This window comes from Lipophrys pholis (assembly GCF_963383615.2).
Source record: "Lipophrys pholis genome assembly, chromosome: 5".
NCBI classification, from domain to species: Eukaryota; Metazoa; Chordata; class Actinopteri; order Blenniiformes; family Blenniidae; genus Lipophrys; species Lipophrys pholis.
In genome coordinates this window covers 22,528,458-22,600,395 of record NC_137628.1, presented here as the reverse complement: position 1 = coordinate 22,600,395, position 71,938 = coordinate 22,528,458, and the positions used below count along the sequence as shown (strand labels likewise).

Genomic DNA, 71,938 nt, shown 5'->3' with positions numbered 1-71,938 from the left:
AGAAGATCGGCGTCTGTTGCCAGGGAGAGGAAGGAGAGGCACACAACATCTCCTCTGGAATTTTGTAGTTTGAGTTACTGTTGTCTTGCTGTCATTTCTAATAAGGCCGTCCATTCTCCTCAAATGTCTGACATCAATGAAATCACGTTTCTGATTGTCTCCGATGCTCAGTTTAAACTTTGCTCCACTGTCTTGACCCTTATCACATACTGGAATCCATTGGATTGCTGTTTGCATTAGAAAACATCAGATGATTCTCAATTTTTGGCCACTGTGTTTATGTAAAAATAAAGTAAGTAATTTGATGTCTACATCAGCAAATACGTGCTCATACTTCTGTGTGTTTGGCAATTGTTTTCCAGGGTGGTATAAAAATTCAGTGAGGTCAGCTTATGATTTTGAGAATTACTTGTCTATTTGAAACTGTTTATTTTGAGAATTACTTTACATCTTTATTTAAACTGTGATATATATTAAGTTATTTAATCTAGCTATAGTATTAGCTTTATTATATTTGAAATAGCTAAAATCATGAAGTTCTTGGTCGCTATAAGGGTCGGTGAATGAAAGAAATGTAGCATGGTGGCTCTGTGGTTACACTGCAATGTGGTCTTGTGTCCACTAGGTGGTGAAGCAGCCTGGGAATTCAGGCAGCCAGCCTGTGGTCAGTCCAAAGTATTGTCCTGGAGTGAACAACAGTCCTGGCTACCTGTGTGAGACAGGACACTGCTGTGGAGAGACGGGCTGTTGCACCTACTATTACGAACTCTGGTGTGAGTCAGCTGGCTTCAGCTTTTGAATCAATCGGTGCTCTTCTGAATTAAAACAAAATGTGACGACACATTTTCAGACAGTGATCGCCTTCATTGCTTCCTTACTCGGTGGGATGGATGGTCGCCCCAGTATATGCAGACAGGTAGCACAGTGTAATAATAACCGGACTGTGAATTCGAGAGATATTTATTGTCAAAGTGAAGTTCTTGTTTAATATTTAGTACATTTCATATTGAGAAAGATTGTTTTTTTTTAAATTGTTCTTTTTCTCATCTTGCTTGCAGTGCCCCATTTTCATCAGTGAAGGTTTTACTGATCTAATAGGTGTTATTCAAACTATCAATCAACCTAAAAAAGAAGTTGTAGATATTTTTCCAGTGACATCAAGGAGTCCTCTGCCACTTAAACAGATATTACGAATAATATAAATTTCGGAAATACACTTAAAAAATGGAGATGTGCTTTATATAGTGGACAATGAAAACACTGCTGTTGCTTTTTTTTTTATAGCAGTTTATGTGTCTGAATAATCCAATGGGATCCAGAATGTCAGTTGAAAAAGACTAGACTGGTTTTAGTTTTGTGACGACATTGATTTTGACAGTTTTTCTGTTTTCCTGCAGGGTTCTGGCTGTTGTGGACCGTGCTGATCCTGTTCAGCTGTTTCTGTGCGTACCGCCACCGTCGAGCCAAACTGAGGATCCAGCAGCAGCAGAGGCAGAGAGAAATCAATCTGATCGCGTATAATGGAGCCTGTAACTACCCGTCCTCAATGCTGGACCTCAGTATGTACATTTTGCTTTCGTCAAATGTTGTCACATAGAATGAATGGTGGTCATGTTTAAAATGACGTAACGCTTTCTTATTTAGTTTGAAATCTTTTTAATGGCAGCACGAGTTCTACCCGTCATGGAAATGAAAGCTCGCCTGCATTTCATCTCTAATAAGAAGTAATGCAGTACAATAATATAATCCCAAACCTTTGGCCCCTGCGCTTTAACCTAAACGTCTGTCATCTGAAACAGAAGAGGCCTCACAATGTGATATTACAAAAGCAGTAAAGCTTTTTCTGTTGGTACCTTCAGTTAACAGAATCTGTTTTTGCACAAACAATGAAAACAGTCAACAAACGTATTGTTAGGTTTTGATCCATTCAGATTAAAATCTTGTTGCACCGAACACAACACAGTTCTTTCTACATAAATCCTTACTAGTTATTATCAGATTAAATGTCACATTTCATAGGAATCTGTATTTCCAAGGAATAAAAGACCGGGTTCACCTGGGACGGGTCGCCAGTCCAACAAGGGGCAAACAAATAGAGACACACACACACACACACACACACACACACACACTCACACACTCATAACTACATCGAAGGTCGTCACCAATTAACCTCACTTGCATCTTTTCGTAAGAAACGTAACATTACATCCATTCCCAAAACTGTTATAGATGTTACTTGTGTGCTGGAATATTTAAATATAAACTTCCAAATTCATTTTTTAAATCAGTGGAGCACTGTTGTTTCAGCAAATATTGCATCATTCAGCAAAAAAAAAATAAAAAATAAAAATAAATAAATTGGGTAATTTGTCAGTTTATATTTTTTTCTCATTGGAATATTTCTTGCAGCATTAACTGAGTTTTACTGATGGGTGAGTGTGATTGTTTTTACGAACAGAGGTGTACAGAAGAAAGACTTGGCTTTGGCTGCACTGGCAGTTCATGTAAGCAAACTGTCATTTACATCTGGTGTGATGCTTCTCTTATCGCAGGTTTCCTGGCTTCATTCAAGTTGCCCTCCTATGAGGAGGTGGCTGCTCAACCCAGCACTCCTCCTCCGCCTTACAGCTCTGTCTTTGCCCTGCAGGGGAGTACCACGGGGGGTCCCAGCACCTCTTATCCCCACCATCACCACCACCGTCACCCCTGTCCTCCTTATCTGGGCCCCGGCCCCAGTGGCCTGACCTCCTCGCAGAGCTCTGACAACTACACCAGCTGCTCCTGCGAGTCTTGCTCCATCACCTCTCCCTCCAGCACCTCCTTCTCTGTCCAGGTGACAGACGAGACCTACGACAGTAGCCACATGTCCACGCCCAGCGACGCGGGAGGCGACTTTGCCGCGATGCCAAGGGTCGGCGCCACCTTCATGCCGACATCGTCCCCGCCTCCCCCGTCCCCACAATTCCCCCCCGATGTTATACCGGCGGCCAATCCGGATGTCATACCTGTGCAGAGGTGCCCCTCAAACTGCAGTGAGGGAGGCTCGCCCCCAGCTCCGCCGCTTTCTCTCTCTTTACATACTCGTCCTTCACACTCGTCTCGCCTCCCGCTGTCCCCCCTCATCTTTCTATCCCCCTGTCCTCCTGGTCAAGTCCACCCTCTTGCCCCTTCAGATCCACTGGGAGCGATGGCTGCTCAGAAAGTGAAAGAAGAGACCTCGCGTCATGAGCCGGCGGTCAGACCCGTACCGTCTCCACCGGAACACGCCGTCGTGTCGAGCGCACCCGCATTCACGCATTACAACAAAGACGACCCGAGACGAGAAAAAGAAGAGGACGAAGAGGATGAAGATGAGGATGAAGAGGATCATTTCCGACACCGACGGCTAACGGGTGACTCGGGCATTGAGGTGTGTCGCTGCCACGTGAAGAGGGAGGACCGCGAGGCAGAGGAACTGCAGAAAAAGCACTTTGAGGAAGGAGGGAGCGAGGTCAGGAAGGAAGGGGCCGGGGCCGACCCGCTGCATGACAGCGAGGACTGTTCGCTCCGGGCGAAGGCCGCCGCCACGCAGCCGCCCCACTCGGACGACTGCAGTCCGCCGCGTGACCAGAGGCACAAGACTGGCGAGGCCATCATCACTGTGGAGTCCTCGTAAGTTTACAGTTGCGACGACGTCGTGAACGGCGGGAGGATCGATAGTTCTCTGTCGGATCAAGGCTAGTAAGTGAAAAGTTGAATCACTGAAGTGAAGTCTTGCAGCTCTTGCTCCTAACGGCTGGACGCAGAGGAGACGGAACCAGGCATGCAGTTCTTTGGTGTCTCTGTGTCTTATTTCAAATGAGAAGCTCCCCTGAAAATACAAATAATTATTCTTAATTTACACGGAGCTCATGATGGCTTTTGAGGAATTTCTTGAAAATACCGACAATTGTCACGAATTAAACACCGTTTTATTGTTTTGCTTTGGGCGGAAATCTGACGTGCGCCGCATGATAGATAAGCTCCGTTACTAAATCCAAACCTCTTTCTCTCTTTCTCTCTCCTTCCTGTCTCAGTTCATCCGTTCTCTCGAAGTAGCATTTTAGCTCCTCAAAAACATAAACCGTGGGTCGTGAAAGGTCATGAGAAGAATCACAATACAAGAATAACAATGAGGTGTGACTTTTTAAAATACTGATATTCATGACACAATGAGCAGAGAGTCTTGAACGCATTTTGTTCTCGGTCTTGTGTTTTGAAAATGATCTGGGTAGAACGACTTGAAAAGCAAAGCTCAATCTTTGGTGTAAATTTCACAACATGCAGACAAATACAAATGACAAGGTCCTAATAGAATATTCCTTTAATTTTATTAAGTATCTCGGTTAGAAAATGAAGGGAGCCTCTCATCACCCTTGTCATACCAGGCAGCTTAATCCCCAAATGATACGACTGTTCATTCATATCTAAACAGTTTCTCGAACGGGCTGGATAAAATATTTGCAAAGTGAAATCACAGAACGATTGATTAACACATCCAAACTGGACTTGTTTGGATCACGTCATATATTCTTAATCTAAAGTCTCTTATCTTTTGAGGAGCTCGCAAATATCAAACTTTCAAGTATTGAAACCAGATGTTACTGCTTTGTTGCGGGATGTTTTTCCTGCTTTTGGCTGCCTTCTTCCCTCGGTTCACGAGTGGAAATATAAACAAAAGGCAACTACTTTGAGCGATTCAGTGGGGTGATGTTTTATACAAGTGTCTTATGTTGCTACCTTAATGATATAAAGGGTGTAAACATAGATTTAACTGTGTGGGTGGCAAAGCTTTACAGTGGTATTGTGGTCATAAATTGATGTTTCAGACTGTTACATGAATATACTGTAAAATTACACAACTGTTTGAATTTCATATGTTTTATGATCGTTGCGGTTTCTTTTTTTTTTTTTTTTTTTGCAAGGCAATCTGATTCCTCCACAGACAGACTGTTATGTTTTTATAAGACAGACACCTAAAGTCTGATCCCATCACAGATATTGAATGTAAAAGGTTATGCATTGCAACAACAAAATACACTTTCACGCCGTTTACCGTGAGGTTTTTTTTTAAGTGCATGATGCTTAACTGAAAAGCGTCTCTGAATGAATTGTGGCCAAAAAAACTGCGGCAAGGCAACATAACCTGCCGGGTGCAGGCTTTTAGCGGACATTGTGGAAGCGCCAGTTTTAGTGTTTATGACGAGTAATTGTTGTGCAACATGGAAGGTGTCGACGTATGAAGTCAGGCTTGAAAGTCTTTTTTGAATGTTGTTGTGGCGAAAGCGGTCGTCACGTCAGTTTAACTGAATGTATCTGGCTGATTGATGTATAATCACTGGTCTGAGCTCGTGTACAGCGTTTCACTGCTTAAAGTTATAAGCGCGTTCTAAAACACTGTGCAATGACTGCAATGTATTTTGAAAAGAATTCGGGACATTATTACACAAAATAAGAGCAATTTTAACATTATGCCTTCTTCAACGACGGCCCCTGGTGCAAAATACAGTGAAAAGTAATTAATTTGCACCGTTTTGCAGCCTTCACCATACATGTAATTACTGATCTGCTCCCCCTTATAGCAGGGATCGGCAACTTTGCTCATTGTGAAGGCAATACAGATTTAAACTTCATTACCAGGGGGCCAAAGTGTGATTAAACACTTAAATTAAGGATATATAAAATCATCATTGAAGTCTACTTTAATATTGCAATTACTGAGCATTAACATCTCAAATTAGGTGGAAATCTGGTTCAAATTACTTTTCTTTCTCTGATTGCTCATGAAACTAGTATCGGGATTATTTTTTGTAAATGAGCTTGTGGACCACTAAGACTATAGGTTGACTGTCAGTTTCCCATGTCAGGACAGTATTGCGTTGATGTTACAAGCCTTACTGTTGAATCACTGACATATCAGATATCTCACTAAAAACACTGCAATTTCCAGGATATAAATTGGAAACAACTGTTAGTTTTACCGAAAAATTACAATAAATGGCTTGCTGGTTTACACACTTTGTGTTTTCGTCCGGCTGGATTGCTGGATTGCTGGATTGGATTCACCGGCAGGCCGACGGCCGGTGGACCGCATGTTTGACACCCTGGTTCTAAGAGACGTCGTCGTCGCTTCAGTGGACGTGAGTGTGAATCTCTGATCTAGCAAATCCAAGGATGAAGTGAGGTTTAGTGGATCCTAGTCACAGTACTAAGTAGGAATAGCACACTTGTCTTCTCGTGTATTTACCTGTTATGACAAAATGTACTCGAGGTTAAAGCCAGTGTAGAACCAGAAGGTATCCAATGATGCCAGAACGTCTCGCTGTGGTTGACGACAAGACAAATGTCTGGATAGTTCGCTGACTAGAGGTCACTTTTTCTGTTTCTTTAGTCTAAAAGCTTTCAAGTAATTTATAGTTCTGAAGACAGGAAACTCATAAATACCTTCATTCGTCAAGGACAAATCATATCTGTTCATGTGTGTGTGGCTGAACGTTGGTCTAAAGACTGTGTGAAATTTGTGTTGCAGCTTTTTTTTTTTTTTTTCTCTTTGAAGGTTATTTCAACAAACCTCTCTTTTAAAGTTCATGTGTAGTGACTCACCGGTGTTTCTCACAGAGGATCAGTGCTCCGACAGAGGCTTTCATCCTCTGAACAAAATGATAAACACGGCATGTAAAATGCGAGATCCTTGCACAAAAGGTCTTTTTTTCAACTCGTCGAACTCGCATTAAACATATAATACATACAACATGTTACACTGGGTGAAAAGTATGAGACAGCCACTACCAAATCCCTACATTGGAGTTAAGTTCTCTCCCAAACTACCGCAGCAAATACACTTTTGTGGAGTGGATACAGTAAATTGTGGAATCTAGATTATACGTTAAAGCAGAGTGCAGAAAAAGGCAGCTGGTGTGACATTGGGTAAAACATCTCAATGTGCACGACAGGAAAATCCCTACTTCCCAGTTGGGAAAATTCATGCGACTCATGTAAGAGGCGAACAAATCCGCTCTACGAGAAGGTTCGGAAAGATGCTTTCATTGTATCAACCACATAGGTTAGATATGTTTAAAGTCGAGAGTGTTTGTCGACTTCACTTTTTAGGAATCATTTTTGTCCCTACCGAACCGTGTACAGTCGAGCTATTATTACTTCACTGTGATGTGGTTGGTTTATTACAGAGAGCCTCAATAGAACTAAATAAATAATACTTCTCTTGTTGATGCCGTTGCGTTGATTCATGTCAAACCGACTTCTTACTCTTTGAGTTTTGACACTTTCCTCGTGGGGCGTTTTGAGATCAACGGCAGAGCAACAAGCGTCATTTGAAGTCGTGACAGTGGTCATGTCAAGACCCTATGTGTCATTTTTTTCATATTGTATTCCCCATTGGCTCTAATTTATACTTGATTTAATGATTAATAATAAATAATCTCAACTTGGAATTTGCATTTCCTCATCATGAATCCGAAAGAAATGACCTGCTGTGCTTTATAATTTTGCACAGAATCAAATGCCTTTGGGCAACGGATGTTTTTTTTGGTTGGGGGCGAGTGTTTAAGGATAGACTGTCATTTTCTTTCCTTCTTTATTTATTCTAGCTAACATATGTTGGAAATGGTGCCTGGAATGAAAATCACATTTTCTGTCTTCAGTAGTTCACTCCTGACAGGCGAGTGTGTGTGTGAATATTCTTTTTCGTGTGAATAGTTGGAAATGAAATGGGAAAGTGTTTTCCAACTGTGCTTAGCAGTCTCTTTCTAAAATATAGGCAGTATATGTGAGACTTGCAAAAATAGTATTTAGCAATAGTATTGACACCGTTTTCCTCATTCTAGTTGATGCTAGTCGATAGGAAATCAAGTGTTGTGGGGAAGAAAAAAAAAAAGAAGAAGACATTTACCTCTTTATTACTGATCCGTGAGCTGTGCTGGGCTGAGGCCCGTGATTGTACAAACACAGCTTTTTGAATGCCTTCGGCTAAAGAGTTCTCCCAAGTGCAAACTCAGATGATCTGGTTCTACCTTCACAGCAGTTTTGGTCTCCTGTGTTACAATCTTATTTGATTCATAGAGCAAAGTTGATCAATATCTGGACTTTTCTTTCCATCTGGATACAAATAGGCTTTCTACTCAGCGTATGTCGCTGGATTTATGGCTCCTTTTAAAAACACATTTTGATTTGCTGACAAATTAAAAAGAATGAAACAAAAAAAAAAAAAAAACCCTCTTAATTCCATTCAAATAACATGACTACATTTTACCCTGATTCACGTGTAGCATATTATTCAAAATTGTGACGACATTGAGACATATTCAAAATTTTACTTAAGAGTTCATGTTTTCCCCAAAAAGTTGGAAGAATGTGTAACTGTAGCTAAACAAAACAGGAATAAGTGATTTAAAAAAAGGGGGGATTCCATTCACAATAAAACAAACGTGAAATATTGAAAGTAAAAATATTTTACCATTTAATTGAAAAAACTATTTCATACATATGTGTGCAATATGCCACATCTAATTATTCTGACAATGCAGAAAATATCATAGATTCAATTTCATGGATAAATGTGATTTAAAAAAAGGTATTTATGTTATTTAGATTACATCTATTTAATGTAAAAATGACTCCTACCGATAACAAACTTGTCTCTGAGGATCACAAAAGGTCAAGTTGGCTGGTATGAAAGTTATTTTATTTATTACTGTGAAAAATTGAAGTGAAGCTCTAAGTTCAATTTAATGACACGACACTGGAGGCACAAACTGAGGTTGATTTGTTGGAGATTTCATATTGAAGCCAAACTCATCTGAGTTCAGTGTATATAGGACAAGTTTCTTCTGTTTTGAAATGTCAGCAGCTATTATGTACAGACGAAATGCCCAAACTCTACCCTCAATGCCACTGCAGGCCAAGGCCTGATACCAGACTGTTACCTCGCTCGAGTTTTGACTGCAAAGGACTGTTTACTTATCCTTCTGAAGATAGTATTTACTCTATATTTGTACTGATTTTATTTTGTAATGCAAAGAATTGAGGAATTGGAAACTAAGCCCGCATTGATACAGCTCCACTACTTTGCCAGGTAAAAAAAAAAAAAAGAATAAAAAAAAAAAAAGAATCCACAATATCAGACCCTGCTGATTCAGGAAAAGTTCAGACTGTTTATGTCCCGGGACACAAAAGGTGTTCTCCTCTCACTCCTGCAGCTCTGAGACCGCAGGATATATAGCAGTATCTTAATGTGACTGTGTGTGGAATATTGCAGATTAATATTACAACATGTGGTGTACTTTGAGGGTATCTTTGTGTAACTCTACCTGCAGCTCTTCAGTGTGTTATACGCATGTGTGAGAGAGTTATTGTCAGCCGTGTTGTGTTGTTAAAACCATTGTCGCTTATTATTAGGCCAAAGTTGACTGTAGGTGGTATTTGTTAACATATTTGTCAATATAAATACCCAAACATGTTCATGTCTATCAAGTTGATTTTGTATCTTGGTGTATAGCATAGACATTCTCTGATGCTTAATTAAATATAAAGTCCAAACAATGAAATTGGCTTACATTTTGAGACATCTGGTTGAACATTACTTGAAGTCAAATTTTAGATTTTTTTTTCTTTTTCATATTGTATTTTTTATTAATAGTCATTACATTGATTCTGCCATGTCGGAAACAGACGGCAGCACCACCCCCCCCCCCCCCCCCCAAAAAAAAAACCTGTGGATTTTGTGTCTAAATAAATGTGCTACCAATACATATGTGTGTCTTTCTTTCCGTTTTCACTGGTTTTGGTTATTGTGGCCTGCAAACATCCGACTCTGTCATCCAGCAGGTGTCTAAAACTTTTATTGAGGCGAAGGATGAGCTGAAGCCTCCCACTTATGAATAGCTGTCACCGCGAGTGGCTCATTATATTGCACTCACTCTAAAAGCCTCCTCCTTTCAAGACGTTGATAGGTTGAAGAAACGCGTGTCCTTGCTGAGTTGATAGTTTGGTGTCTTGGCAGCGACGATCACAGCATGCAACATGAGAACACTGACAGCCTTGTGTTGTCATACGTGCTTTTGTAATGCATCGGCTGCTGGCGTTCGCCTTGAGAAAAAAACTCTCTGCTCTCATTGTTCCTCTCACACACACACGATACAAAAATATCTCGTATGACCACAAAATACCTTTTTTTTCTTCTGTGTTCTATTAAGGAAAATTATATTTCTATTCTGGGAATAAAGTCATCTCTGCGTGTAACAGTGGAATGTGTTTTCTATATCCCAGTCCTGGGTTAAATTGCTTCTAATAATATCATTTATTGGATTGCAGGTAATGCAGAAAAAGGAAAAAGACAATTGATCTTTACTGAACAGAGCACATTTCCTCTGCTTATGTGGTTTCGAAGCATTTTATACACTATTCACGTTCAGTGTTTTGTCCAAGGTAATGTAGACATAGACAGAGTGAGATGGGGGGGGACTGAGCCAACCTTGGTACTGCACAGAGCCACAACCACTCCAGGTGGCCTCTACTGCACTGAGCTTCTGTTTGATTTTTCTTCATACTTTGTGGGTTGTATATGTCCAAGGACATGTATATCTAATCTAAAGTCTCTCTGGTAAACCAATGGAAGCCTGCAACAAAATGCAATATAAATACAGAGGAAGTATTGCTAGTGTGGGACTGTGGGTTCATTTCGGTGTAATGTCTTGTGTATATTAATGTGGTTATAATTATTACTAATCTCATACCTTATTGTAACCAAAGTGTCACTGCGATGATGTGCCTCGGAGCAGAATAATAACTGCCTGCAGTGGAGAACCGAAACCATCTAGAAAGAAGTAGAACAAGTTTCAAGAGACACAACATATTGCAACCCCTGAAAGAGGACATTTCAAATACTGTAGAAACAATACTAACGTCACCTCAGCACCACCTGGTGGTGAGAATTCAGATGACAGAAGAAATACTCTTAATTTGTTTCTTTACTGACAAAATCCCATTTCCAGCTGTAAGTAAAGTTATCTGAAGCAGGAAACTGATCTGACCGGTAGCAACAGACAGAAGTTTAGACTCAGAGACCCAGTACAATACCAGAGGAAGGACATCTGTACAGGTCAGTTCAGACAACTTTACTTTTCTACAATTTTGTAGATTCCAGGTCTTATAAACAATTTTCACAATTTATTATAGTTCAAATAATATAGTGTAAAAACATTTTTTCCTCAAATGTGTACCAATATTCCACGGGCCACAATCAACAACCTCATCAACTCTAAGGAGATGTGTTGCTCAGCGTGGGGTAAACGGTGGTCTCACCAGATACTGACTGGCTTCCTGAGTCCCTTCCAATATTAAAACTGCATGTTCCAGGGTGGCTTTTTATTGTGTCCAGCCTGAGGCACGCCTGTGCAATAATCCTGCTGTCTAATCAGCATCTTGATATGCCTTACGTCACCTGTGGGGCGGATGGATTATCTTGGCAAAGGAAATACAATGATGAGCAGTATTTGAGAGGAATAGGAATTTGGTGCACAGAGAAAGGGGTCTTGAAAAACGGGACACGAACTCCAATTTTATAAACCTCACATCGACACCATGAAATTTGGTGTTGTAAAATAGCATCAAATGCATGAGCCATTGGAGGGAACCCAGGCACTTACGAGGAGAACGTACAAAGAAAGGCACAGTATGGACTCGAACCCACTACACTGTTGCTTTGCGGGTGCAAACCACTGCACCAGCTTCATTTGCAGTGCAGCCATGTATCATTCCACATTGGGGACATTGTGTGCTCGCAATATATACAAGCATAGTCCATGCATGAACTTAGTCCAGTTTGATGTTTTTCACAAGTGTAAACGTCTCACCAGTTAAAAAAAGAAAACGACTGAACACGTAAGAAACAAGTGGAACGTTGAAATAAAGATTATTATATTCTTACATATGGAGACAAATAATAAAATCAGGTTTCGGTGTTGACACAATAAACATACATGTAAAAAACAAAAAATGACAACAACAGAGCACAGAGTGGCCGTTCCAGCAGGTCTCATGCTGCTCTCTGATTGGTCGGACTGGACCTGCCCCCACCCACTCTCCTCACCACTCCCCGTCCGCGTTTCCTCCACGTGACTGCTCGGGCTGCTGCTCGCTCAAAGTTAAAAACAGACTTTGTTTATCTTGCAGGCTGTTTGGCTCGAAATGCTCTCCGACTAGTTAACCTCGCTCCTCATTCCTCTCATCTGCATTATTATCGCCCCCTCTTCCTCCCCTTCAATCAGCCGCTGAGAAGAGAGAGAAACTAAACTCGTGCAGCCTTCACCCCGTCGCACTGCTTTGTTATTCACTTTGATTCTTTTTTTTTTTTTTTTTTTTTGTGCAGCGTGAAGATATTGTGAGAGAGAGAGACTCCCCTCGTCCTCCCTTCATTGATCCAAATATTTGTGTTTGCATTCTCCGCGGGGGTCCAACTGACGGCTTTGCTTGCAGTTGTTTGTTTTTTTTTTTGTGGGGAGGATCTGTTGCAGCTCCAGGAGGCTCCTCGACGAGAGAGAGGAAGGATTTTCTATCCGTGCAATCTGGAGAGCGCCATGGCGACTGAAGTGGATACGTGGTCCAGCGCTCCGCTAGCCGACGGTGAGTCAAACGCGTCGGACGTGTGTGCTCCGTGTCGGGGATCAACCACCGGGCCTGCTGGCCGTGTTGCTTCCACACGTCCCCCACCCCACCCCCTCCTTATACTACACGTACTCCATTGTCCCTACATGGGATGGGCAGCCGAGCCAGCCATGCTCCACCATGTGCTCCGTTAAAGCCAGACTCGCATACACACACAAACAAACACGCACGAGCAGCGCTCGTGCAAAAACCCACATTTGCCCTCTAAACACTGCAATTACAATAAAGCTCCACTCGTTTAATGTGTCTTTTTTTTCAAAAGCTTTCACGCGTTTGTTGTTTAGGCTGATTTATATATATCTATATAGATATATAGATATATATAAACAAAAAAAAACATTTAACCCTTTCAGGCTTTTGATTGGACGAGGCCACCGTGTCTACTTCCGCCTTGTGTGCAGTGTGTACGTACAGACACACACACTTTGTTTTGCTGGCCCTTCTCGTGTGTGTTTCCTCTATTAATAAACATACCGATGCACTTTAAACCGATATACACATAACGCATATTTATCGGGGGGGGGGGGGGGGGGGGGGGGAATTCTATTATGAAGCGCGCGCACACAACGTGACAGTGTTCCAAACCTTGTTTCCCCCCCCCCAGACCGTCCAGATTTGGTGCATCTTTCCTGCATGAAATCAGATTTTGCAACAAGGTGAAAACCTGCGAAATGTAGCACTCTGGTAGCCCCCCCGCCTAAATAAAAAACATGGTCAGATTTATACTTGTTACGCGCGTGGATAGATCTTATTAGGATGATTGCACGCTTGTTTTTTGTTTTGTTTTTTTAAGAATGTCTGAGCTCAAACCACACTTGGTTCCTGCTCTCCTCTGTCTGATGGTGACGTCCTCATGTATAGCCTACTATAAGAGCCAATAGAAAAGCCTTGCATAATCGCCTCCGTTGCTGTCTGTTTAAATGTTACATAAGAAACATATTGTTAGCCCTGCAACTAGTGTTAATGTTGAATGAGATTGCACACGTGTGGTGTGCATTCATCCTCATGCTTTAAGACCTTATTTTGTCTTTGGAAGTACACTCTAAAGTGAGGTGACACACACCACATGGCAGGTTGCTGGTGTTATGGTTGTGCGAGTGTTTGTGTAAAAACAGCCGGTCTCCTCAGTACACAGATGGGCTATAATACATAAAGCCCCCCTTCCATCTTTTTGTCTCAAGGAAGGTCAAGCCATGATGCTTTTTATAGCGGTTTCAGTTGATGAGGTGGTGCCAAACACTGTTAAAAGAGTCTTTTGTCTTGGGATGGAGAAAGAGCCTGTTAGTCTGTGTCTGGATGCAGCAGCTCATAAAACTGTAGGGAAACATTAGACTCTGCTTGATTGATCCGACTTTGAAGACATTTCTCTTGTCTCCTTATACTTGGTCATGTAAATGTGTAATTTTTTTTTAAAACAGATTAATTTGCATTTATCTTAACATCAAGTAGCCCATCATCACGTTTGATTTACGTACACAGATGACCAAAAACAGATATGTTTTGATTGAAAGAAGAAAACAGATTTCTATTATAAGCGTCTTTTTCTTTTCCCCTTCCATGTATAAAAGCATTTTTGTTGGCTTTAAAAGCACTCGACCCTGGAAAAAATCTTCTGGAAAAAAAAAAGTGAGCTCTTAATAGCTCGCTGGGAGCTTCGTGTCACATCAGTGGTATTCATCACGCAACCTTCATTAGCGGAGTTGATTTTTTTTTTCTAGTTACCTTTCACTTCTCTTGCATCACCCAAATCAGCACACGATCAGTGCAACGCCTTGTATGTTCTTTACTCCAACATGTTGCTTGGTGGTGTAGCACTTTGGCTTGTTTGCATGTTTTCCCTGTGCAGACTTGGGTGTTCTCCATTTTTCACAGTAAGCTGACCTGCAGGAGGTGATTCTGTGTCGCCTGTCGGGGCGAATGACAGTGTTTGGTTGTTTGGCTCCGTGTTTGCCTCGCGATGGACTGCTGAGCTGTCCACAGTACATCTTCCTCTCCCCCACCATTGTCAGCTGGAATCGGCCCCAACCCTCCACGAACTTAAGTTGGACAAAGTGGTGTTCAAGATGGATGGGCAAACATCAGCTTAGAAAAATAGACACAAATGAGCCTATGTTAATCAGTCACCTGACTTGTCAGCTGCACGTCTCACCACAAACATGGAGCATGGCCCGAGTGAGCTTTTAAGCAACACAGAGTGGCTCTGTGCTCTAAGTGCCCTATAGGGGCAGATTTATTTACATACCTTTATGCACAAATGCATGTTTTTTTTCATTTCACATTTTCTTCATGGCCTGCTGAGTACACACTCTGTTATGGACTTCTTTTGTTAACCCTCGTAGCCTGAATCCCCATGTCACTCATGAGGAAATGTTTGCACTCATTTGTTTGTGTAAAGAGTGTACGTTTAGAAACTGGAAAAAAAAAATTAACCCCCCCCCCCCCCGCCTGCCATATGTCTGCTTTGTGGTAGACCTGTGACTGTGCTAATGATAAAAACAAGCATGCTATCACACATTCAACTGTCAATCTGAAGAGAGCTAATCTCCTGCATGCACTTCATTTGTGCAGATGCTTTGCAGATATTGCAGTGTGATTCAGCAAGCAGAACTCTGAGCTGTTAGTTCATCTCTCTGTCGCCATCCCATTTTGCATTCATTGAAAATTAAGAAAAACAACGATATTTATCATCTGGCAGCCCTTGTAGCTTGTTGTATTGAGGTGGCTGTGTGTGGCCTGGGTTCTCAGCTTTGGGTCTTACCGTTGTGTGTTTACATGTACACATAAATTACTACGCGTGCACCGGTTTAGGCTGCATGTCTGTAACATGTTTGGAATTCTGCCCAAGTGTCCTTTAATTAAAGAAGCAACAGTTAAACCCCAAGTGCATCCACACCCTTTTCTCTAATGATAAATAATACAAAACCAGTTAGTATTATTAAATGGGAGGAATAATTGACTGAAATAATGCTTCCAAACTTTTGTGAGTTGATTTGCTGATTTAACCTTTGACTAACACAGATCTTGTTTGCAAACGGACACGATACAGTTTTTTGCTCAGTGGTTTTTAACATAATAGAAATCGCACAATAGACACTTTTGTGACATTTTAGTAGGAGTAAGAACTTTCACAATGGTGCCGTGAGCTGAACCTGACCTGCTCCGGGAGTTAATGTGGTGGCATTTAGCGAAGAACTAACAATTCCCCATAAAAGCGAGTGAGAACAGTAGCAGGAATTTCCTAATCATTAACCGATGAAAAGCTGAGAAAGCAGTTCTCACAGTGGTAAGTGTTCTGAATGTTTAGATCATTTCGGCGGCGCTGCGTTTATAGCTCAAGTCGAATTGCAGAATTTGTTTGGAAGTAGATTAACACTCCTTAAGATGGCGCTCTCGATCTTGCTTCCCGCTGAATGTGTTTGAACGTCAGGATTTAGATTTCTACAAAAGAACCACGCAAACGCAGCAGTTAAGTTCCATCAAACCAACTCTTCCAAAGTGTGAACAATAGTGAGAAACTCTCCAGGAATTAAAGTGTTTGATTTAATGGCAGAAAGTGTTGAATAGGTGTTCACAGGTTACAATGGGCGAAGGCAGGCTACACCCACGAGCAACTCGCCTGAAATGGATGTTTGTTATTGGACTGTGGGTAGAAATTGCAGTACCCATGCATGCGCAGCTAAAACATGCAGACTCCACACAGAATGGCATTCCTACCCAGAAGTTAAACAGCCTGTAAAAAGGTAAACAGGAGCTCAAAGAAGAAGGCGGCTGACTCATTTAAACTCTTGTGATGTCGTAGGTCGACCTGAAGTGGACTAATACCGACAAGCTGAAAGAGTGCACATCGCTGCGGATGAGTTCCACATAATAATAAAGCAAGTGTCCTACTGCAGGCTGCTTTTATTAAGGCCTCAATTAAGATGACATGAACTTCCACAGATAAATGTGATATCGGCTTTGCGAGTGCCATACTCTTACAATCTATATCTTAAGTAATCTAAAAAGGATTGAGGTAGGTATATTTTCACTTGGGGGGGCTGTGATAAAAATGAAGTTACATTTGGGGTTATTCTTCCAACAGTGGCATTTATAGGCTAGACCAGGTCTACTCCTGGCAAGTAATGTGAAAACTCTGCTCCACTGACCTTCTCATTCATAAACCCAGCTACTGTACAGATACCTAAATGTGAACACCTCTCCAGCCTGCTGCCTGCTGGAATCTCCTACACAGAAAGCAAGGCTGACATCCTCTGCTGGGCTGCACGTGGCTGATGGGGGATTTAAAAAAAAACAAAAAAAAACTATTCTACTATGTTGATTGGTAAAGATAAAAATTTGATTTTTGTTGCATGTTTGTTTAAGAGCATGTCACAGTGACCTATAGCTTGCAGATTTGACTTTCCAACGAACACTCGGGGTTGAGTGCTGCTGGTAAAGAGCCACCATACTGGCTTTAAAATGTTAGCGTGGCTTCATTGTGTTGGGCTTGTTTTGCAACTCTGGCCTTGGCAAACTGCTCAGACTTTTTCTGCCTTCTGATTTTTCTTCTGGCTTCTCGTTGGCCAGTTGTGTGTTTGGCCTGCTGCCATTGGTTAGTTCCTAATTTACTGCTCTGGGAGGCCCTGTGGCCTACATTTTGGAAGGAGGAGGAGCCGAGCGAGGAGATGACACATGGTCGGCTGTTTACAGAATTTTGAAGGCCAAGGGTGTGGTAGGGCCTTTTCTGAAACGGGTTGATGCAGGGAGGTGTAGGAGGTACTTCCTTTATTTTGTTCTTCGCAATGTTCAGCTACTTGAGGTCTGCAAAGTTGAGATTTTTTTTTTTTTCCATGGTTAAGTCAATAACTTTACCCGTGTTATAAAAAGCAATGACTTCTAGCTGCAGCTGTTTGGCTTTGCTTTTATAGATTGTATAGTTTTATCTCTGGCACATTAATTCTCCCTTCTCCTCCCGCTGCGTGTTTTCTGCATGTCCTATAATCTATAGGGCTGTAACTCCACAACCTGCCTTTTGAAGCCATAAATAAGGGATCTTAAGTATCCATTACAGCCTCAAACATTCCCCCTCCTGCTTTCTCTCTCTCCTACACTCCTGTCATGTGAGCACCCATGGACCCAACCATGCCATATGTAGGCAGGTTCACTATCTGTGGTGCACAGATCGCGAGAAGACAGGAATAAAAAAAAAAAGCTTGGTGTCAGCATTTCTCCAGCATGTGTTGCCTCTCCCTCCCTCCCTCCCTCCCTCAGTCCCTCCCTCCCTCCCCCCCATGCCTGCAGCCGCAGCTCCCATGTCACTTGTTGTTTTGTTGTATCTCTTCATGCACATTTAAATTAACCAACCTGAGACAAATCTTCCTAAACACAGCGATTTTTTTTTCTTTCTTTTTTTTTTCTTCTCAATATTTACTCACAAAGGAGTAGCATAACTTATGACTTCTGATAGGAATGGTGAGTGTCGCAAGAATGCATGTGTGGACTTGTGCTGTTGTCGTTTGTGCGTGGTGTTTTGGGTGCTATGTGACCTTTGGCTTGCTGTGCAAACCGCTGGCCTGACACATGGCTGTACTGCACACAGTGTGAAAGCCTTTTTGTGCTCTGAGCTGGTATGCCCGCTGCGCTGTTACAGCACTTTGATGTTGCAGCTTTCTGAATGCACACTGTATGAGGTGACATTAGACGAATCAGTCTCACCGTGTCAACTGTAAATCTGTAACTCCCCACTGCAGTTCTGTGTTGCTCAGTACGTGAAACAATCATTGCCCCATGATTATTTTGCAATGTTTATAGATGGAATATGAACTTGTCTGCCTCACCCTATGGGCTGTGGCTTTTGTGAACACCTCTGGCAGAAAAATGTTTGCAGATAGCAAATAATCCTGTCAGGTTTGCCGTGAGTTTTTTTTTTTTTTTTTAGTGACTTTTTTTACTCAAGGCGCAAAAAATATATAATCCATTTACAGTTGTAGATTTCCCTTTACAAAAAACAAAACATTAATTATCAACATTTTTATTCTTTTAAAAGTTTCCAGTTACCATGTACAGGTACATGAATACCTTGAACATGACTAAGTTTCAAACAATTTACCATAATTACACCATCTGGAGCCGAACCCAAGCCATGAAACCCAAACAAAGATCAGGGTGTGAACTGGTTCGTCCTTCCACATATTTTGGTCCTCAAGTGTCTCAAATTGTATGCGGAGAACAAGCATGGATTGCAGTCTCCTTCTGGCACTGTGAAAAGCGGAATGTGACCAAAAAAATTGCTGCTGTGATTGCAGGGATGCTTTCGCTCGACGGCAACCCGGCAGAGGCGAGCCATCCCTACAGCGATGACGAGGACGCGCTGAACGAGGTCGAGGTGAACGGCAACTGGACGCCCCAGGAGAAAGCCCTCCACGAAGCCCGTCTCAAAGCCAAGGCCAAGCGGCGCCTGCGAAAGTCCTCATCCCGCAACTCCACCAGCGAGTCCTTCTCCGAGTCGGGAGAGTTGGCACCGGGAGACCCCAACAGTCCCAAGGGCAAAGTCAGCACCAACGACCGCAAATCGCGGACAGGCAAAGGCAGAGGGCTTCCAAAAAAAGGTGCGAAGTGCAGTTATATGATAGAGAGCAGTAAAGTTTATTTTATGTGACGAGTCGGTAAACTTTAACAGCTCTAGCTTATAATTTGCTTCAGTCAATCCAGAGTTTTCCAACGTAACTGGTAGTTTAAAACCAAACTTTTTTAGTGGTATTTTATACCTAAATAGAAATTTTCATGCTTTCTTATCTCCATCTTTATATTGTGGCAGTGATGAGGCATTTGTAATCGATTTGTCCAAAAACTGACCGTTATGGAAAAGCAAAACCTTTACTGTATGTGTTCAGGATCATCTCATGGTGTAGGACGGAAGTGATTATGGTGAGCAATAAACAAAAACAAAATAGAACCAGGTTATGTATACGGGGCTCCAATAATTTAGTTTTAATGTGGAACATTTAGATTTGAAGCCCTTAACCCTAACCCCTTTGACACAGATGCTTTTCCTCTTTAAACTAAACCTGAATCTTGTGTCACTTATCAGATTATTGATGGCGCTCACAGATTTCTGCAGTCTGAACATGGATCCTCACAGGCGGCTGTTCCCAGCGCTGCTTTGTCTAACTTTTTCATCTGCAACCCTGGGTCTAGATTTAGAAAAGTATTGTTTCCAAAAGCTCCAGTCAAAATCTTTTAAATACAGGATTGACTTATCAAATCACAGCTCAATTACAAGAACCTCACGTTGCAAACTATCTTCTTAATGATTTGATTTTCACCTCTCCCGAGTCATTTTGGTGACTTTACTGATTGTGGTTGTTTGCAGGTGGCGCTGGCGGTAAAGGAGTGTGGGGGGCTGCTGGAATGGTTTATGAAGTTGAAGAGCCTGATGTTCGGGATCCCAACTATGATGAATCTTCTCAGGTGAGTGAGAAGAACAAACTATTTGGATTGTGGGTCATTTAAAGTTGAAGCTGTTATGTATTAAATCAAATAAGAACTAAACGTGTGCTTAAAAATGATTAATCTCTATGACATACATAATGAATTGCAGTTGTTGCGTTCATATTTTTTTCTTAAAGAGGCTTGTTTGAGTCATAGACGATAAAAACCGCAGCCGCACAGGTTTTTTTTGTTATTGTTGTTGTAGCAGCTCTGGTTTGTTGTTTGGGAAAGGCTTTTGTTCCAAAGAGGCCCTCTATTCGCGTGTGTGTGTGTGCACAATGATAGAAAACAGAAGACTTGTATGTTATCATATTAAAAAAACTCATAGAATCAAGCAGCTGTTGTTGTATTTGTAGCTGTTCTCTTCTCAGATGTTTCCCGGTTCCATCCGGTTTTCTTTCCAGTGTCCAGTCCACTAAATCCATTGTTCACTCAGATGTCCTGCCTTGCTGGTTTCACTCCATCGAGTGTCACTTTCGTGCTCCGTTTCCGCCTCCTCCTCCAATAGCACCCACATATTGTTGAGCTGCAGCATTGTAAAGCCTTTGAATAGCCTGGCAACAACATCCAGCGCCCGTCGCTGGCCACTGAAAGGATTGCCGAGTCACACACCTGATGTTTGACCGGCTCAGTCAGGTGATCGCATCCAACACGTTCCTGTTGTCGTTATTACTATATACTATTAGACAACCCCGCTGTTCCAGCTCTATTTCCAAGAAAGAAAGTTAGTTTTCTATTCGGATGACTGTGGTACAGATTGAAGCAAATTAGGATTTTTATTGATTTGGGTTTGCTTATTTGTTTCTGTTTATAGTTGTTGTAAAATCTCACATAATAGATTTTGGGGTAAAAGGTTCACTGAGATCAATTGGTCGATTGTTTACTTGTACCTCTGGGGCCTTCCTGAGGCCACATGTCTACAAACAAGTTCCACCATCATAAAGGCAGTCGTGTGGCAAAATAAATGTTTGGCTAATATAGTGTTTTTGGTAAGCAAGCATTTGATCTTCAGATAAGGTGGAGTGCTTCAACTCATCCTTAAAAGGAAACATTCTAATTGCGTGTATATATTTATATATTATTTTTTATTTTCTTTGAAAAAAGCACAACTGAGGAGTGTATTGCCCCCTTGAGCAGAAATAACTTTCTCAACTTCATTTTTACAAACCATACAACAAACAAGAAATATCTGTCAGGGTAAATTAATCTAACTTGTATAGCCTTTTTCAACTGCGTGAGCACTCCCATGGCTGCTGCCATGCAATACAGCTGTCAATCCATCTCTACCCTAACAGGTGGATATGATGGGAATCAAACCTGCAACCTCCCGATTGGGAGATGACCGCTCTACCAACCGGGCCATGCCGCGCCCATACCGTCATGTACAAGGAAAGATGAACTGAACCTTTGCATCAATGATTATCTGTGAGAGTCCTTAAAGCCTTTGAGGCCCTTCACTATAATTGATTTACCTTCAGTGTTCCTCAAATAATTCCTAACATTATAGCCTGTTTAAATCTGCAAAGTGAAAAAAAACAAACCTATTTCCAAATAGAGACTTTTTGTGGATGTGTTTGCCACCAACTACGTTCTTTCATTGCTGCTGGTGAGCAAATCCTGTTCCTTTACTTTATCTGTATCATAAAAGAAATGGTCCCTGACAGCAGCTTCTTTAAAAAGAGGACGATGTCTTCATGCATAATTTCCTCAGCTTTCTGTGTGTGTGCTGCCATTTTAATATCTCTCATTCAGTATTTCATTGGGATTTAAATCTAGGCTTTCACTTTGTCAGACAGAAGAAATGGGGAGTTAGAAAAGGGCAGACACTGAGATTTCTTTTGTCAGCAGAGGAAGATTATTATCCCTTTTGTGAGATCCACTTGTGGTTCAACTTAGTGTTGATAATGTTTTAAGTCTTTTTTAGAAACTGTTCAAGATTTAGCTGTACTTTGTAAAATTGGATATTTAAGGACCACAGCAACCAGACAAAGGAAAGGAGAAATAGTGTCTATTATGTGTTATGACAGTGGTCATTTTCTTTGTGGTACTAATGCTTTTGTAATGATTTCAGATGATTTCTAGGTGTATCTATGAAAGTGAAAGCCGCTAGAAGGTTTCCTTTCAGTTATTCCTACACTCATTGCACAAGATCTAAAAGGTTTACAACATTAAATAAATGTTAATTGTGGTAATTATGACCATCAATGAAAGATGATGGGAAAACAAAATCTCCGCCTTTGAGTTTCATGACTTACAAGATAATTTATAAAGGATTGAAATATTTCAATAAATGAGTAAGAGTTCCAAAATATGAAGACGTTCAACTGTTTTAATTCAATAACGGGAAACACCTTCTATTGTATTAGAAAGTTTTGAGATACTCTGTTTCCTCTATTGTTTTAGGGAGTTTAAACACTTATATGTATGAACAATAATACATTTAAAGTCGACTGCATCGGTCCAAACATTGTAGTACTAATATGTTTTATTATAGACATGATGATTATTATTTTTTTGTCTGAACTTTGAAGGGAGAAGTTTAAATAAAAATGCTGTTAACATCTGAATCTTTACACGATATCTCCAAGCTCAGCTGAAACACACCTGCTCACATGATTGTTGAATCCAGGTGGCTCCATCCCGTCGATATCAACAGTATCTTCAATCTTTAACCCCGTTATCGTGTGTTTGTCTGCTGCTGAGGTCAGAATGTAGGCTGGGAATGGAGCGTCTGTCAATAGAAGGCTGATAAGCTCAGTGTGATATTTTTCTTTCTTTCTTTCTTTTTTCCTTGACCGATTCATGAAAGTAGTGGAAGAAGATGTCAAGTGTTAAATGGGAACTTGGGCTGAGTGGTACAGGGGGGGGGGGGGGGGGATGATGTGTGGTCTTTGAATCAGACTGAGCAGGTCACCTGATGAAGGATTTGTGACGCTCACAGGTCATTCAGTCCCTGGGAACCTGTAGATACAATGTGAATAACCCCGACATGCTCAATTCTACCTTTCGTCTCCTTTCCTCTTTTTCTTAACTTTAGTTGATGTTAAATTTGACACAAGAAACTTCATGGACAAAACAAAACACAGACAATCTTAAACAGTATTAAAAACAAAAGTCTGGCTTGAATGTTTGTGGGGTTATTTAGCTGTTGAGCCACATTTAATCAGTGCTTACAGTTCTCCAAGTCATCAAAAGTACTTACATTTCCCACTGAAGTCTTTACATGTCACTAATTGGAATCGATAGAAATCAAACCTTAATATCTTAAAGGAGATTTTTTATTTTTTATTTTTTTTATGCCAGGGTGATACCGTTTCACAATTCGATAAGCAGAAAGTGAGGGATATTGAGCTTTCGGGTGACATTTCAGGATGGACCTAAAATGCACTATAACCTTTGCAGGTTATAGTGCACCTAATGTGACCTTCTCTAAATTTCTGAATGCTTAAAACCAACTGTTCAATGTGGTTCAATGGAACAAAAAAAACCTAAACAAGGAGTTTAATGGTAAAATTCACAGTAGTCAGGTTCATAGATACTTGGGTCTAAACTTGGTATACCACCAAAATGGACTTAAAAAAAAAACCAAGATGTGCTTTAACAGCAAAATTGACTTGTTTTTCTTTTTGAGAATATTTACATCCAAAAGAGGTGTCTTAATCACGATCTACGATCATAAATCAGATGGTGACTATCAGTATTTGTTTGCTAAATCCTTTGCCTTCATCAACATTCTGGATTTAGTTTGCCTCACAAAATGCAGAAAACTGCATCTCTGGCCGAATATTTGTAGAATAGGCTCTTTACACACAGAAATGAAAGTATTTTTGTGCTTGTTTGTGTGACTAACGACGCATGTTCTTGCACAGGGGGACACAGTTTACGCCACAGTTGTGCCAGAAGTCGACGAGAAAGAGCTAGAAAAAATGGTCAACCCGATTGTCCAGGAGTACTTCGAACACGGAGATACAAAGGAGGTGGAGGTAAGTTGAACTCTGTTTTGCCAATAAATGTGCACATTCTGAAATTAAAAGGACAAATGAATGCACACAGTGATACGATTTTAGATTATTACATTAGTAACAGGGCAGCTTTCAGTTGTTTTCCCTATTGTGTCTGATTTCTACATGCTTCTTGCCTCTGCCAGATGTTGCTGAAGGAGCTCAACCTGGGTCCACACAAGTACGAGTTCTCCTCCTTTGCCGTGTCCCTGTCCCTCGAGGGTAAAGCCAGCCACCGAGAGCTGACCTCCCGGCTGCTGTCCGATCTGTCGGGAAAGATGCTGTCGCAGAACGACATGGGGCGCGCTTTCGACAAGATCCTCAAAGAGCTGCCGGACCTCATACTGGACACACCGGAGGCGCCGCAGGTACAGCCGCTTGGTAGAGGAGGAAGTCTGAGCTGGGGCTTTCTTATCGGCGGATGCTGCACAGTGTGGTTTCACAGAGTGCAGAGACATGGCTCAAGCACACTTGAACAATTAAATATATCACAGTAATATGATTCCTTCTTGTGCACACATAAATCTCAAATATTCCCCACATTGTTTGGGCGTCACACGCTATTACACGCCAAAAGGCCGGGCTGCTTGGATACAAACATCACCGTTATTGTTGAGATTTTCTCAAACTTGAATAGTTTTTCCCAACTTCTATGCGATCGAGGTAAAGTGGAGGTAAAGAAAGTCCTGCCCACTTCAGGTTGGTAGTACGACAGTACTCAGGGGGCAGCTTAAAGGATCCCGAGGTCAACATGGCTGCTCACACTCTGACATGTTTATCGAAGAAACGTTTTTATACAAGTATTACTTCTGTTTGTATGATTTGGCCATTCAGTGCAGCAGGGATGTTCCCTGTGAATTGGAAGATTAGCCGATGTTGTGAGCGTTCTAAATGTATTTATAGTTAAAGCTTAACCGCTCTACTGGACCCATCAATACTGATGTCTGACACGCAGTAAAGGGAATTTATATTCTGGCTTTTCCAAGGAAGATCCAAACATTTGAGACAAGTGCAAAGCAGCCTCATAACTGAGATTTAATTGTAAGAATTTAGTGTCACATTTCCAGCATGTCGTCAGTATTTTAAAGCCCAATCAGGTGGAAATCAGGACTGTCATTAAATGTTCAGCACTAATGTTGAATAAATGTTAAGTGAAAACAGACTAGACAAAAAAAAAACGACAAACAAATTTTGCGGTATTGAGTTTACTCCATATATCAGAAATAAACTACGCTTTTTGAAATTTAAGTATTCCTCTCATGCTTATAGAAACAAACAAACAAACACTAACTAACTATTGCAGCTTTTTCTTCTCCTTCAGCTAAGTTACTCCTGTCCCTCCTGGAAGCAGGTCCTGATTGTCTGAATAAGGCCTAGCGTCCCATCCGGAGGCAGTTACGAGAAACATCTGTTTGGTTGAACGACATTCTTGCAGGTTAAATTGAGGCTTCAATATATAACAATTGATCACACATTCAGATTTATTGCTTGGGGTTCACTTCACAAGATCTTCATTTTAGAAGTTTTTCAATTGAGAGTTTTGAAGTGAATGTAATCACTCAAGACCCATTACAGAACAAAAGAACAAGCTATTGATTCCCGTTATTCTTATTGGATCTGTTTTCTTGTTTGAAAATTATTGTTATTATAGTGTGCACAATCCCTCAGAGGGCGCTGATTCCCCAGCGGAGGATTGTTGAGGCATATTGTGGAAGTGTTTTGTAACTTTTCTAACTGAAGAGTTCTTGTTAGTTGTGTGAACGTTGCTCACCGTGACTCAATATTGACACACTGCAGGTGGTAAGGATTATACATTCAGAAAGGCTTTAGTTTGGTTTAAGTCATCATATTGACAGCAGATTGGACTCAAACATGTGATGTGGGTACAGTTTCTCCTTTTATTCAAAATAGTTTTTTTCCCTTGTTTTTTCCCCCCCCAGATGTTAGGCCAGTTTATCGCCCGAGCCATAGCGGACCATGTCCTGCCCATGTCTTTCCTGGACTGTTACAAGGGCAAAGTGGACTGCGACCATGCCAGGTGAGAACCAAGCAGAGGTTGTCTTTCAAACCAAAGTACATAAGATTAAATCCTTACATTATTCTGTCATAATCACGACCTTAAATTGGATATTTACTTTCCTCAGAGTTGCTTTAGACCGTGCTGCAGTGCTGCTGACCATGAAGCGGGAGATGGTGCGTCTTGACAACGTGTGGGGTGTCGGTGGCGGTCTGAGACCGGTTAAGCATCTCGTCAAAGAGGTAAAATAATAACCTTTTTTTTTTTGTATCTGTTTTAATATAAAATAAGGGTGTTTTTTTTTTTTTTTTTTTTTAATCGTCTCATACTCCAGTTCTAACAATGAGTGTTATGCTGGGTTCTGCACGATAATAGTACGGGCAGTTCTAAATAAGAGGAGCATGCAGGATACAATCCATGGACACTTGACTGGGCCGGACAAACATCAGGTGTGCTTTGTGATCATATCAGGGTGTTGACAAGCCGGCTCCACGCGCTAGACGAACTTAACAAGCCTTTCAAATCTTTAAAATGTTGCATCGCCAAAGCTTTGCGTGGCAGCGGGGATGGCGCGCCGTGAGAGTCTGTGTTTGTGTTAACGTCACGTCAGGTACACAACATAAGGCAAAGAGTCCTGCTGGGTAGAGACCTGCAGGTCTGCCCTCTGTTGTATTGCTGAGTCAGCAAAGCATTTTCCTCCCGTGTAAAGTGGAAATGAACTCACACACACGCCTGCATGCACACTGTCTCCTTTAAAACTATGATACAATAAGTGTTTGTGCTATTTAGAGAGGCAGCCCCCCCCCAATGCAGCATATTTGTTTTAATGACTCTTTAAAGCATTGTAATGTGTCGCCCTTCACAGAGAGTTTACTTGCATCCGTGTCCTGAATGACCCAAATAAATTCAAATATCGAAGGATTATTTCTAAATTTATATTCAGGATGGGTTCAATACATCTCAAACATTCACATGCCATTTGTGATTTCACTGCCTTTGTTGTGGGAGCGGACAGTGTGGGGGAAATCCAAGTGCACGTCCTATAAAATTCCAAGTTATGTAACAGTTAACAGATGAGAGAGAGAAAAAGAGAGAGAGAGAGAGAGAGAGCTTTTCATTGGCGAGGCCTCAGTTACGTGTGTCGGGTCGTCCTCAGTAGCCTTCAGACCCACAGTTTCCTGCACAGTTTTGATTTCCTGCCTGGTTGTGTGCAGCCTGCGGCAGGGCGCCGCGGCCACGAGGAGGTGCAGGGACTCCCCTCGCTCACTGCTCTCATTCGCTCAGCCCGTCTCCGTCGTTTGATTCTTTTCTTCTCCTTTTCACTGCCCTGCGGACAGCATGTTCTCCTGTTGTGTTTCGGTGAATTAGACACGGCGTTGACTCACAGCGTTTTGAGCATCTTGCATTAATCACTCTCCTCTCGGAGCTAAACTGGTATGACTAATCGTTCCTTAAATAGGTTTACATAAAACTGTGCTTGTTAATATACAAGCGGCTTCACGGCGAGAGTGATATGACCAAGCCTGCTAACGAAGAATGAAAACATTCGAGCGCCATTCCGATGGTAAATAGATGGACATCAACCACATGTGACTGATTTTACTGCCCTGAGAAGAGGGGTTTATTACTGTCGCTGTATAACTGAGAGGCAGGTGCGCTCCTGTTATTCAGTGTCTACTGGGAGCGAGAACCATGAGAAACAAGACTAAATCACATTTATCATTAATGAATCCCATTATAAACCTCTTTAGTATTTTTCCACTATCACACATGCTGTTCGTCTGCTGTAAATGGAACTTAACATTTTAAGTTGAAAAGGCCTTTCAGGAGGTGAATAAACAAATCCATGAGCTACAAGAGCAAGACTTTTAGGGGAGCATAATAAAAATAAATATCCATCTGTTGACACAAGGAGTGTTTTTTTTTTTTTATTTAATGTGGAGTGTGTCTGTGAGATTTGTCAAATGTGTGTCAGTTCAGCCCTTAAAATGTGTCACGTCCTGCATATCAGCTGTGGCTCAACAGCCGCATTTGGTTCCTATTCAAGCCCATCTTTTTTGTAATCCAAAGTAAGGCACGTAATCCAGATGCATTTAACTGTGTTTCTTAAACTATCATAGCTTTGTTTGGGGTGGAGCATCAAAAAAGTGATCAGACTGGCATGTTATGTTCCACCGCCTCTCAGAGCTTCATCTTCTGGGCTGTAACAGGATGTTAACAGAGTTTCATCTGTTCCAGATGAACCTTCTGCTCAAGGAGTACCTGATATCAGGAGAAGTGTCCGAGGCGGAGCACTGTCTGCGGGACCTGGAAGTCCCACACTTTCACCACGAGCTGGTCTATGAGGTACCGGCTCCCTCAACTTATGTCATTTCTTTTTTTTATGTTCCGTGTACTCCGAGTTCAAAAGCAAATGCAGAAAAGGTGTTCTCCATTACAACTACTGTTCCACCAATTGTTAATTAAATGTTACCCCATTACTGCTCAGTTTCCTCAAAAGAAATACTCCTTTCAAAACCCTTCTACATCAAAACAAATCTCAAATTAACCATAAAGTGTGTTTTGACCCTGCGGCACTTTGTTCTGTGTGTAAATAAAGACAAAAAAACAGATGTTTTCTGCTAAAAGAAAAACTTACTCATTACAATGATACAGATAAAAGATTAGAATATAATTTTAATCATTGACATACCAAATATAAAAAAGTATATAATTAAAAAATAAAAATCTAAATATTACAGGCCACTCTTTTAAAAGTAGTATCTCAACACTCATGATATACAAACTAGTTTCAAGCATTAAAACAAACAAACTGATAATTATGGCTTCAGGAAAAGAAACAAAAAAGAAACTATTAAATTTATTGATATTCTCAGATACTGTATTTTCTATTTTCAAGAGCTAAAATGATAAAAAAAAATCTAACTGAAAAAGCTTGAAATGTGTCAGATTATAATTTTTTTAAATAAGTTTTTTTAAATATGGGGAATTTAAATTATTGGAGTGGGTGTCATCTTTGTCATTTAAGTTTTATTGAGATGTACCTTTACTTGATTACAGTAATTTGACTGTTTGTGAGTTGTTACTTCACATCTTTCTGAGGAAAACTTTCACAGGCAAGGTGTGAAGTGTCAAAAACTAAAGTGTTAAAAAAACAATTCCCAACATGTGTTTTTAAGTGTTTACTCAAATAAACCGAGAGCAAAACTGACCATGAAAATCTCCTCCGTAACGGCCATTAATGTTATCTGCCAAGGACATTGTGTGTTTGGCAGCGACTGTTTCTCCTGTTTGCAGTACATGTACCCATTAGTCGAACCAAAACTCTGCACAGTAAAAAAACAAACAAAAAAAAACAACATACACTCACTGGTTCACTTCAATTCATTTCACATTTTCACATGCGGGTCTCCGACTCTTGGACCAAACATGTTGCAGCTTTAATGGAAACGGTCCAAGTTGAAAAGTGATTCCATCGAGTGTGACCGAGTGCACACGTTGATATCAAGTGAAACGCCGTGCAGTGCAACAGCTGGAAGACATCTGGACACTTCCCCATTTGTTTTTGTCTTTTCCAAGTTGAATTATGTGAACTTTTGTTGAAAAGTCAGCTGGAGTTTCTGCATATAGTGAATAATGCACCTGCAAATTCAAAAAAAAAAACCAATTACTTTTTTTTATTTTTTTTTTCCAAGCTGTTCTTTAGCTTTTAAATACCTAAACTCAAATAAAAACAATTTTTTACATTTGAATGAGAAGTGTTATGACTTTTGTTAACACAATAAATCCATTGTGATAACTTTAAGGTTCAAGCAGTGTCTTCCACTAGGAAAAGTATGTGTGTGTCTGTATGTGGAGTTAAACTCTGGAACAAATTGGGAGTAGAGCACAAACAATGTCCAAATATTCATCAATTCAAATCAAGATATAAAAAAATAGTATGGTCAAAATACCAGAAGGAGGATACGGGCACTTGATTACTAATGGATGTTACAAAGTGATGTATACTTTAATGGTCAGATCTAGCTAATGATGAAGTCTATTGTTGTTATTACTATTATACTATTGCAGTTGTTATTATTGTTATTATTGTTATTGGTATCATTATTTTTTATCATTATGGTTGTTATTATTGTAAGAGGATATAACATGTAATTCAGTAACAAGAAATAACTAAGTGATTATATTGTATTACTAATATCATACATTATCTAATAGACTATATGTCTTGGCTGTTTTTGTTGTTGTTTTATTTTCTGTTTTATTTTAACAGTGTTATTGTAGCAGCCACATTATCATTATTATTTAAGTTTATGAACAGGGGTGGGAGTTAATAAGCTTGTCTTCTTCCCACTCCTTTTCGAGCTAGAGTGTTGATATTATTTTTTCTTTTATTGTATTTTTTTCTGGCTTTTATGCCTGTGTTGTGTAGCTCGAAATAAATTTGGAAATGAAAATGAAATGAATTGTTATTGATCGGGGGTGTCAAACACGTATCTAGTACAAGTGTGAACGTTGCAAATCAAAGTAATTTCGAACAACCTGGACAAATACAGAATAACACGGTTTAAGCGGGACGAACACAAATGAGTGCGTTTGTGAAAACTTGCATGTTGCAGGTCGAAAATATTGTGTGACCTTTTCAATAGGAGTCTAAAGAGAAATACTGTGGCAAGAAGGATTCCAGATTGACCTTAAACAAATAGGTTGTTTATCCTAGGTTTTGTTATTACCTTTTAGATTATTGTTTTATTGCTCTGGCCCAGTTAAGATCGAATGGGGGTGTGAGTATTCTATGAACTGAAATGACTTAAAGCCCTGCACCTTTTTTATAAGCTCCAACACTGCCATCAGGTGGTAAAATGTTTATCTTACAGGTCGCAAGTATTTCCAGATGTATATCTTTTGATGTTGGTTATCTTTGTCCTCGTGTTGTTGCTGAAGTAGTGGGGACTTTTCCTGGCGCGCTGTCTGGCTTAAGCATCATGTTGCACGTGTCGTTTCTCAGGCTGTAGTGATGGTGCTGGAGTCCAAAGGGGAGAGCGCCAGTCACATGATGATGAAGCTTCTTCAGTCACTCTGGAAAACAGGCCTCATCACTGTGGACCAGATGAACAGGGTCAGACTCTTTCCTCTGTATTACTCTGAGGTTTCATTCATTTGTGGCTGTGAAATCCCCGAAAAAATAAAGCATCGGTTAACCTCGACACGATTTTGCACAAATCCACCTGCAGGGTTTCCAACGTGTCTTTGACGAGCTCCCTGAAATCAGCCTGGATGTGCCGCATGCCCACTCCATCATGGAGACCTTTGTGGATCTCTGCTACCAGGAGGCAGTGATCACCAAGCAGCTGAGGGATGCCTGCCCCTCCAGGTTTGTCAAACAGCACTTCCTTTTTATCTTCTAAAAACCGTAGTTCCTTTGACTAATTTATCACTTCTATTATTTATTTTTTTTAAACATACAAATGCTCATAAATATGTCATTAAATTGTTAATCAAGGTTTAGTAGTCGGTTATTATTGAATTTTTAATTAGAGTTTGACTAAAGATTGACATTCAACCAAATTTGTAATCTTTACACACAGTATTTTTTATGCATTTGATTCGACAGTGACATAATAAAGAAAATTAATCTGGTCACTTTAATTTTTCTGTTTAGACACAGCCTGAGATTTCAGTTCTTTAACTCATTTCCTTGAGTTGGACCATCATTGGCCAAATAAACGTGACAGCAGGGGACAATGTGTTGTTTCATGTTTGCAACATTTGATTTATAACATGATTGTAGTAATGTTTTTAACCAGAATTGCTGCATTTTCAAAAAAAAATTTTTTTTTACTGCGATTTGGTGATTTACAAAGTGCATTATTGGCAATTTTACATGCAGCATTGTGATGTGTTTTTGAAAGGTTGTAGAACAATCAGATCTATTTAATGACTATGTATAATCCTGGATAATACAACCAACCTGTCTCTGCTTTTGTTTTCACTGCGCTGCCACTTGATTATACATTTTTATAAAAGCGTTAACACACAAAAATGATATAAACGTGTCTCAAATATTATTTTTCTCCACCAGAGGGCGAAAGCGTTTTGTAAGTGAAGGAGACGGCGGCCTGATAAAGAACTAATCTGCCAGAAGAGGAAGAGGAGCTGCAGGGGCCGAGGCTGACGGGTGTCCACTGGTTCTTACACCCTGTATCTGGTTCAGCGTGTTTCCCTACAACCGGGCATGCCTGCCGTTCAGTGTTTCCTTGTTCCCCTCCTGATAATGTTGTCATCACACAAACCAGCGTTGACGTTCGGTGGAAGTAAACTGAAGAGTGTCTCAGGCATTCAGTTCCCTTCATCTTGTTAATCACTGTTTTAGAGGATTTTTTTTTTTTTTTTGGAAGAAGAAAAATATTCTGTATTTCTGGGGTTGATGCAAACCTCTGCCTCAGTCTTTGTACCTGTTTGTTCAGAAATAATGGTGTCAGAGCTGCGGGAAGGCAGGTGGGCAGACTGGGTTTTTATGGGAATTGACTTGGTATAGTCATCTTTTGTTTTGGTGTCACCTGTTGCCATGTCTCTTTTTGGATGTGATACTCTTTAAACGGGACAAAACACACTTACTTACACACACCTGAGAACAGAGCATACTGTACAGGAGGTGAGCACTTGGTAATTTTGGATTGCAGCCTTTTCATCGTCCTCCGCAAATCATTTGAAATTATTGAATTACTTTGAGGACGTCATGCTTTGTACCATCTGGTTCAAATGTCTGCTGATCCTTCAGGGACAGTACTTTTTTATTTTTATTTTTTTGGTCTACGAGGCCATAATGTTTACTTTATAAAGCAGCAGTCATGGCAAGCGAATAAGGATTTAGGCTGGTGTGATAGAAAATTGCATTTAGAAAATATGCATCAGAAGCCATTTTTGAAAGAAATAATACATTTGAGCAAATGTGTGTTTCAAAAATACTGATATTTGAGCGATCCTTTTAGCGATCCTATTACGCTTGCTTTTTGCTGTTGTATTTACAGGTACATGGTCAGCAGGTGACTCTGGACAGGTAACCTTCAAATGCAAAGACAAACCTGCGTCATGAAGTTTGGAAATGAATTTTTTTCTGCCCCTGTTTTGACAGATTTCCATGTTGACCAAAGTTATAATAAAATAGATTTCATTCAGGCAACAAACTGACGTTTCTGTATGTTGTTTTTGATTTCTTTCCTGGTAGTATGGGTTTAAAAAGTTAAGACATAGGTGACGGGGCAAGCAGAATTGGAGATCAACCACATTTGGTGACTGTAGAAATCGGCTGTGGATCCCTAGAGTATGTTTTCAACCTTGTCTTTCTTCATCCATTTGTCTCCTTTCCAGTTTTTCCCTCATCGTTCATTTCCTTGAAATCTGTAACCCGCATTTTGAGGCCAGAGTTTGGATTGGATTTCACCTCAATGCTCTGACCGCTGTGCTGGTAGCACAATGTCCTTACACTACAGCAGACATTGCAAACCTGTGTTCCTTGTCCACATACTCTGCAGCCTGTGAGCCAATTTAAAGAAAAAAAAAAAAAAGAAGTAAATTATTGGTCTCAGAGGTAATGATATAATGGTACATTCAAACACACTTGTACCAGGTCTCAGTAAAAATTACAAAATTATTGGCTATGGTTCATTTAAATGGGAAAAACAAATAGACGTGTGTGTGCGTGCTGAGGACTAAGTCATTGTATGCATGTGTTGAGTTAAATATCATTTTTGATTTGAATTATGATAGTCTGCTTTAAAAAAAAAAAATCAATCCACACTTATTTCATTCACTAAAGGGGGATACTGCTTTCTTTTTCAAACCTCAATTAATTGTTATCAATTGTTATCAATATAACAATTAGTAAAATTCAGAAAAAATACAAGATTTTTTTTTTTTTACCCAAACATTTGTTGTGAATCAGAGCTTTTATCTAAAACAGTGTGTCTAACATGATGGAAGAAACATTTTTTTCTGTGAAAACACCATTTTCTGATTCTCATTTCAGAGAATCGGCAAATATATTTTCCATGAAACCTCACCCTTTTGACATATCTATCACTTCATGCATATATAAAATTGTTTTTCCATAAGAAAATAAGAATTCTGAAAATTATATTGATGAAACCGTGGAAATGTCATAATTCAGAAATTATTTTTCCCCTTAGAACTAGTTTCCAAACGTATGTTTGTTTATGAAAAAACAAAATAAATATTTAATGGATATTTGTATAAGCCTAAAAGAACAACATATTGTTTTCCTGCAGGAAAAAGTTATATTAAATAATTAATGGATCCATGTTTTGTGAATTTATAAAAGCTTTCTGAACTAAATGCTTGATGTTCCATATAATGCACAACAAAAGAAAATGACTGAGGAAAAAGTCATATTTCCTATATTTCAATAAAATGACATGATTCAATCTACTTCGGAGTTACTTTTTTTTTTTTTTACTGTTATCGACATTGTTTTTTCAGGGTTTCGTTTATTTGAACAACGCTATTTGAACTATTTAATAATAATTAGTCGGGGGGGGGGGATTGCGTCGTGACGTCACAGCGCACGCTCTGCAACCGAGTACACGTCAGTGGAAACGGAATGGTAACCAGGAAGTGAGTGGTGAGCTTTCACAACGAGCGGCGGATAATGAGCAGCTGAGTTTCTGCTGTTCTTTTCAGGTCGGTAGCCATCTGCTCAATGAACATTTATCTAGAACCACCGGCCAGATAAAGCTCCATTATTCCGCTACAGCTGCTCGGTTGTTGGTTACAAACCAACGTTCGCGTGACGAGCAGCGTGCAGCCCTCGTCGCACCGCCGGGGCGTAGCGGCGAGTTTTACCCCCATAACGCGTTAAACAGGTGTCGCTACTGGTAGTTTTAACTTGGGTGTTGCCGAGCGTGTGCACATAGTTGAATCTGACCAATGCTCGGCCACGTAAATGTGTGTTTATCGCTTTAACCGCTGTGCCAGGTTTAACGTTAGCCAGAGGGCTTTTTTTTGTAGCCCGATAATGACGTGAAGTCCACACACGTTTTGACGCCCCCTGCAGGCCTCGCGGGAAATCAACATGCATCAACCTTGTTAGGATAGTACTGTAAAGCAGAAATCATTTTGCTTTAAAATGTAAACCTAAAATGAATAGGGTTGCTCTATATGAATGTATTTTATTATCCACCATGATATTCCCAAAGATCATACCTGATCACATGTGTTCATGTTAACCATCACTACCATCTTATTATGCACGCATAGGTTTATTCTCACACTTGAAGTAGAACGGGGACTCGGTAGAGCGCATACCTTTGCCAACACCACATTTGTCACAATGGATTACAGGGTTGTTTGATCCACGGTACCACTACTTCCATTGTTTGTCATGATTGTATGGGTGGCTTCATGTTCACTGTTTGACACAGATGTACTCACATTTTACAATTTTTGTGTGACCCCTCCTGACCTTTGACCCCCACCTGCTTATGGGAGTAATGACATCACTGCATCATGTAGCATGTCAGAGGATAGGGATTGAAAACTGAACATTTTGGTGTTGGTGTGACATCAGTCAGATTAAAACTGACCGTGGTATGACGAAAATACTTTTTTGACCTTTTTTTGACCTTGACCTTAGACCCAATCGCTCTCAATATTTATTGTGACCATCCTTGGATATAGACAAATCATCCCTGAAAATGTCATGCAATGTCATCGGGTGAATAGTTTTTGCGAAAGCCACATCCATGGCAAGAGACACTAGTCTCCACTGATCTCCTTTCATCTCCTCCATGAGGTGCCTCTCCCATCCGATTTTATGGGACATTGTTTCACAGTTTTTTGGGATTTATTTGGTAACGATTAGCAGTTAACCTCCCAAAATGTAATCGATTGGTTCTTGTATGATGACAAATCATCCCTAAAGATTTCATGCAATTCAGGTTAATAGTTTTTGCGCAAAGTTGGTAAAAAGCATAAAAACAAACCAATAAACAAACTAGAACTACACTCGGTAGAACACATACCTTTGCCAACGCCACATTTGTTTGCGGAACCGAGTCAGCCTCGTTAGCATGATAGCCGTTAACTCATATCGATGCCAGCTAGCCTGTGAGGTAGCTACATCACTGTGTGAAACACTGAGCAGGGAGCATCTCCATGGCAACAGACGCTGATCTCCATGAGGTGCCTTTCTCATCTGGTTTGAATGGGAAATTTTTTCACAGTTTGTTGGGATTTATTTGGAAACGGTAGACCATTAATGTCCCAAAATATGGTCAATTGGTCCTTGGATGATGGAAAATCATCCCTGACAATTTCATGCAATTCGGATGAGTAGTTTTTGTGAAAAGTTGGTCAAATATATACAAACCAATAAGTAAATAAATACATGCAGACGAAAACATAACCTTCCCTGAACGTTGGTTTGCAAAAGTAATAATTCTGATGCAGTCCACCTTCATTGACTGTAAATATAACTGAACTATAAAATGCTCCTATCATTATTAGTCTTAGTCAGTATCAAACACTAAAGTGCATGAAGTGCAAGTCTGTTGTCTTGATTAAAAACAAATTTGGGGGAATTTATATTTTTTCGGGGTCTCAAGAATCAACATTTTAATGTTCTGGTTGAAAATTGTATATGTGTGGTTTTGATTTAACTTTGTGCTACCTTTAACACCCATCCTGCTACTAATATCAAAGTGCAGCTTTGAAAAAGACGACTGGACGAATCTGGATAAATCAATCTTCATAAATTGTAACTCGCCTTCACACAACTTTACACTTCCGTCGCTTTGCATTTTAGCTAGATTTCCATAGATACTGCTGAGTCAAGGTTTTGTGAGGGACATTTACTTCAATATCTACTCTTCACACTTTCTCAGTTTTACTTGGTTTGGTTTAAATTTAGTTGTCAATTTGCAGATACCTACATTTGTTTTTATTTTAATAGATATTGTTACTAAGGTCTTTTTTTAATTAATAAAGAAATATACATGCAAAGCCAATGGTAAGTCTGGATGACATCGGCTTTGTGTTTGCTGTTCATGTCCTTTGTTGCAGAATAGATTTACAGCTGTTATGATCCACAGTGTTCACATTCCGTTCATAATTAGGTATACGTTATTAGTAGAGAGAAGGTATCTTTTCCGAGTTGTTGAGAAATCCCCGTTTCATGCAGACCTTTGTTCAACAGTTGCTTTGTTCTATTAGAATATATAGTGAAAAAACATCTTTCTCGTTTGCAGCTTCCGAAGGGCAGGATGGGCAGGCAGAGGAAGAGGGTGGTGACCGGTGAAGCTGTTCCACTTCCGAGGAAAGATGAGAAGCCCTCTGTGTTTCACCGCAAGGAGAAGAAAAAGAAAGTCGACATTGGAAAAGTGTTCATCAACATCTCTATTGGCCTTTGTATATTCAGCCTCATCTGGTTCTTCTACGCCCTTTACATGAGATCCAACCTGGCCAATCGGGTGGTGACTCTGCACCCGTCGCCTCCCGTCCTGGATTCCAATAGCAGCACTGCCAAGGTTTCCCCAGAGAGATTCTGGGGCTCGTATAGACCTCAAGTCTACTTTGGCATGAAAACAAGGAGCTCAAGGTCTATTGTTACAGGTACACTCTCACTTTCCGAATGAAAGTGTCAGATTTCAAAGGTTTACCCGCTGCAAGCATCCTGTTGCTTTAATGAATTGCAACAAGCTTATGCAAAGAATAAAATCTATCGAGATGTAATATTTTCTGATCTGGCCTGTGCAGATGTTTTGTCGATGGGTCTTTTGCTTGTAAGATTGCACTCATGTCACTCATGTCTGAAGTCTAAAGTACTTAAATGATGTTGATGGAGTAAATTGGTGCTTTTTTTTTTATAATTAATAGTGTGTTTTCACAGATATTTTCTTATTTTCATCTTCAGTGTTTCTGCATTGGTCTTTGTCAAATTTCATTACATTTTGGCCAAACTTCATCGCAGATGATCAATATTGTTGTAATTGTAGTTTAGGATACATCTGTTATCCATCTCAATAATTTATGTGACATAAGATTAAAATTTGACATCTGTTGTATTCATCCTCCATGCTTAAAATGAACAAATTTTCCTTTTTAAAAAAATAAATAAAAATCATTTCTCCTCAGGCATGATGTGGATGCGTCAGTTTTCTGACTTGGACATGAATCTGAGGCACACCTGCGAGCAGGGGGATCATCTGCAAAGTTATGGCTGGCTGATGCACGATGGAATCACCTTTGGCGTCCAGGAAATCCGAGACAATGACTTCACGCTGACCACAGAGTTTGTCAAGAGGATGGGAGGGGACAACGGAGGAGACTGGACCTGGAGAATCACAGCCAAGCAGCATGTGAGTCATGATTCAAGTTCCTGTGCAGGTGTCACATGATCAAAACAGTGTGTTCGGTGTCATACGTTGGCCATCAATTTGAAATAACTTATGATCGTATCCACCCACCAGAGCTCTGCACCCCAAGCACCAGTCATCTCCCTGATGTTTTACGCAGCCGCAGACACGCAGGGCTCTCTGCAGCCTCACGTGGAGGAGAGGAATCGCCTCGCCTCCATCACTGGCTTCTCGGAGGAGCTTGGAAACTTCAAGATTACCTTCCGAAAGCCCGTGACCGGGGAGTTAACCAGCGCTAAATACGCCAGGTAAGTGCACACACGCAGGACAATTACAAAGACAAGAACGCTGGAGGGAACCAAGTGAAAGTGGTTTTGTTGGAGACGTGGTTGAAGACAATCAGCAAAGAACAGTTTCTGAACTGAATCACAGAAAAAGACTTGGTGTGATAATAACTTTTCTTTTCTTGTAAATTGATTGCATTTCTTGAGACAGTAAGAAGAGGCCAGCCTCTATGAAAAAGATATGCCAGAATTCCAGAAGCATCAATCTCAATGTTTAACATACCGTAGTCCTCCTGTTTTCTGTGACTGTTTGGAACAAACAAGAAAAAATGTGGGCATTACCAAACGTGATCTCTTATTCAATGAAAGTTAAGTGACTTTAAGTGTTGACTGATAAACTGCTACATAGCGTGTGGGGCAAGAAAGAAACCCGACCACTAGATGGCAGCAGAATGAGTTGTTCAGCTTTTGTTTTCTGAACAATGTGAAATATATTATTGTAGAAACTGAATATATGTGTTATTTAAAAGAGCTGGAGCCTTTTCATCAAGGCTTGTCAAAAGGTGTTTTTCCACCTCCAGTACAATCTGTCCTTTTTCTTTAAGTTGACTGGATCAGAGCTCAGCCAGTAACACTTGAAGGGACATTTCACACGGAAGAGGGCCAGAAATGACTAAAATAGAAGGGTAGAGTTTTCACTGTAAGGATTTATAACAATTGTGTGATGATCATGCAAGAAAATTAGTTTGGAGTAAGAGAGTTTGAACAGTGCCTCCACTTATCAGTCCAACTTGAGGCGGTAACAGTTAAGCTCCAGTATGCTCAAACCCACATAAGCATATGATACTGTAAATTGCCTTGCAAAGTTGTATTCATTTGCACAAAAGTTGAAAAGACCATATTTTTCAGCTATTAGAAAACACATGGTAGGTAACATACATATGTCTCCTATGCTTGCAGTTACAACTACCTTCAGACGGTTTCTCCTGGATTAGAGAAGCTGACTGACATTGTGAAGCACAGTCTGAACCGCAGGTTCGTCTACAGCCCTCCTTCTGGTGAGAAGAGGCATTACATTGCCGTGGACACTTACAAGCCCCCTCACCACCAAAGCCACCAGAAACCTGCTGAAGAGAGAAAAGAGAGTGACTTTGTGGTTCACCAGGTGACGGTTCAAATGCCCTTTCAGATCGAAGTGCTGTTCGAGTCCGGAAGCTTCCACCGTCGACCAAACCAACTGGTGGGGTCCATCATGACTCAGGAGCTGGAGAAGAGGAAATCTGAGTTTGACGCAAAGTTTGAGAAAACGTTTGGGCTTGAAAGAAAAGTCTTTAGCCAGGCACATATCAAATTTGGCAAGGCGGCGCTCAGCAACATGTTAGGTGGAATGGGTTACTTCTATGGCCAGTCGGTGGTCCAGTCGGTCTACAATGAGTACCCACTCCTGTACCCTGAAGGTGCTTTATTCACTGCTGTCCCCTCGCGCTCTTTCTTTCCCCGAGGATTCCTTTGGGACGAGGGCTTTCACCAGCTTCTGCTGAGTAAGTGGGATCCCCAAGTGACGAGGGAGGCTATTGCCCACTGGATAGACCTCATGAATATGGAGGGTTGGATCCCCCGCGAGCAAATTCTTGGAGATGAAGCACGCAGCAAAGTCCCAGTTGAGTTTGTTGTTCAGCGGAACGAGAATGCCAACCCACCTACCCTCTTCTTAGCTCTTCAGGAACTCACTGAACAGCTCTCTTCAAATTCAGACATGGCAACGTCTCAGCTGACCCTGCCTTTCCTCCGCCGGCTCTTCCCCAGGCTGAAAACCTGGTTCGAATGGTACAACACCACGCAGACGGGACCCCTGTCTAATTCTTACCGCTGGCGTGGACGTGACAAAGACACTAATCTGTTTCTTAATCCCAAGACCCTAACCTCTGGGCTGGATGACTACCCGCGCGCCTCGCACCCCTCAGCAGACGAGCGCCACGTGGACTTGCACTGCTGGATGGCCTTGTCTTCAGGCATCATGGCCAGCATTGCTCAGCTTCTAGACGAGCCCCACGAGGACTACGAACACACACACAAGGTGCTCAGCAACAATAATCTGCTCAATGAACTGCACTGGTCTGAACAACTGCGGGCGTTTAGTGACTTTGGCAACCACACACAGGCTGTATCCCTGCAGCAGGAGAAAATTTACGTGCCGCCTGGACAGCCTCGCCATCAGTTCCCTGTGGCGCGGCTCGTGCGCTCTGTCCGTAGGGCGCCCAAACTACAGTACGTCAACGCCATGGGCTACGTTAGCTTGTTCCCCTTCTTACTGCACATCCTCCAGCCCGACTCGCCCAAACTGGAGCATATCCTCCGAGACATGAGGGACTCCAACAAGCTGTGGACGCCCTACGGCCTGCGCTCGCTCTCCAAGGCCGACCCCCTGTACATGAAGCGAAACACTGAACATGACGCCCCCTACTGGAGGGGAGCGATTTGGATTAATGTCAACTACTTGGCAGTGAGAGCCCTCCACTTCTACAGTAATTCAGAAGGGCCATACCAAGAGAAGGCAGCTGTTCTTTATGAAGAACTCAGGACTAACATTATCAATAATGTTTACAGACAGTATGTGGAAACGGGTTATATCTGGGAACAGTACAATGACAGCACTGGTCGGGGCCAAGGAAGCCACCCCTTCACTGGCTGGTCGGCCCTGACAGTACTAATGATGGCCGAACAGTACTGAATCTCAACATTTAATCGTAGTTTCTGAGATACTTAATTTATCAGGAAGTGATTGAAACAACATGGAGTGTTATAGTAAATGCAATCCGGCCAACCACACAAACAAGATCAGCAGAAATGAGCTTTTATGATCACAGTTCCTCTTCATTAAGTGTTTAATTGGAGATAGCAGTTTTCCCTTACTTACTCTCTTCAGGGATATTTCAAACAAGTGTAAATGCAGCTCCCCTCTCTTTACACGGAGCAAAGCACTGCCTTAGTTACATAGCTGGGATGTATTTTACACACTGAAATTATATTTCTGGTACATTCACTTGTCCCGCCTAATATGGTGACACGAGAAAAGAAAAAACATTTACTTTACTTTAAACCCCCCCCCCCCCCCCCTGAAAAAGAAAAAAAGAAAAAGGTTATTCTCGAAGAGGATTGAAGCTTTTGTGATAATGGTAAAATATTGGTTCATGGATGAAGGTAATAGCTATTTCACTGTTAACAAATACGTAACTGATTTAACAATTTTAGTTAATTATGGAATGAGAAATGGTGTCTGTTTCTTCTCTGCTCATAAAGAAGTTGCTGTTCATACGTGTGATTTGTAAAGCATCAGTTAATACTAATTCAACCCTTTAAAAATGTTTGCCAGTTCTCAGACTACATCAGTGTCGGCCGACTGTTTGATTGGTTTATTTAATTTCTGTTAAACAGATCTGTAATAAAAAAAAAAAAAACGACATTTTTATTTACTTTTGGTTAACAGTAAAGAATAAGTCTTAATTTACCAAATGCTCATGACGATTATCCTGAAGTGTTGCCCTGCTTGCACAGTCGCTGGAAGGACAGTTTTGAATGGACAAGTTTTGCTCTCGCTTCAGAAATAAGGGCCGTCATCTGTTATTGTGCCATTTTCTTCTTGATCTGCCAGTTCCTTTGAGTCTCTGTCTTAATGATTGACATTTTGATATTTGGTTGTTTCATCGCAGTCTTGCGACCGAACATTGCATCCAGTCTTGCCCAACACCTCTGAAATCACTTCTTTCAGCCATATTTTATACACACAGCTTGTGGTTTGACTGGCAGGGAATACAACCTTACTTTGTTTTGTTGGGAAAAAAGAATAAATGGTTTAAATATTCTCCTGTCAGTTTACTTTTTCTCTTTTTTTTGTGTTTTAACAGTTGTGCAATTCCTGATTAGAAGTCAGTAGTTTATGATTTCAGCATGAAATACAGGACAAAAAACAAACATTGGTCTTTTTTTTTTTTTTTTCTTTTCATCTCCGCTCGTAGTTTGAACTTGGTGATTTTGACTCCGACACTCTGACGGAGAAATCGCTTTGGTTGCTCGACATTGCGAACGAAATGAAAACAGTCTGCACAGGTAATTTTTTGATGTGTGCAAATTTGTAATTCAAGTATAACCTTGGGTTAATTTTATGGGATCCACTTACTTGTATTCCTCACATTTTTATATCTCACAGTGCATATCACCCCCCCCCCCCAAAAAAAATCTCCAGCTTAAGATATACATATTAATTTTATACAGTTTAATAGAGAGGCAGCATGTATGAGCCTCACAGGCAAATGTTTTTTTTTTTTTTCTTCCTTCCAGCTTGAGTATTGAAATTGCATTAACAAATCCTCGCATGTTCTGCACAGATGTCACCTCCTCTCTGTCAGATACTAGATTCAACACACTGTGACCTTACTTTAAGTACAACAGGCCGGTCCTCCATCCTTTTGTCAGATGGCACATTCGAAGGCCTCTAACTGACGTCAATTATTTTCTTTCTTTTTCATTTTTTTTTGTTAATATTTTTTATTTTATTTTTTTTACGTGGTTTCCATGGAGTGCAGTTGTGAGGTCTGTGTACTTAATTAGCTAACACCGAAAAGCATAAAGAGTACATAGATGGCAAATTCTTTTCACTCCTTGACATATGCTGGCATACATTCACACACCGGGGCGCACGGTGGCAGTGTTCTTATTAATACTCTGACACCAAATATAAAACGCGGGTACCTGGAGCACTAATACTGGCTCTCAGTATGTGTGCATGACCACTGGGCTCCAACCTCTAGACTTTTGTGAATCCTTTGAATGGGCTAAATGTGTTGCTTGTATAGCTGAAGGCTTAGCGTGGTGCTTTAAGGCTGCGTGGCTAAAAATAGTGCCTGTATCAGTTAGCAGAACGGCAGATAGACTGTGAAGCCGCAGATTGGTAGTTTAGCTGAATGCATTATGAGCAACAGTGCCAGTGTTTCTTTCCATGATAACTGTAGGTGATTACTGTGATAAAGACACTATAGCGAAGCCTGTGTACATCTTCAAAGAGGTTTCTGATTGATCATTTATGTATTTCCACGACACCGCAGCAATAAGTTGACTGATTTCTTGTGTGTATGGATTTTAAATGCTAGTGTATATTGCGTCCATGTGGAATGATTCCTTCATCTCGGTCATGAGAAGAGTTTGACCCCTTGGCCTGTTAACGCACAACGCGGTATCAAGGGATTTGGGGAGACACATGAGCCATATCCTCTGCCTTTTTGCCGGTGCTGTCAGGGGAAATGGATTCTACATCCGCTCAATGCAACTACAGTCGAAAACACATTTATTTCTTTGAAGAGTGCGGACAATCTGTGTGACTAAAGCACTCACTGCGCAATCCATCCCCCTCACCCAAGACCCTTTTTCACAGTGAGATGGGATAATAGCCAAGCAGCATCAGAGCTAACTAATGTGACTGCATAATAAACAGATGACTCAGGGACTGTTCATTTGCATATCATGCCAACCTTATCAGAGCTTCTTCTATATAGTGACTATTTTGTGATCGCCAGCCTCCAGTGAACCGACCGGTATGTGCAGTGTGTAAAATGCTGCTGTACATTGTTGAAATATTTTTTTTTTGTTGTTTTTTTTTGATGATGATGATTTAAATCATTATACATGTGCAGAGTAATTATCCCCACTCCCCATACACCCCACCCCACTCTACAGCACTGCTGACTGCTGTTTTGAATGTAATTGCTGAGAACGTATGCTAGAGGGAGCTAATTAATAAGGCATTTGTGAGTGGTGAAGTGGCTTTTTCAATACAGCTTAGCTATCATTTTACTTACAATGGAGAGCTACTTGGAATTAAAGCAGCATAAGTGGATAATTATGCTAATGGCTCAATTTGGATTTAAGATATGGTGACAGGCAGTGTTTCTAGATGATCACTGACACTGTTCATACATTGCAGCTTTACTGCAGCTCCTGCGCAGGTTGTGTGCGTATGTGGGCTTGTATGTTCATATTATCTCACTGCAGATGTCAGATGTTTTGCCCCGAGGCCACTGCCCCGAGGCCACACAATCGTGTGTAAGCTTGTGTGTGTACGTGTGTTGTCCTCTGACATAACTTTTCGCCTCTCGTAGAAATACATGAGGCTCTGGGGCCAGATGGCTGTGAACTTCTGCATCTTGTGACGTGTGCTTTTCTTTATTCTAGACCTCGGGCCTCGTGGCTACAAACCTTTTAATGGGTCAATTTTGATCAGTTTACTGCATGCAAATGTTGTGTGTGGTACTCCAGCTCTGGCGTCACTGACCTCAGGACAGAATCGAGGCGCTTGTTCACTGTGACATAGACGAGCGCAAGCCTTCCTCTGACTATTAAAATCAGCTGCAATGAGCTTCAGCATCCACATGTTACTAATACCTCACTAATATCTAGAATCCTAGTATGAAAGTCTCTGCAGGAGCCAACATCTCCACTTCTACGCCCCCTGCCTTTGCCCCCTAGAAAGCATACTGTTTAGTACTAAAGTTGCCTCAGCCAACATAGGTCTATGTATGTTATGTAAGGCCCACTATAAATAGGTTCACCCGGGATCTTTTGTCTTTACCTGATTCACTCCTAGCCCAACAGTTTTTATTTCTGGAGAGAGCCGTGGAAGCTAGTGCAATGTAGAGCTGGCCGTTTCCATAGTTACTTTTGTTAGCTGCAAGCCCTTAACATTCTTCATCTGTTTCCTCACATGTCTGCTGTTAGCTATTTGTTTGAATCTGTTTGCATCGCATGTCCCCGTGATCCGCTGTACATGCATCGATGAGGCAGCGATTGAAAGAATGCTTTCTAATTATTAACAGTCGTATCTTCTCACACGCATTGTGGAGTCACTGGATAAGAGAAAGAGCAACAAATAGAAATCAGTGTGGGTGCAGATGAGTCAGAGACTAGAATATGTGGACCTATTAACTTCTGTTGGTCAAAAGTACATGCAATTAGTCCTATGTTGTGTGATAATGATTCTGAGTGGAGTGGATGTTATTGAGCTTCAGTCCAAGGGGATTGCTGATGTATCTGTTAAAGAGGAATAACAAAGATATTTGCATTTTGACTCTTCATCTGCTATTATCTAATATATTGTCCTTTTTTTTTTCTAATATTATTTTGAGTACAACTGCAAGATGTGACATGTTGGTGTTGTTTTTGATGGATTTATCTTAAAAAAAAACAAAAAAACTGTGCAGGCAGTTAGGTAACAGCAGGTGCAGTAGCTGGATCGGGCCCAAGAGTTTGTCTGTCAGAGTTGTATGTGCATGGATGCTACAGAGAAGAGGGCAAGGTGGGAGCCATGCGAGTGCAGCGTGTGTGGAGGAGTCTGGGGGGTGGGGGGGGGGGGGGGGGGGGCACGGTTAAAGAAACACTGGGGCATTCTGCAATCACGATTGGAGGGCTGAATATGATTCTCACCCATCCCCGTTGTAGAACCAGAGAGTACAGGCGGCTGGGGACCAAAGTGGGCGAGTGTGAAAGTATTTTTGGATCGCACGGGAAACCTGCCACACCAACAGCAGCAGCCGCAGCGGCATCGGGGCCTGGTACCGGGCTTCCCTAACCCACTCCCACTCTCGGAGGAAGAGCAGCAGGGAGATGTTCCTTCAAAAGAAGAACCACGCTTCCGCCGCTTTTATTTTTCTTATTTGTTCTATTTTTCTTTCAATTGCCCAACGTTTAAAAGATGATGGAGTGTATATATAACTATGCAGAGCCCAACATGACAGGGAGATAGAGAGAGAAAATAACGAACTTGGCAGCTGAGGCGAGTATCTCGTATTTATAGAAAGTCGTGTTTCCGGCAGAGGTTTCTGTGGTTTTAGCACTCCCAATCCATTTTTTCGGTGTCTTACGGGCCCTATTGTACTCAGGTTTAGATTGAAGATGTTCCGTCATCCAGCGCCTTGGGGGGAGATTTGACTGTGAGACATGTCAGAATGTGATTTGGGGGAGGCAGATGGATTTCTCAGGCTCTTTTCAACCCTGGCTTTCGTAGGATTGCTCAAAAAATGCACTCTGCATCCACAAACTTAACAAGACATTAGGCAAAAGTACGACATAGCACTGGAGGCTAAATGTAAATGTGTTTACTGTATGATACACAAGCATTTTGTTATTGCATGAATGCCGGCCAGGCAGTAGCATACCTTATTTTTTTGATGTCAGGGATCTTTCACATATTTGCCTTGTAGATTGAGTTCTGTAATTTATTAATAATCTCTGCATGTTGGGTTTGAAATGCTTTTTTTTTTTTTTTTTTCTCCTAAACAGCAGCGACAGCCTCTGCATCTCAGTGGATTTCCTGGTATGGATCAAGTCCTTCTATTATTTACTCTCAAACAGTGTAGGCTGCGTTGTTGGTTTGACAGAATGCCAAGGCAAGAGCCAAGAGCTGCTGTAAATCAAATAAATTTTAAAGCAACTGCTATACGTATAAAAGGACTGTGTTTTATATACAGTGGGTGTGTGTGTGTGTGACACCAGAAACACAGCACCTAAACTCTTACACGTCAGTGGTCACACTCTAGAAGTTAGTCAGGATTTCAAATTGTTCAAGTATGAGATAAACAAACCACAGTCAAGCTGTACTTTCCGCTAAATTTAGAATTTCCGTTTCCAATGCGAATCCATGGATGAAAAGAAGCTGGCTACCGATTTCCAATAACCGCTTAAATCCATGTTCTTATCTGATTTGGCTTGAAGCAGAATCTCAAACTACTTTGCACAACAAAAAGCATTAAATGACATCAGTAAGAACAATTAGTCATAACACAGTTTCTGCCTGTGTTGGTCTTTGTTCTTCAGCGGAGACAGAAATCTTAATTTTTGGGGCTTTCACAAATCTAACATCGAAAAATGAAGACTGTTATGATCCACTGATGAGCCATGTTGAGCAGCTTATTGCTGTGGTCAGTTTTGCAGAGTCAACGTGCGCTAATGATCTCAATTTGCCGTCTGCATCGCATATTATTGCATGATTAATATATCACCATGCTCTTTTAATCTCCCGCGAAGGTTTAACACACCCGTAGAGAGATTTTGTTAAGCTAATCAACAATGACAGATAATATCAGCGATCAAAAACTGCAGAAATACAAAAACAAACATTCGTGCTCACCCAGTCTTTCATTTTGTAGGCAGAGATCCCAGAGGGCAGTTACTCTTTACTGCCTCTTCAACTCTACCAGACACCCACCTGCAAGAAAAACTCCCACTCCCTATCCAGGAGTGAACCTGAAAATATCATGGCCACAGGGTTACATGCACAGTGTAAAAAAGAGCATTCACCTTTCTTTGTGGCATCGCTATGAAAGCAATATTTGGCAACCCATTCATTGAAGCAGGTGTGATAAGACAGTTTGGTCAGTGCCATTTTCTGTTTTTTTTTCTTTTTTTTTGCCATTTGGCAGCTTGGTTTGTTCGTTGCTCCAGACTGGACTGAAATATATCTGTAACTATTTGATCATTGTGAAGCAAAATCCAGAAATTCATGATCCCCTGAGGATGATTCTCCCTGATTTGAGTGATTCCTTAACTAATTCCCCTCATGACATCAGTTTGTTGACAGTTTTTTTTTCTCCATTCTTTACAGACACATTTTTATAGAAACAGATTTCTGTGATATTTGATATGGACATGGAGATGTATCTTTATGACTTTGGTGATGCTTTCCTACAACAGGCCTAAGCTTGATATTTCTGGAGTATTTATTGATTGGTGTAACATTAGATTCACTAATTGTGACCATCGGCGTGGTCTTTTCACCATCTATTTAAATAACACCATCACATAAAAGGTATTATGGGGGTAAAAAAAACCTAAAAACCCAACAACTCGCAGAGCTAATGGCATACTTTTGTGTCACACTCACTTGTAGACTCGTGGGCTGTGCTAAATTTAAGGTGTTGCCAGGTATGCATGTTGAAAAGTCTGATAGATACACAAATGAATGCCTGGGCCTGATTTGAGCCTGTTTTAGATCTGGACTGCAGTAATAATGTTCCACTTATGTTTTACTGAAACTGTCCATTCACTGGAAGTGCCAAGACATTCTTTATTAAGGCAGTGTTTCATCTTCTCGCACAGCGAGCCACTTTGAACCTCTTTTGAAGTGAATACCTTGTTAAAACATGGAAGCGTCTTTGTATTGCTCGACGCTCTTTCTCAACCCGCCACGCTGTTCCCTAAGAAACGGGAGCATTTCGTCTCGCACTGCGAGGGAATAAAACAAAGGCTTTCATTTAATTTTTGCAGGTATAGACTTACCCCTGCGCTATAATGTCAGTAAGTGCTAACATTACGTAAATCCATTACTTAGTCCCAGTGCTGTGGCATTTTATGGGGGAGAGAGGTTAGCCACACTGCAGTTATCATAACAGCATCCCGTGATCTGAACTCTGTGTGATCAGATTGGTTTTAATAGACTCTGGATTACTTGGAGGCAGTTCCTCAAAGCTAAACATCTCTGGGCCTAGAATTAGAGTGCATAGCTGAGGTGAAAACGATTTGTTCTGGAGAATGTCACTGCCGCAATGAAAGAGCTTATGTGCTATTATCATGCCGTACCTTAAAAAGATGACAGGGTAGCATCTTAGAGATCCTTTGATACATTTTTCGCTCCTCGGTATTGATGGAGATAACATCAAACTTGAGCAGTCTCGTATGAGCCGGCTGTTTATTACGTCTAATAGTCTTCTTTTGCGTCGGTGCTTCAGTAGACACAGTATCTTTTATTCCGTATAGCCCACTATCTTTCTTACCGTCAGTTAATCGCCTCCATAACAAAGCGCACTCAGATGCTGCTCAAATGGCCCGAGATCTGAGCTCGCAGGAGCCCTTTCATTACGGTTCAGATAATGGAGAAAAAAAATTCCTGTGGTTATTGGTAAAATGTTGTCTGTAGTGGTGACTGTCTGGTTTTGGTTCACTTTTTTTCTTTTTCCTTGTGTACAGCCATGTGCTATCTTGACTGTAAAAGGAGTGAGAAGGAGAAGTGAATTAATTATGTTTCTCAGATCATTTTGTGAATAAAATCCATTTTGAAAAGAGTAAAGCTACAGGTCCATTTAATATATATATTTATTTTTTCATACATTTTCAATTACTACAGAATGTATACGATTTTGATGTGAAATTTCCCTTTTCCAAAATTTGTCAATTAATTCAAGGTCATACGTTATCCATTTATTATACATAAGCGTAAATATGAATAATTCATTTTGATAATGATTTCTTAATCAAAATCTTACCAAAAGTCTCCAAATTGAAACAATATGATTCTGTATTTATCTAACACTCGGTTTGGTTTCCTTCTCCATGAGTTACAACATCAATGTCTGGAGACATCGAGGTGATCATCCTGTGACACTGCTGAGGTGTTATGGCCTTCATCTAGTATGTATTGTGGTGCTGGCCTCGTTCATTTTCCCCTGGACAATAACCCACAGATCAGAGGTCAGCAGAACTGGTCGTCCAATTAAGCTCAATACTGCCACGGTCAGCAAGGCAGTTCAAAAGAGTTTTTCGAAAAGCAGACCGAGAGGAATGAGAGGTGCTGGAAATTCTCCTGGAAAGGCCCGACCTGTGTTGATTTTGGACCTATTGACACATTGTCAACCAACAGCAGCAAATAACAGGACAACTGTAGCCACTGACTTCGACTCAAAGCCGTTTGGAATAATAATAATAACAATAATAATAATAGTAATAATAATAAAACATGGGTTTTATATATCACTTCTGAGGACACTCAAAGACACTTTACATGGCATTATTCATTCCCTCCATACTCTTTGGTGGTAAGCTACTTTTCTAGAATCCTGGACATAAATTTTCATTCGAATACAATCCTTCCTTAAATCTGACAAGAAAACCTCGAGGACTCCATGAGGATTCATCCTCAAGACTCGTCTCATATTGACTAGTTCAGTCAGAAATGTCACACTTGGAAAATCTTTTTCCTGATCATATCTGTGCATGCTGGCCATTGATGCTCCAGCCTCATTTGACTCCTTTGAAGCTCCTCCCAAGTTATTGGCTTGACATTCTCCTCAAGGTTCCAATCATCCCTGATGCCTGAACGCCGTCTCCTGCTAGGATTCGTCCTTCTTGTCATTAACCAGCTTTGTTGTGAACTTCTGGCTCTTTCAGCATTGATCTTCACTTGCTGGCTGCCTTGCAAGGAGGGGAGGGAAGGGGCCTATGGATGTCTTCTGGATATGGGTAACCAACCTTTTGGGGTTTTTTTTCCCTCCTTGAGATCCCCCAGATTGCCACTGAGGACAACTGACCCCCCCCCCCCCCCCCCCTCCAGTTTCTGGTTTGCCAGAAAAATACAGTGAAGCCAATGGCTGCAAGAGCGTGTATTGAACCTGTGCGACTGGTGATTGTGATCTGTGATTTCCTACAGTTTGTAAGGACTCTAGAATATACACAGTTTATTACTTATGAAACAAAAAAATATAAAATTTCACCTTGATATATTCTGTACTAGTATTCTGAAATTGTACCAAAAATACAGAAAAATATGCAACACAACCGTAAACCATGAAAAGTCAAATTAAGTTTTATATTATTATATTATAATCCTTGATATACATAACTTGAGCAGAACTTCAGTGTTTTATTTGGGGAACTTGATATTTAATTTTAACCACTGAATGAAGTGAATACAGTTTTTGATTACTGACACCACTTAACGTCAAGTACAAGTACGTGATTCAAAATCTCTTCATGCAAAATATTACATTTTATGAAGCCAGAGTGTTTCAATCCTATTGAAGACATGATTATTGGCACTGATTGTTGATGTTTGGTGTCAGAATCTACAGCACCAACTCCAGCCTATAAACACCTTCAGTATCCTTCTTGAGGTTTTTCCACACCTGTCTGGTCACCCTATCTGACACCTCTCTATTGTGATGCTTTCATCCACTTTTAAGTTTGCAGGACTCGTCTCTGGCAGATTTTAAGCTTTCCTCTGGCATTTTCAGTTGGATTGAGGCTTGGATTTGGTGTTGGCCAGTTTCTTATGATCCATTCGTGTGTGTTGCTGGATGTACTTTGGGTCACTGCGTTGCTGAAAGAACAGAGATCTTTGCCTCAAGCGTGGTTTTCTGACATTGGTGAATACATTTCTACCTAGAATGCCCTGGCAATATTCAAGTTTTCATTGTTCCTTCGGTACGTTCAATGCCTCCTGTACCAGAGGCACCAAAGCAGCCAAAAAGTGTGATTGAACCGTCTTCATGTCTGAAGGCTGTTGTTTTCCTTAGGGTCTCAACTTGTTGCATATAAACAAACTGAAACTTTGCTTTTCCCGAAGACCTTTACTTTGGTTTTATATAAAGTTCATAGATTCCATCAAACATCATTTAAAAAAAAAATAATAATAATTCATAGGAGCTCTGATACTTGTTACTTTTTTGTGTATGATTATTCTCTAAAGGTAAGGACAATGTGTAAAATCTTAATAAAATCTTAGATTCAATGATGGTACACAATTGTAAACTTGGCTCTCTCCCTTTGTTGAAATGTGTCATCGGTTTTAAAACTCAAAATAAGGTAATATTTTTGTACATTGGTCTTATTTTCAATATCGAATGTATTGTTTATATTTTATTGAGAATATATGTGGATTTCTTTTTAGAGTTGCAAGTCATTGCAACAAGTTTTTGTTTTCTTTTACATTGTGTCATCATTTGATTTGCGTTAAGATTTAAATGAATAAAAACCTTTGTTTGTAATTTAGTGGACTTCCTCGGTGAAACTTTGATTAGGTCATTTGAATTCAGAAATCTGTTTCATTGCAATAACTCAGAAGATTATTTAAAAGTAAATTTTTGCCAGTAGCTGTAACGAAGAATACATATTATTCTTCTCGTGGTATTTCATTAGGCTCATTGTTTTGTGCTTCCACAGAAAGCAATGCTCCACGTTGGTGGTGACCGTGCCTTCACAGAACCGTCTCGGGTGTGATTGAGCTGATTTCATGTAAAAGAATGGCGATCCACAGACATCGCCCGCTGTAAAGCAGAAAGTGGAGGGTGCAGTGTCCTGCGGGTTCATGTGTGATTACACGGCTGAATGCTGCACCGTCGCTATCCGTGGTGCTGAACCTCCAGACAGAGCCAGAGGTCTGCTGCACACTGCAACGTCCTATGAAAGAGTATCGACTTTTTGTAATAGGAAGTGTGACCACGGAGTGCACCCGGCAACAGATGCGAAACAGAAAAAAATGCTTTGGGGGTTGAAATGTCATGTGAACAGTTGGGTTCAACCACTGAACACCTCAGGGGTGTTATCGACTCCCTTCAATGCTTTTAAAGGCCAAGGGTGCGCTCAGACTGGGCTTTGCAGTCACTCGCCCTGATCGTGTGCGCGACCACAATTTTCGGCGGCGGCAGCGGCTCGAGAGGAAGTGGATTTTTGTTAAAAGTAAAAATGTGAGCCGCGGACGAGGAGTTCAGCCCCTGGCTCAGATGTGAGGCGGATAGAAAAGGCAATGTCAGGGGAGAGATTAGCTCAACTGGCCTGCAGACTGTGGCCCGTGCTTCGCTTTAGAATAACGTACTTTCCTGGTCGCATTAGAAGATATTTCGACAGATCCAAGAGTGTAATTTTTCCTAGTGTATTTGGTAGCTTTGCATATAGTCAAGGGGTGTCAAACTAGAGTTCTTGACCCTGGGTCCTGCATGCTTAGTCGGTCTTTGGGTGTAACCTTCTATTTGTGCATTTTGTCTTAGTGACAACTTATTATATTGTCAACAACCTCATTGGTCTGGTCGTCAGAGCGATTACCTGCCGAAGCATGAACCTTATTTTAAATATTAATTATAGTTGTTTTTTTTATGACAACGTCCTTGTCGACTTTCTGACTGTTTATATATCTGATACCATTTTCCTCTTTCTTCAAATGATCTTTCGTGGAAAGTCTTGAAAGCGTTTACCTTGGTTTTCTCTGCAAAATACATCGACCTGCGTGCTTTCTTGTCTGTGAAGCTTGCATCCGAATTGTTTGGAAAGTCATCAAGCAACTATCTTTGAGTTGAGGGAAATTGGTCCTACATGGTGTTAGATGTATCTCTTGTTAATATGATAAGGTCAACACTTTCTTGGAAATCATAACGTGGAGCTCCACATTGCAACAGGTGTGTTACAGCAAGAAGAGAACTAAACTATAAAAGACAGGAGCCCTCCAGATACGCCTTATTCACTTCTCTCCTTAAGCCTTCTTATTTTTGTTATTTTTTTTCCTAATCACCCTTTTGGGTATAGTCTGTTTGAGATAGTTAACCATCTGGGAGATAGTTTCTGATAAACAGGTTGCTGTCAAGAGTAACGACCTCGTGCTTTCAGGCTCTCTTCCCTTTGTTTTTAATTCTAACTACACAGACAAGTCGTTCATATTCAAATAAATCTCTCCATCCATCCCCATCCAGCACTGGCTGCCACTTGTTGCAACGTCAGACTCCATCTCCACAGTCCAGAGGAGGGAGGGAGGACTTCAGGGGGGTGGGGACTCCGTCACATCCTCTGTCCATATATGGGCATGAAGTTTACACGCAGCGGGGAATCCTCTCACTGGAGCTGATGAATGGGGAGGAGGGCCGAGGGAGCTGCCAAAGTGTATAAAAGCAGCGAGAAGGGAAGTCGCTGATGTGAAATCCACAGCAAGCAAATACCTACCGAGGAGCAGAGACGAGAAGGAATATCTTTAATTGCTTTTTTTTATACTCCTTTTTGACACAGACCTCTTTGGATCATTTGTTGAAAACCAACACAGGAGGGGTTGAAAGTAAACAGTTATTTGCATAATTTACTTTCCCTTTTACCTTTTTCCCTGGGAGACACGGACTTCTAAGTGCACCATTATGTTGAACAATATGGATTTGAATGCGAAAGATTCCTTTTACCCTCAATTTGAGAATTGCAACAGTTCTTCCATGGGGATGGAAAACACGGCACGGAAGGATAACCAGGAGGTGTATGTCGATGCAGAGCGGGGGGTACCTGCCCAGTTTGGCCACGGTGAGTTCGCATGTTTGCACAGTGCTAATTCTGTATGCATGATCATGAGCAAAAAATAAATAAATATACATATAATAAGATAAGTAGCCCATCACATGAAAGATCTAGCACTTTACACACAGCCAAGTAAATCAAGGGTTGCTACCCAGGCATTTCTATGCCAAAATACGCGCAAATGTTTATGTAACACAGGCTTTTTTTCTCTTCTTCTTCATTGATTAACTCTCGGATAAATAAGACACTCGCGATTACAAAGTTTTCTCTCGTTTTAATTCAACAGAAGGAACCCCAGCAACCCTCAAAACCGAAGCTTCCAACTCGGAATTTGCATTTAACCCCTGCGAGTGCCCAAAAGACACCTATACCCCCTCTTCGCTCGCCTACTCCGGCAGTTTCTATGTCGAGGCATCTCAGGGAGCGCCGTGCAGCACCGAAACACTCCTCAACATGATCACCGAGATCGTGGGCATATCCACGCTGCCACTTTCAGAAGTGCAACAGAGCGGCAACAGCCGGGGAACTTACCCGTCGCCTGCGCCCCTGGACAGCAGCAATGGTAATTTTGGAGACCCGGGCGTCAAGAGACAATCCTACACCTGCTCCGGACCTCCTCCCCCGGGGTACTCTCCAGATCAAACCTGCCCGAGGTATGCCGACGATCAGGCCGGAAGCCAGCCCGCCGACTCGGCCAATAACCAGCTCAGCTTCGGCTCGACCCGAGCTTCGAACCAGAAGAAAACTGAACCAAAGTCAGAGGCTGCTTCTTTCCCCGTTGTGGTCAAAAACGAGTTCGAGAGCAGCTGCTACGAGTGGGGGGCATTTAATAAATCTGACTGTTTGGAGGCAAGCTTCCAGACCGAGACTTTCCCGATGTCCAGTGATTTCCCCCCCGACCAGCAAATGGATGTAAAGGAACTTTTAGACACGTTCCCCCCAATTTGCCCCAACCCAGAGATGGAGTTTAAGGTGGAGGGGGGAATCAAACAAGAACCGTGTTTCGCTGACACCTGTTCCCAGAGTTACTCTAGTCCACTGTCCTATACCAATTACCTCCCACCACCACCACCACCACCGCCGCCGATGGGCCTCTCTTCCACCCTGAAGCCCTTCCCGGAGCCCCCACAGCCCTCAAATCAATGTGATTCCTTATACACGTCAACGGCTCTGCCGAGCACAATAGACTCCATCCTCTATTCCTCACTGTTGCCAGATTCTTTTGCCCAAAGTTACACTCCCCGTGCGTCAAAGCCCCCCAGGGCCAGGAAGAGCACGGCCGCGTCCCACGGCCCAGCCAAAGAGAAACCCTTCACCTGCCCCATGGAGAGCTGCGACCGGCGCTTCTCGCGCTCCGACGAGCTCAACCGGCACATCCGCATCCACACGGGCCACAAACCCTTCCAGTGCCGCATCTGTTTGCGCAGCTTCAGCCGTAGCGACCACCTGACCACCCACACCAGGACTCACACCGGCGAGAAGCCGTTCTCGTGCGACGTGTGCGGCAAACGGTTCGCCCGCAGCGACGAGAGAAAACGGCACGGACGCGTACATCTGAAACAGAAGGAGAAAATGGAAATAAAGCCACAGGTGAGCACCGGCGCATGGCCGTTTACTCTCCCCGAGGGTATTTGAAGGCAAGGCCGCGCGTCCCTCACGTAGGATCTTTCCGTCTTGGAAGATGAGCCACCTGACCGCCAGAGTTGGTTTGACTGGCGAGCCAATGCCGAACGAAAAAGGCTTTGCGACTATTACAGTTTTTGAGGCGCAGAGCCGAGAGAAGAGGACTGCGACGGCCTCACTGCCTGCTGCCGATGCTGCTGCTGCTGCTGCTGCTGCTGCTGCTGCTGACTTTATGCAAAGATGCATAAGTTGTAAAAGTCAGTGAGCAGAACAACCGAGACTTGTTGCTGTTCCTCTTAGTAGAGACAAGCCTCTCTGCTCGACATTGCATGACTGCTGTTCAGCACCTCTTCATCTGGACAGCTCCGACCTCCATTCGTCTCCCCCAAGAATGGATGGATTGCACTTACATATTATTAATATCTCCATTTAAGAATCTTATTTTCTGCTTTTAGCATTCTTAGAGCAATGGTTTGGACTATGTTTCTTAAAATGCATGTTTATGTCAGTGTTTTTCTTTTTTTTTTTTTTTTCTTTCCTTTTAAACGGAATATCAACCACTGTCAAGGTTCTCCTTCATTGTGAGGGTTATTGACATGAATGTAGGCTAACATATTTATGGCTTTGACCATGAAGCTGTCCATCTTTGATCAGATTGTGTTTGTTTATCTTCTTATTTTGCCGTCAGTGTTTTTTGTCATTGGTCTCTGTGTTGTGTTTCAAAATTGTTTGAACTATTACAGTTGTGAAATATATATCATAAATGGAAAAATAAATATATTTGTATTAATGTACTTCTTTGTATTTTTATAGCCAACTGTATATTTTACAATTATCATATTTGAGCGTCCTTTCTAAGGTGAAATGTATTCTAAATCACGAATAATGTCTTGGTTTTTGAGGGCTACTGTTTAAGTAACACAATATTTTAAATGTTACCGTTTGATATCAGAAACATTTTGGGCACTTCATCCCACCATTGGTTTGATGAGGGTTATTTCATTGACCTGTGGAGATGCATTCAAAAGGAAATGTACTCTTGTTGTGTGGGAATTTTCAACAAAAAGAATTTTACAGTATGTACAGACGTATGTTTTATCAAGCTAGAAATGACTAGCAAATCATAGAAACATTGCTTTTAAGTAATCAGGTAGCACACATTGCTGCGAGTTTCTGTAGACTTTACCTTGGTGATGAAAGGATTTTGTTTCCTGGTGTCTTTTGCTGGAGATACCTTATGCTGAAATGTTCACTTTAGCAAAAAAAAAAAGAAAAAACAAATGTTGAGAGTTTGGTGAAACTGTCACCAACAGGGTACTGCAAAAAAAAAAAAGTATTTTAACTCGCCTTAAGTTATATTAACTGTTCAAGTAAAGATTTTGTATATACACAGTTTCTACAATACTTTAAATTAATATTGATGTTGTTATTTTTATGAAAAGTTTATGAACAAAATAAACATTTTCTCAAAGCAGCAAGTTTCTTGTGTGTGGCTTTGCCATGATCAAAATGACTCTTTCTATTTCTCACTTTACCCAACGTGTGTCCGAGGTCAGAGTTCCTCTTTGCAATGCGTTCAAGCGTAATGTCCTTCCTAAAAATATACATTACAATGAACCACCTGTGGCACTCCCTTAGCCGACCGAAACATTGAGCATCCCGAGTGTGCTGCGTGACTCACAATGAAAAAGTGTATACTCTGCTTTGGATCAACTCTCCTTGTAAACAAGGGAATGAACTATTAGGTTCATGGTAATCTTGTTAAAAAGGACATCTTCTTTGCGAGTGCAATGATCTGAAGCTATCAGTTCATTCACTCTTTTGTTTAGTCATCCATTTGCTCTATAAACGAAAATTCCTTTTCGTCTAATTGTTGAACATTATCATGGTCTATTATGGATTTTCTTTCATTGAAAGACAATTGACACCTGAAGTCAAAACTGCCTGTTCATTCTTGTAAATGTTATAAGTGACCTCTGTGCCTTTTTTGGGGGGGATGAACAAAGAAACAATAGTGGTGCATGCCGTTCCTCTTAATATGATCATGCAAGCCTTTTTTATTTCTCAACTGCAAAAGTGTTTAGAGCATGTGTTGAACAAGCAAATATGTTGCATACATTTTAGTGCAAAATGTAAACATGACCGGTCCATGTGAGATGGCTGTTGAGAGTGAGGCTGCAAGATGCTTGCACTCTGTGTGTCTATCGGAGTGCCACAATTTTTACAAATTCATCAATGCAAACAATTGCAGGCATGTATAAGAGGGACTCCTTGGTGATACGTAGGACATGCATGTGTCCGTGACGCAGTCGGCAGCTTGCCCGCGGCAGTGCGTAAGTGCCTGCGTTGTCTGTAGCTGAAAAACATACTGTACCAGTGTGAAAATGCAAGCTGCCACATGGAGCACTGTGAATAGTATGTACCCATCCTCTCCTGTCTATCACTCATCTTCACTAACAATAGCACAGAGCCCGACCAACATCAACACACACTCCCTTATCCATGTTGTTTTAGTGGCAAACATTGTCCAGTGATGGATAGTTGAGGCTTTGAATTGCTGTCATGTGCAGTCCCAGTGACCATTATCGAGACACTTGAAGACTCAAGAGTTGTTGAACTCTGGCCAGTGATAGAATTTTTGCAATTGTGCATTTGTAAGCTCAAATTCACATTTGCATACTGTAAATGGCTCTTGGTGTATCTACAGCATGTGAGAACAGTTTTAGCAGTGTTGTCTTCATTTGTTCACCATGTCCTAAATCTTCTTAACTAATGCTATAATACAGACAAAAGACATCCATTCTTTTCTACTCACTGACATTTATGTGTTTTTTTTTTTTTACTCCAGCAGACATGCATAATTGCTGGAGCCATTAAGTAATTGTGCAGGGAGGGCACACGACCACCACTGAGAACCATGCTTTCTAAGAAGGCTGTGAAAGGTGTAGCACATCAATCCCATTAAATCCTTGTCCATGCATTGCTAATGCAAACATTTTAACATTAGAACAGTTGCATTGGATATGGAGGGAAAAGACGGGGGTATTGAAGTCTGAGTGACTAATATATTTTGTATGTAACCAGATAAAAAAACCTCAAACAGATGTGATTTCACTGCTTTATTGTCTCATCCAATTAATCGCTTGGTGTTGGATTGCTTCTGGATAAGTCAATGGGACTATTTATCTGCTTTACCAAATGAGCACTTTGGCTCAGGATTAAATAAAAAAAAGTCTTCAAAATGACAGTGAAGGATTAGATAGGTCCAAATTCTGAGGATAAGTGTCACTTCAGAATGATGTGTACTTGCATGTTCATTAGTTGTACACACAAGCTCACCCTTTCTTCTAATTGGCAGACAAAAGTGATTTTTTTTTTCAAAAATATATTGTCCGTTTAGTTTTGCATCATAGACATTAAAATACTAATCTCAAAATGTTTCTATATGATATAACCTAATAACTAAAGTATACTCTTCTCCCAAGTGTCCAGCCCATCCACAATTGTGCCAGCATTAAATGTCTGAAGTCTACCATAAGAGGGGAACAAGAGCCGCTCGAGGCGTCCCTGAAGAGCCAGGCGTCCCTTTTATCCATGCTTGAACTCCAAACAATTCTACCTCTATAACAATAATCCAATAATGACTTTCAGAATGTATGAAAATGAATTTATTTGTGTATATCAGGGATTAGAGGCAGTTTTAGTGGTTCAAGCTTCGGGTATCAGGTCACCTGAAGTACCTATTAATAATCACAGTCCTACTTGAGACGGTCTATATGGCCACACGGTCTCATTCGCTTGTGGATTGATCCATTGTGGGGTAATCACCACATAATTTTATGCGCACCTTTAAAATGTGCAACAGGGCACGTCATGGTCCTTAGGGTGGGCTCGGTAATCAAGGTGCATAATCGCATGGCGGTAATGGCAATCAGGCTTAGCAGATTAATTCTCGGATCATACATCAACCCGTCGGTCCTGTATCTGATCATGAAGAAGGGTGTAGGTGGTCTGGAGAGTGCAGGTGATTAAAAAGAAGAGAACCATTGCAGCGAGAAGGTGCTCGTTATGCAAACATTTTAAAGTGCCTAATTCTTTCCTTTGCTCGGGCTCTCAAATTTTTCATTTGTATTACTGATCAGGCAAAGCACAAGATTTAGAAAAAAAATACTTTTGTTTGCTCCTTCATAAATTACTGGTAAACTCGAGGGGTCAAAGAGTGCAGTGTGCCACATTTATCCTATGCACAACATATCTCCGTCAAAGGTAAAGAATATGTTGCACTTGAAGTGAACGGAAAGTGGTGAAACATACCCTAGATGAATGACTTCATAGCAATTCAATTACTCTGGGAAATTTACAGCTGCCCTTGGAACATTACAGGTTTGAGACCTTACAGTATAACACAGCTGCAGCACTATAGTGCAGCTGTGTATCTCCTGTTGCCTCCTCCAGGATCTGAACAGTCAGTGGAAATAATGATTCTAGTGCATGCAAACAACACATTGCCTTCTGCTAAACCAGTATTCGTGTTGAATTACAGTATCAAGACATGTGACTATTTATCATTTAAATAAAGAAAAATACTCCAAGAAAAGCACACACATGCTATCACATCATGCAGGCCTGATATATGACGGATCTCGGTAAACTCACCGTAACCAACCGGTATCACATCAGCTGGCACATTGCTCCTTCGTGACGAATGGAACAGGAGTATCTCGCTAGACGAGACCAAACGGAGAGACTTTAATGGACCTCGGTGTTAAAGAAGCTCCACGCCGGCTGTGCTGACATAACTGACATTGAAATGAAATCGTTATGGGTTAGTTAGCTCATGACCTTTCCATGTGGAGTTTGCGTTGTCTTTCAATGTGTGTGTGAGAGACTGTCCGTCTGTGTTTGACCCGTGAAAGACCTGTCCAGTCATCTGCGTCTGTCAGCTTTCACCATATCCACCTGAGGTTGGCTCAAGCACCCTGTGTCTCTGATATAGAAGCATCTTAAAAGATTTTTGATATAAAAAAAAAATATATATGTTTTTTTTAATCACATCAAAAAGGCTGTTCTTAAATAAAAAGATTTTGAGAGGATCTCCAATTCCAAAAGACATGATGGGCATCATTATATGCAGGTTTAAAAGTTATAATAGTGCAGAAAAGCCTTTATCGTGTGGAAGATAAAGCCAAATTTCTTCAAGGAGAATCAGACATTTGTAAACAACAGCTGAGAAAAACTCAAGTATTTGTGCCAAAGACCTGCAGGAGGACCTGATGAAGGCAGGAACAAAAGAAACAGTGCTGAGAAAAGAAGTAACACCACTCAAGCACGGATTTCATGCCCACAAACCTTGTAACACTCTATTCTTGACCGAAAAAGCGCATAAAAGTTCACGTGTTGAATCTATTTTACAGTATTATCTGGAGATTTTTTTTTTTTCTTAGAAAGTAAGAGTGTGCATGAAGTAACAAACCAGACAAGTAATGAAACAAAACGAAACAGAGAAGGCAATACATCGTCACTTAATCTTTCTACGACTGCCTCCCTTGACATTTTTGTATCTTGTAATAATCTCATTAGTGAGTCTGATGACTGCACATTATTGGCTTGACTTAACAGAGAAAGCACAAGTGAAGCTAAGGTCAATAAAGGCTCTGTTCCATCTAGCTCAGTAAATCACGGCACTTAAGTGCAGCACCCCGATCCTGTCAATCACATCCAACAAGTACACAGCCGTCATGATTCGTGTTGAGATAAACAGGCTCTTCATAAGAATTGTTTTTAAACGTATTTGTTTCAACAGCTACCTCGGCCTCTGGCCACTCAGTCCATAGGAATGAAGGAAAAAAAGAAAAAAAAAGAAGGAATAGCAACGCATCAAGGATACTTTTTACTTAAAGGGCGATCCACAAACTGGCTGAAATCTTAAAAATAGCACGGCCTGTCCATTTGCCGAAGTGTCCTTGAGCAAGACATTAAATCCCAAATTGCTCCTAATGAATAGTTGAGCACCTTACACTGGTGTGTGTGTGTGTGTGTGTGTGTGTGTGTGTGTGTGTGTGTGTGTGTGTGTGTGTGTGTGTGTGTGTGTGTGTGTGTGTGTGTGTGTGTGTGTGTGTGTGTGTGTGTGTGTGTGTGTGTGTGTGTGTTGGTAGTTTGAGGACTAAAAGGTGCTATAAGGAATTTTTTCAGTAATACAGACATGCAGGCAGTTCTTGGAAACATTATTGGCAGTAATAATAATAAAAAGATCTCACAGTAATAATTGTTGAGAATGCTATCCATCTTGTGGACATGTTTCTTAATATTATTTACTCTCAGCTTGGAATGCAAGCTTGATATTTTGGTCCTCAGAGCTATTTTTAAGAGACTTCTAAGATGACATGTATTTCATCTACATCACCCCAATCTGAGCTTTTTGTGTGCAGCTGTATACAATGCTTCTGCTATCTGCAGATCTGCCTCAAATCTGACGATTGCATCTTAAGATTGATTTCTAAGCGATAAATTGAACGATTTGAGTTGTTGAAAGGGATAAAAAGGAAATAGCACAAACCGATTACCCAGTGCGTTCTTCCAATAACACTGACCTGATTAGCTTCCTTCCCCCCCCTTCATCTATAACAATGCCACACTGACTGTGGTCTCGCCCGTGACAGCGGCTTGTAGTGACAACAGGATGAAATGTTAACCATTAACCCGATCAGCTGGTGGCAGAGACAGCTTCCTCGAACTATGATCTCAAATATCAGTCAGGGTATACAATATGTCAGAGGTGAAGAGCACCTGTATATAAATAAAAAAAACAACTTTTTCTTTGAGAAAAGCCTAACCAAGCTGAGAATATGTACTGCCCGGCACAAATTCTGAGACACCTGTGGGAGAAATCAACTTAAGGTGCATATATAACATCGCTGAAAGCACTGACGGTATCCTGGATTGACAGTAATAACTCTGAAGGAAGTTTGTGCTTGCCTTTAAAAAAAAATAAAATGTCTACCTTGCTATTACTTGTTGCAAATATCCAGCAATCTGCTGTCACATTAGCATGCTGCCATCTGGCAAACTATCTCAAACAAAAATAACAACAAAAAAAAAAAGTATAAAATTCACTTATCCTATAAAATCATCATATACACACACAAGTGTTGACCCCTCTTACCATGAAATAAATTACTATATGAACAAGTGTCCGGTCGAGCTGTGAGTGATTACTTTAGTGCTTTGACATTTGCAACAGCAGTAATGAGGCATGTCTCTGACAGCCGTGTCACTACCAGCAGCCTATGTCTCAGCTGTTCAGTTCAACGCTGGGAAAAAGGCATAGTGTGGCCAAACACTGGCACTCTTTCTAGATAATGATGGCTCACCCATAGAGAGGCAGAGAGAACGTGTCGAAGTCAGAGAAAGACTGTGCGCATGTGTGTTTCAGCGAGAGGAAGAAGTGAGGCCTACCGAGTGTATTGGTGCGTGTGTGTGTGTGTGTGTGTGTGTGTGTGTGTGTGTGTGTGTGTGTGTGTGTGTGTGTGTGTGTGTGTGTGTGTGTGTGTGTGTGTGTGTGTGTGTGTGTGTGTGTGTGTGTGTGTGTGTGTGTGTGTGTGTGTGTGTGTGTCTGTCATTGCCAAGATGGAATCAGAGACTGGGAGAGGAGGCTGTGCTGGGACATAAAGACTAGTAGTATAAAAAAAAAAAAAAAAAAAAATGAGTGGGCTGAACACGCTCATACAGTGCACCCTCGCGTCAAGCAGGGCGACGATTTGCATGTGCACACCAGCCGCAACGCCAGCCACAGTATGTATTCTGCATCCAAATTAACCAGCGAAATCAAGGGCGGCTCTTTGGAGCTCCATGAAATGTATGCAAAATGTAGCTACTTCAGCATCAGCAATGTGCTTTCTCTGCCTCAATAGCAGTTTTTAATACCCTCTGAATTCTGACAGTCGTGGATTGGAGCCATTAGTAAAAAAATAAATAACTGAGAACCGAGAGCCATATTACTTTTTGTTCAAGATTCAGAAGTGGCCTGAATCACACCGACAAAATCACAAAGCAGTTGTGTGTGAGTGCATTTACATTTTATTGTATATGTACCGGATTCGATCCCACTCTCTCCTTGTATTCTATTTTGTTCTCTTCTGAGTTTTACTTTATTTCCTTTTTTTTTTTGAAGGATGCATCTTAACCCATCTCTGGGAAGTCAATCAGCTTTCATTAGCTTTCAGTTTTTATCACTATGTTGGCATATATTATCCGTTTTCCGAAGACATCTGCAATTTTAATCAATAAAGCAAGACATCATTTGACTACTAAATTAGATTTAAATCAGCTACAGTGAAATAGTCATAGAAGAGTTGAGATACTACAATAAAGAAAGCTTAAAAGTAACAGATCGTAAATCAGTTGAATCACCCTATGTAAATATGATGCATACCGTAAATTCGGTGTTGAAGGATTCTTATCATGTCGTGCTTGTATGGCAAGCTTTATTAGTAGTATCTTGTACTTTTGTAATTGTTTTATCCTGAGCTGAAGCCCTCGATTCTGCTCTTACTGTACTGCCCTCTGGTCAGCAGCACGATACAACGGTGCCACCCCACACACCCCCTCCCCTCTTGACTCCTCACTGTTTTCCCCCCAGCAGAGCATAATGGCCCCCTCAAACCTTCCCTCCCTCGGCACTCCCCCGCTCCCCGATGGCTTTTAGCCGGTGACTGACTATCACTTTCACCAGGGGGGCGCGCACACAGAGTGACGTCTCTCCCTGTCTGAGTGTATAGGAGCCATGCTGGGGTCACACAGGGCCGATATATATACAATGTGGTATGTTTCTCAGGTCTTAAAGAGCCGGCCGTATATCAGACAGAAGCTCTCTCTGATCTGTGAGCGCTGGAAACCCAAGAGACAGGTTTTGTCCCTCTCCTGTGATTCTTGGTGCTTTAAATGGAGGCTTTCATATGTATGAGTCAGATCAGTGGTACACATTTAAAAATCAAACCCCCCCCTTCCCTCCACCTCTCTGCAGGTTCCCAAATTCCCCTGTCTAGTGCTGTAAGTAACCAGCATGTCATTTAACAATGTGGTTTAGTAGTTCACAGTAGAGGGAAAGATAAGGCTGGAAATGAAACAGTTCTGAGGGTATTTTCTTTTCAGAAAGGAAAAATTTATTGATTCCCAGTATGCATTTTATATCCATGCGTACTGACAACGTAACAATATATATAAAATGGGTACATAATCCAGGTTCTCTACAAAGCATTATTCAGGAGAATAATGTTAATTTATGCTCTGAAGAATTAGCAGCACAAATGCCCAGTTCGGAAACAGAAGAAGGGAAGAAAATAAAAAAAGGAGTGAGCGCTGTTGTTGTTAGTCATCTGTGATCCTGTCACTCAATGCTGTTGCGGCATAGGGTCTGCTTCCTGTTAACAAGATATGTTTACAGCATCAGCATTGGGCTCCCACCGTCTGTGTATTTGTGCATTTATACTCCTTGTCACTCCTCAAGATTGATGCACCAACATGGCGGTTAACTATTAACCGACCAGAAACTGCCATCTCTGGGGTGACGGAGGCAGTGACGGGGTCTCTGGTCCTCCAAGGCGCTCTGTGGCTGAGGCAGGCCTTCCTTTGTTAGGAGGAGGCAGGGTGGGTTGTCTAACCATTAACCAGCTTCTTGACGCCAGGCTTTACCACTCAGGCAACAAATCACAATGTAGCCCAGGACTTAGGTTGGAGAAATATTAACCCCGTCCCAGCTGGGGCTCTTCCTCCATCGTCCTGCAGATAAATGCAGAGACGCCAATCCTTCCATCATCATCAGCTTCTCCTTCCTCCTACTCATCCACTCACTGTGTTTGTGTCTCTTCTGGCACGACAGACAGTGGCGACTTGTAAAGGAGGAAGAGATTGATATGATGAGAGGTGGACGTGGTCCTTCCTGCCTGAGGACGAGAGAAAAAGATAATTTATGGACTCATCACTTTGCAGGTCGTGAAAACAGCACTCTTTTTAAACAAAGGATAACCCTCAAAGAAATTATCATGACGAACGAATACAGAAGTGTGATTGAAGTTGAACAATCACTTAAACAGTTTCAGAGCAGGTACAATCAAGCACTTTAATTTATGGAGCAGATTCTCTTCATTTGTGATCTCCTACTGTAGATGTTCTGCACACTTTTTTTTTTTTTTTTTTTTTTTCAATGTGACAGTGTTTCTGCTCCCATGGCCCTTTTCAAAATGCCCCTCGAATGCTGCAGGTCTCTCTGCGTTCAACACCTCCGAAATATTTTCTCCCTCCTTCCATGAGATGTTAAAAGGGTGACAGATTTAGCGGTTGCCTCGATCATTAAATCCCGAACCCCTCTGTAAAGTCGGCAGACCTCCGTGGTGCCTCGGTCCCTCGCCATAATGGCCGCTCACGGTCCAAATGGACTGAAGAGCTTTCATGTGTCCTGAACAGTGTACTCCTCTCATTACGGCACATAGTGACCTCACATCAAACAGCCTCATTATTTTCAATGAAGGAGGAACGCAAAAGTGTGTGACAAGTTGGAACTACAAAGTGACTCCCAAGTTCAAATGAAATCTGCTTTTTGCAGTCACACTTTGCAAGCAAAAGGCTGCAGAGATAAAAGTGCCGCGTGTCTCCAGACCGGTGATATTGGGACTTAAGTTACCAGTCTGTGTTTTATTTACTTGGAATTGGATAAAAGCGAGGTGGAATCAGGACCTTTTTTTAATGTTTCAACACGGCATTTTTGTATCTTAAGCAACAACCTGCAGAAATCTGCCTGTATACACACTGACTCATCAACGTATTACATTCAAACGATGGTGCGATCATGTTGAAAAAGCTGAATATTCACAATCAGTACCCCTGATTATCCTATCATGAATGGCTATTCACATTAGGATCACGGAGATGCAGCAACAAAAAAAAATAAAAATAAAAATGTTTTGATGTCACAGAGACCATCACATTAGCTCTCGGCTGAATTGTGACTATTTATAGTTTTAAAGCATTTTACATAATTTACATAAAAAGCCTCCACCACGAGCCTAATTTAATATTAGCTGACAACAATTTGACAAGGCAAGATCAAAGGTTAGGCTAACACACAATGGCTGTTAAGTCTAATAACATGGAAATGAATGCAACAACTCAATAGCCTGTTGTCATACCTACAGTGAACAGCCTAAATAAGTTGCAGTGAAAAATCACAAGGGCTGTACTTGATAAGACATACTCGTGTTACTATGGCAACATCCATGGCTCAAGCTAAGAATGCAGAGATCTGGATAATCGTTGTCATTGTGATACATGTTTCCTTTTTTCCCCCGCTATAAGACTCATGTATTACTACACTGAGACATTAATGTGTTTGCATTCCTTAAGACTGGTTTTCATTCAGGAATCATATCAACAATGCCTTTACTGGCATGTACGAAGCTGCAGGAAGCACAAAAGCCCCTGCCTATCACTGTATCTCCACTTACCACATTAACACAGTAATGTATATCCGCTCCTTTTATTGCACTTATCGGCTTTATATTACTATATTTAAATAAAAAATATTGTGGCACTGCACACAAATTACTCAGTTTTGCTTTTTTGACAAACGACACGGAACATTTTCTTAAATATCATGGATATTTCTTTAATAATTGAAACACGGAATTTGATAAGTTAAGTTTACATGCAAGCTACAGAGCTCTGCATGCAAGATTACATTTCTGAATTGTTTAATTTCACATCCCAACCAAAAGAACATTTCTTTACACTTTTGTTTTGTTTTTTTCCAGTAGGCATAAATTATGACACTAATTTTATTTAATTCGGCCATTTTTCATGCCATTAATAATTATAAACGGTCTGTGGATGATTAAATACTAATAGTCTCATTAGCATCATTTTGAAATTCAGATATATTACAATTTCAGACATTCAGACAAATTAAACATACATTTATGCCCGTGGAGTCATTTGATAATAAATCCTCAATAGCTGACCCATTAACATCTTTTAAAGCTGATAAAATTAACAGCCACTGAGAGTAATAGCAGGGATGTTTGCCACAATGACTTTAAGTATTATTCAGATTTCTAGAAGCTTTTTTTTTTTTTTTTTTTAGAAATTAACCTTTTAATTAGCCTCTTGCTTCAGTTATTTTCTTCCTTCTTTTAAAATTTTTCCCAGCTGGACAGCTTAATAATAAAGCATACAGTTAGAGTGAAGTTGCATTCTTGTGTACTAAATATGATAATGAATTCCAAGCGGTTGGCCTGCAATTTCATCACATTTTTATCCCTGTAATGAGTATAATTGGCACTTGAGGTGATATATTGATATTGGCCAAGCTCCCGCAGGCTTCTATGTTGTTTCATTGTGTTACCCTGAGTGTGAATAGACAGCAAAAGCCCATTTGACTTCCTGATGCAGAAAGAATTTCTCAGGCTTTGAGGAAGCCAGACTAGCTGTCATTTTGCACAATGTGTGGTCTCCGATCAGCAAGTACACAGATTTGTAAAAATATCTCCTCAGTATTTACTGAGCACTGATATGGCACTTAAGTCATTTATAATGATTCAAACGTTTATTTATTTATATTTTCAGCATTTCATTACTTATTATAGTACATGACCATTATAATTATAATTTTTTTGCCTTTATATTCTGAGATATAACAGGCTGAAAACATTGACAGGAACACCGTCAACACATAATATGCGCATTAATTGATGTAGACATGTATATTATTCTATTTCATCTAATTCTGGTGACTTAAAAGTAATATTTCTCCAAATCCCTGTTCCTGACAAGTCTGTCCTTGTATATTGCTGGTGCCCCCTACTGTTCAAAGAATAAACTACATTATTTGTTTTTGTGTGAAGACAGTTAAGCTTTAATGATGCATTTTACTCAGTTACTGTGAGGTATGTAATCCACAGACATTTACCTTTCAGGATGTACTGAATCCTAAGGTTGGATGGAGAGTCTCCTTTTTTTTTTTTTGGAGAACATACCCGTGAGGCATAGGCGAAAAATAATAAAAACCTCCCCAAATAAACTGGAAGTTCCAGAAATAATGATTTAATCACTCCCGGTGCTTGCAGATGTTTTCTTGTCAGCTCACTTCACATCTGATTTCAGCGTTAATCTGTCACATTAGTGTTAATAGCTGCAACATAGTCAACCCTGAGCTTTATGCATATTATTAAGGGTAATGATAATAATAAGACATTTCCACTGTTCTCTCGGGCCTCCTCTCCTTTGTCACCTTTTCTTTTTAACATTCTCACAGCCAAAATAAAATAAACTCCAGGCGAAACGTTTTCATTGTACAAAAATGTCAGACATGTGTTGTGGTTGCTAAGCAAACAGTGACTAATAATATCTACATGGAAGAGGTTTGCATTAGTGCAGCAAGCCAAAGCACAGCATGTCTCAGTCTCTACCAATCTAAAGACAATGAAGGTTCACCACACTGTAATTACCCAACAATGAGTTTGTCAGTCACTTCTCATAAATATGAATAAGGAGGGATGGATAAAGGTGTTCGGTCTAAATTTGCCTTGCTTTTTGACGTGAGAACGAGAAAACGGCCCAGCATCATATTCATCCTATCAAAATCTCCTGAGGGAGAGAGTTTTTAAGCTTTTGTGTGTCAGTCTTTCCCTGTCATGACTGGATGAGAGCGGCATGTAGAGGGCGTAGAGGGGTAGAGATTGATGTAACAGGTTTGGGTTTTTACTTTTTCTTTTTTTTTTTTGTTTTAATTATAAAAAGGGTTATATGTTTCAGAAACAGCCTGAAGGTGTCAGCTGTTACTGTGAAATGCAGAGATGGATGTAAGAGACAGTGTAGCCTAGTAAAATGAAAACTCACATCTGATGCTTGATTCTAAAGTAAATTTCATAATAATCGGTGGCATATGTGTCAATCAAATTCTGCACAGGCGTCACTTAGCATCTGAGAAGGGTGGTCTTTCAGTGCCACACAACTGAGATTCACCATAACTAACTGTAAATTAGCGTTTTAAGCTCTTATTGACTTTGATAAGATCGACCCATCTTCTCTACCTGGAGAAAGACCAAACAATCACAGGGAGAACACGCAAATGCCTCCTCTCTCCGTTGAATATTCTCCTTTCTCTTTTGGCTCATCGAATATCTTAAGGTTATCAATAATCTTAATAAATTGTCTCATCCCTTGTTAAGTGTATGTTTTGCGCTTCAAAAGAAATACTCTGGCGGTGCTCCTCTTGAAATGAAATGCACAGACATACTCCATATGTCTCTATATCACAATATATCCTGAACTACAAAGACACGATCTTATGGGCCTCAAAGACCACATCGACTTTAGTCTCCTGCAAGTTTTACTGAGAAAGTTTGTGAGGAGAATTAGGGAGGGAAATGCTAACATTTGGCATGAATAATTTGACAGTCCTGCAAGAGTGTGTTGAATTATGGCCCATTTGACACCTTAATGTTCAGTGTACCCGCTCATAATAATCTAAAGTTGAGTGGACTCAATGAATTCAGTAAAAACACCAGAAGACAAAGAGGTTCGAAGCCTTTGTTTCCTTTTCAATATTCGTTCGGGTTTTTTATATTTCAGACCTCAGCTTGGAGAAAGGACTTCAAACTACAGCCAAAAAACACAGTCACTTCCTTTTATTTCAATTTATTGTGATTATTTTACATTCAGACATAAGGCACAACAATAACACAAGTCACATTTTTTTTTTAAATCTGATTGTACCAATTTGTGTAAAAAAAAAAAAAAAAAGTGCTTATAGTTTTGCTGTTTAAGGGACAATGACACGGTGGTTTTCAGTTCTTATATTTGACACCATATAGAAGAGCTTAAAGACTGCATGACGACGTCAATGTTCTTTTAAAGAAAAAACTAAATCTGTTTATATGCTCAAACCAAAAACATGTGCTGCATTACTTTTTTAATATAAGCAAATTGAATTGAATGGCTGCTGAACCTGATTCATCATTGTCGAGTTTGAAAGGCGTTGCAAGATTAAGAAAAAAACAACAACTTTTTGTTCAAGATGTGAGAATGAATGTCAAAATCAGGGAGCACTGAAATTGGAAACTGTTGCATGTGCACATTTACATAAAATTCACATATTATACATATTTGTTTTTCTATGTGCACCTAGGACCAAGGTGCACTTCTCATCTTTGACCAGGAAGTGGTGCTTCAGCTCTGAAATGACAGTTCATACTCTCTCTCTCTCTCTCTCACACACACACACACACACACACACACACACACACACACACACACACACACACACACACACACACACACACACACACACACACACACACACACACACACACGAAGAGGTATCCACCAAACAACTCATTG

The 71,938-nt window shown here is 40.8% G+C and overlaps 4 protein-coding genes across 5 annotated transcripts in view; all 4 read left to right on the top strand.

The window, feature by feature from the left end:
• LOC308109835 (uncharacterized protein) overlaps positions 1 to 3,658 on the top strand; it is a gene marked incomplete at its 3' end in the record, with an annotated part of 7,914 nt that extends 4,256 nt beyond the window's left edge. Inside the window, exons 4-6 of the mRNA XM_080463642.1 lie at positions 626 to 773; positions 1,398 to 1,559; positions 2,556 to 3,658. Coding sequence (XP_080319768.1) covers positions 626 to 773; positions 1,398 to 1,559; positions 2,556 to 3,658 — 1,413 coding nt within the window. The remainder of the gene's footprint in view (positions 1 to 625; positions 774 to 1,397; positions 1,560 to 2,555) is intronic.
• Positions 3,659 to 12,139: 8,481 nt separating this feature from the next.
• Positions 12,140 to 33,740, top strand: pdcd4a (programmed cell death 4a). Its single transcript, XM_080464893.1, has 11 exons — positions 12,140 to 12,660; positions 18,987 to 19,289; positions 20,054 to 20,151; positions 24,042 to 24,155; positions 24,320 to 24,541; positions 26,114 to 26,211; positions 26,318 to 26,432; positions 28,429 to 28,536; positions 31,199 to 31,309; positions 31,425 to 31,564; positions 32,273 to 33,740. The coding sequence occupies exons 1-11, from the start codon at positions 12,615 to 12,617 to the stop codon at positions 32,322 to 32,324; spliced, it is 1,407 nt and encodes a 468-aa protein (XP_080321019.1). The 5' UTR covers positions 12,140 to 12,614; the 3' UTR covers positions 32,325 to 33,740.
• Positions 33,741 to 34,804: 1,064 nt separating this feature from the next.
• On the top strand, positions 34,805 to 42,702 carry mogs (mannosyl-oligosaccharide glucosidase). Of its 2 annotated transcripts, XM_080463591.1 has the most exons (6): positions 34,805 to 34,890; positions 37,455 to 37,818; positions 38,341 to 38,564; positions 38,676 to 38,869; positions 39,806 to 41,496; positions 41,551 to 41,958. In XM_080463591.1, the coding sequence occupies exons 2-6, from the start codon at positions 37,470 to 37,472 to the stop codon at positions 41,574 to 41,576; spliced, it is 2,484 nt and encodes an 827-aa protein (XP_080319717.1). In that variant the 5' UTR covers positions 34,805 to 34,890; positions 37,455 to 37,469; the 3' UTR covers positions 41,577 to 41,958. The 2 variants fall into 2 exon arrangements, with proteins under 2 accessions (XP_080319717.1, XP_080319718.1); XM_080463592.1 differs by having other exon boundaries at positions 34,813 to 34,890; positions 39,806 to 42,702.
• A 12,072-nt stretch (positions 42,703 to 54,774) lies between these two features.
• Positions 54,775 to 56,560, top strand: LOC308109565 (uncharacterized protein; the record flags this gene model as incomplete). Its single annotated transcript, XM_080463215.1, has 2 exons — positions 54,775 to 54,931; positions 55,212 to 56,560. 2 exons carry the CDS (start codon positions 54,775 to 54,777, stop codon positions 56,558 to 56,560), a joined length of 1,506 nt encoding a protein of 501 aa, XP_080319341.1.
• Positions 56,561 to 71,938: the final 15,378 nt, after the last annotated feature.

Bases quoted from the DNA above. Each gene is read 5' to 3' on its own strand.
- pdcd4a (XM_080464893.1), top strand. From the start codon at position 12,615: ATGGCGACTGAAGTGGATACGTGGTCCAGCGCTCCGCTAGCCGACG. The intron at 26,212-26,317 runs GTGAGAACCAAG...TACTTTCCTCAG, and splicing joins GTGGACTGCGACCATGCCAG to AGTTGCTTTAGACCGTGCTG. The intron at 26,433-28,428 runs GTAAAATAATAA...CATCTGTTCCAG, and splicing joins TTAAGCATCTCGTCAAAGAG to ATGAACCTTCTGCTCAAGGA.
- mogs (XM_080463592.1), top strand. From the start codon at position 37,470: ATGGGCAGGCAGAGGAAGAGGGTGGTGACCGGTGAAGCTGTTCCACTT. The intron at 37,819-38,340 runs GTACACTCTCAC...ATTTCTCCTCAG, and splicing joins CTCAAGGTCTATTGTTACAG to GCATGATGTGGATGCGTCAG. The intron at 38,565-38,675 runs GTGAGTCATGAT...TCCACCCACCAG, and splicing joins GAATCACAGCCAAGCAGCAT to AGCTCTGCACCCCAAGCACC.